The following is a 71775-nucleotide window of genomic DNA, read 5'->3' on the forward strand; positions in this document are numbered from 1 at the left end:
ACAGTGCCACCTAGTGTCGGCCAGGGAGAATGCGTTCCCATTACCCCACAGAGTTGGGTGTTGGACAGGAACCCAAAGCACCTCCTAAGGACCAGCTGAAAATCTACATCTACACAAATCAATGAAGAGCACCGGGAAAAGCATACATTTGAAAATATGTTAAAGATAATTTGGGGGGGGGGGATGCAGAATGGTACAGCCTCTTTGGAAGACAGTTTGGCAGTTTCTTACAAAACATACATACTCTATGTGATCCAGCAATTGTATTTCTAAGTACTTACTTAAATCAGTTGAAACGTATGTCTACACACAAATCTGGATTTGCATGTCTATAGCAGCTTTATTATAATCATCAACGATTGGAAGCAACCAGGATGTCTTTCAATAGCTGGATGGATGGACAAACAGGGGTACGTCCATGCGATGGAATATTTTTCAGTGATAAAAAGAAATGAGCTATCACGTCACAAAAAGACGTGGAAAAGAGAATATTACATGAAAGAAGCCAGTTTTAAAAGGCTGCATACTTTATGATTCCAACATACCTCTGATGTCTTTTTAATTAAAACTTTAGAAAATTCAAACTAACCTGTAGGGAAAGAAAGCAGTGGTTGCTGCTGGAGGGAGTTGTGCAGGAAGAATGGGACGAAGGGATCACCGGGGAACGAGGAAATGTTTGGGTGAGAGACATGTTCATTATCTTGATGGTGGTGATGGTTCTATGGTGTGTGCATAGGTTAAAATATGGAGTTATATGCTTTAAATATGTGCCGTGCCGTCTATTGTATTCCAATTATACCTGATTAAGATGGTTTGCTCTCTTGTTTATTTATAAAAAACAGAGGCCCAATGCACGAAATTCGTGCAAGGGGCTTGGTCCTTGCAGCCCCGGCTTCGTCCGGAAGGTCGTTTAGCTATCTGGTCTAATTACCATATTATGCTTTTTTTATTATAGACTAAAGCCATGGTTGGCAAACTGCGGCTCACGAGCCATATGCGGCTCTTTGGCCCCTTGAGTGTGGCTCTTCCACAAAATACCATGGCCTGGGTGAGTCTATTTTGAAGAAGTGGCAGTAGAAGAAGTTTAGTTTAAAAAATTTGGATCTCAAAAGAAATTTCAATTGTTGTACTGTTGATATTTGACTCTGTTGACTAGTGAGTTTGCCGACCACTGGACTAGAGGCCCGGTGCACAAAATTCGTGCATTGGGGTGGGACATCCCCTCAGCCCAGCCTGCACCCTCTCCAATCTGGGACCCCATGGGAATGTCTGACTGCCGGCAGTCGGACATCCCTATCATAATCCTGGATCACTGGCTCCTAATCGCTCACCTCTTTGCCTGGTCGCCCCTAACTGCCCCCCACCCCCCGCTGGCCTGATCACCCCTCACTGCCTCTGCGTGCCAGCCTGGTCGCCAACTGCCCCCCGCTGCCAGTCAGGTTGCCCCCAACTGCCCCCTTCCAGCCGGCCTGGTCGCTCCTAACTGCCCCCCCCCTGCTGCCAGCCTGGTCACCCCTTACTGCCCGCCCCCCGCTGACCTGGTCACTCTCAACTGCCCCCCTCTGCCGACCTGGTCACCCCTCACTGCCCTCCCTGCCAGCCTAATCACCCCCTAACTGCCCCCCCTGCCGGCCTGGTCGTCCCTCGTGGCCCCCTGCCAGCCTGATAGCCCCACACAGCCTGCTGTTCAATTGTTTGGTTGTCCCTCACTAACCCCCCTGCCAGCCTGGTCATAGGCAGCCATCTTATGAGGGTGTAATGGTCAATTTGCATATTACCTCTTTATTATATAGGATAAGTCAACTTCACTGGGAGATCCTGAGGTCGGGGATATGTGTATTCTCTTCTCCTATTTTCCACAAGCCTCTGCCAGGCCTGGGTATGCAGAAGGTGGCCAGCAACCATTTGATTGCCTTCGTCTGAGCAGGGTATACCAGTACAGAAAGAAAACTCACTGAGCAAGGATGCTTGCCGTGCCACTCGGCTGATGGGGAAATTGTGACTTCCTGCTGTAGCCAGGTTCACGGGGTGAGGGGAGTGGGCCTGGTGCCTTGTTTCCCTGGACTGCTCGTCTAACTCATTTCCCTCTGCACTGTCTCAGCTCTGGGTGGGTTTTACAGAGGACGGAATGAAGGCTGCCGCAGCTCCCGGGAATAAGATGAGACCAGGATGCTGACGACGAGGACGATGGGGTCAGCCGTTGGTGGGCACTGACTGTGGGCCAAAGCACCCCCTGCTTCAAGTCTGTTAACCCTCCCCGGTTCCGCGTGGAAGCTGTGTCATCCCATCTCAGAGAGGAGAACCCCAAGGTGGTGAGTAGCCAGGGCGTAAACTGGGGAGTAAACTGTGGAGTTAGAATTTGAACCCGTGTCGGTCTGATTCCAAAGGTCTTACTGTTAAACTGCCCCCATTCCCAGGCCAATATACATGTGTGAGCACATGCATGTCCACCTGTACACACAAGACCACACAAACACACACACACATGCTCACCATACCTTACATGTGTACACACATATTTGAACACACATGCACATGTGTATGCATGCAAATGGTCACCTAAACCTACGCACGTGTCCCCCAGACAAACAGAAACACATGGCCACACATTTGCATGACACATACAGTCCCCCCACCACACACACATTGCATGTGCACACACAGGCACACACACTTAGAACACTCTAAGAACATACATTCTGCCCTTTTGGTCTGGCTCCCCATTAGGAGTGGCCGGCGCATTCTGTTGCCGGCCTCCCCCAGCCAGGCCCAGGCACCCCCAGGACCCTGCAGCCCCGAGTCTAAAGCGAAACTGTGCTCGGGCCCCGACCTGGGAACTGCAGGGCGATCCGCTGCAACACATTTTCTCATGAGAGAATGTCCGGCAGGCTCGTTAACCTTTGCAAAGACCAGCTCTCGCTCCGAAGGACTTCCCGAGTCCAGATCGAACTGAAAAATAACCTCGTGACAGACCACCCGGTTCTGAGCCGATGGGAATTGCTTTCAACCCCGGCCAGCATGTCCCTCAGACAGAATGTTCACATACCATCCTGACAGCGCCGGCTCGTGGGAGCGGGGAGCCAAGCGTCGGCTGTTCCAGATCACATCCGCGCTGGCTGTGACCCGGGGGTGGCCCTGGGCCCGCGTCCCTGGGGGGGGGGGGGCATCTGGGATGGGCAGGAGCCGGCGGGGGCCTTTGCCTTGCATGTCCCTCTGCAGGACAGTCTGCCTGTCGTCACCCACAGACGCGGCCGTGGCCTCTGGCAGCGTTTTCTGTGCCGAGTGGCCAGCGTGGGCAGAACTGTGGCTGAGTGGGTGCTGTCAGAGGAAGAGGCAGAGTGCCACTGGGACCTGGGAGATGCACTGAGAACTCCCGGCGGGAGGGGCGGCTCCTCCGCTCCCGCCGCCTCGCCTCGTGGCGGGGACAGTCTCCCTGATGCTCTCTTTGGGGGCCACCTTCTGGGCATCATTTCTGGGCATCTCCGTGTTCTTCCTCGCCCCATGAACCATGCAAACAGAGCTTCTCCAGCATAGCAGCTGTCAGCCTCGTCTCTCACTGAATGAACTGGGCGGTTTGGGGCGAGACCCTTCACCTCGGAGCCTCCCTCTGTGCACACAGAGGATGGGATCTCAGCGCCTGCCCGTCTGTCTCACCCAGCGCCCTCGCCACTGCTCAGGCCGTTCTGCTCAGACACAGCCTTCACGGGCCTCCAGGCACACCTTCACATGTTTCCGTTTCCTTTCGGAACTGGCCGAAAGTTCCCTGGCTCCCACGCCTCCTCTCCTGCACTCTGCCGCTGTCCCCCTTCTCCCAGGGCTGGCGCTGCTTCAGGTTCTGGCATCGCAGCCACGTGCTCAGCCCCCAGCGCTGCCTCAGACTTCCTGCTCCTGCAGCTCCCAGCACAGCCCCACCTTTTCTCAGCCAGTCGCTTCGCTTTCCGTTGCTCAGAGACAAGAGGCAGGGGGGCGCTCTGATTCCCTCCTCAGACCTATCCACTCTCTACCCCTCTCTAACTCTGCATCCCTTCCCATCAATGGCCGTGCCCCCACTCAGGATGCCATCCTACAGCTCCCCTGGGACCCTCCCATCCTCTCTTGTCCCTTCTCACGTTACTCTTCCCCTTGCGGCCTGCCCCTTCTCAGCCACAGAGGGGCCTGGCCACGGACTTGGTGTCTGTGGGAACATGCGGGGCATTCGCATTCCAAACAGGAGCAGGGGGAATTTTACCTCCGGGTGCGGGTAAAAAGGGGGCAGATGTGGCTGTTGGTGAAGGCTTCAAAGACAGGTTTTTGAAGACGGGATAGAAGTTGCAAGGTGTTGCTCAAGGTTGCAAGGGTTCTTTGATAGTCCAGACCAGCGGCCGCCAGCCTTTCAGACCTCACGGACCACCAGTGGTCCGCGGGCCACCGGTTGGCGACCGCTGGTCCAGACTGTCACCCTTCTCCCGCAGGTCCTGTCTTTTCTCTCTCCATCCCTCTCCTGGACTTCTATCCCCGCACCCTCATCTTGAAGAATTCTAAAAGCCCAGGGCAAAAACCTAGTCCCTTTAGGGAAGCAATGAAATGTTCAGACCCTGCCAAATCACTGACAGTTGGGTAATGAAAAGGTCACCATACTCTTGTTCTACAAAGAGTAGGGCCCATTCTTGCTCCACAGACCCCTCTCCCAAATTTGGCCTGATGGATCCTAGCAGTAGAGGCAGCAAGGTGTCCACCAGAGGGCCAGCTCTCCCTCTTTCCCCTGGGTGAATAGGACCCCACCCAGGCCAATCAGCTTCTCTCACCGGGAACTTGAATTGGATGGAAAGCTCAGCTTTCCCTTTAACTCTGTGAGATACTCAACATCTCTCCAATAAGCTCCATCTCTGTTTTGGGCAGGAAAGATGTCTGTTGCTTACAAGAGCATGTTAACTGATCAACGTGTAACTCTCTACAGCTCCCCCTCTGCACATCTTCACAAGTTGCCAACTTGCTGCCGCACGGCCTTCTGGCACCCTCTTCTTGCTCCAGCCATCAGGTCCTGCAAGTCCTTTATCTTCCAAGTCTGCAAGGTAAGGACTACCATTATACCCATTTTGCAGGAGAGGGACTGAGGCTTTGAAAGAAGTGGGCATCTGCCCAAGGTCACAGCTGGAACCAGGAATCTTGGTTACTCCATGTCAGTGAAACTTTGTGTTGCCCGCATAAAGGAGGTTAATGAAAGGAAAGTGGGAGGGGCTCTGGCCAAGACAGCACTTCCTCCATCTCTCTCTTTTTGTCACACCTCATAGTTGGCCCTCCCTGCTTCTGCTCCATTTGCCTGTCTTTCTCTGCAGAGAGCATGTTGCTGAAAAAGGCTGCTACAAACGCTAAGTATTGGGTTATTCACGTCAAGCTTTTACCATCAACTATACGAGTAGCTTCTGTGTCTCTTAGTTTGAAATATTGAGAGAAAAATCTGCTTGGTGCCTGGAAAGCTGGGGTAGATTGAAAACTGTTCTTCTTCCTCAAAGGATATTTATCTCCTAATCCCTAGAACCTGTGAATGTTACCTTCTATGGAAAGCGGGTATTTGCAGAAGTGGTTAAGCTAAGGATTCTGAGGTGGGGAGGTTATCCTGGATTACCCAGATGGGCCCTAATAGCGATCATATGTATTCCTAAGAGAGTGAGGTAACAGACGAGAAGGTGATATGAAGATGGAGGCAGAGATTGGGGTGATGTCTTAAGCCAGGGAATGCTTGCAGCACCAGGAGCTGGAAGAGATAAGGAACAGATTCTCCCCTGGAGCCTCTGAAGCGAGCCTCTGCTGTGCTTTGAATCAGTGATGCTGATGTCAGATCACTGGCATCAAAAACTGTGAGAATAAATTCCTGTTGTTTTAAGCCACCACATTTGTTACCGTGGCTGTAGGGAACTAATACAGCGATAGACCCATTCCTCCTGCATTAGGTGCCCCTCATTATCTACTCAGTGCTGTCCTGGGGATGTTAGTAGGAAAACAGCCACTGAGGCCTGTCCTCTCATCAGTGGCTTTGGGAAAGGAGATGATTGATGCTCAGAGAAAGGGCCAGGCTGGAGACACCCGGCATGCATCCCGCTCCCCGGCACCTGTTCTCACTTAGGTGCGAGAGGAAGTGTTGGGAGCACAGCGCAGCAGCCATGCCTGAATGCAGCACCAAGCCTGGGCTCTCCCCTTCACCACCCACAGGGCATGAATTCACAAACAGAGAAAGGAGGTAAGGGTAGAAGATGAGTCTGTCTGTCCCGCTAATTCAAACAAGTGTTTACTTAACACCCTTCTCTAGCCAGGCTGTGGGATAAGTTCTCAGCACAGGCACCAACCTATGTCCAGGGGGGAGTAAGACCTGCACATCTTGGACAGCAGGAACGAAAATAACAGGATCATTTAATCATTCATCGAGTCATTTATTTGACAAATGTTCGCTGTGGACATAGGTGTACCAGGCTAGGTGATGTTATAATCAAATATAGAAAGTCACTAACTTCATGGGTGAGAAAAATAAGTATAGATAAACGAGGAAAGTAATCACAAATTGAGAAAGGGTTGTGAAGGAAAGGAGTAATGTTCTGAGAGATAAAATAAAGTGTGTGAGTTGCTGGGAGATGATGGATGGTGCTGGTGGCAATCAGGGCTTGGACTCAGGATTTATATTTGGGGGTATGGGGATTGAGAGAAGTTTGAATGGAGAAGCTACTATTCAGACACTTGGATTTAAACCTGGGTCTGGGGAAAAGTTTGGGTAGGAAATGGTTATTTAGAGCCGTGGAAACGAAGGGAGGCCCAGGAAAAAGAGCACAGAGGGCTCTATGCGTAGAGAAGGACACGAACACTTTCACGTGTGAACAAGCAGTTTACAGAAACAACCTGTAAAGGGCCCCGAAGCTGCATGGCTTTCGGCTTCCTCCTCCGGACTACATTTCCCAGAATGCCGTAGGAACCGCGCGAGACCGACGGTCGCTCCCAGCATCCTCCGGCGCTAGCGGCCCCGGATAATTATGGCGGCCCTGAGAGCATCCGTGTTGTCTCGGAGCCTCCCGAAAGGTCCTCAAGGCGCGGAAAGGATCTGTTTCCGGGTCCGGGCGCGGCCCCAGCCTGGCGCCCTGCTCCAGCCGCTGCCAGGGCCCTGCGGGGCGGGAATGCCATGCCGTTGGCTCGGCTCCGAGGCCGGTAAGTGACCTGCCCGAGGTCGGCTGGCGCGTCCTGGAGCCCCACGCGGAGCCCCACCTCCGCCCCGCCCCGCTCCTCCCGCAGGGCACGCTTTCACCTGTCGGCTCGCTCTCTCTAACGGCAGGGTTTGTCGTTTCCAGCTTTAGCTCATTCGTTTATCCACTTAACCAGCAGCTCTTTGCACGGGTTTTCCCCGCAGGAACTCATGGGCCTTTGGGAAAGTGGCAGGGCATTGTGACCGGGCCGTGATAGGGGAACGCACATAAGACTGGAACTCAAACTAGGGTGCAAGGGCTGGAAGGGGTGCCCGGAAAATTTTTAGTTCCTGGAATGGTTATGACCAAAGCTGAGACCTGGTTAACCATACGAGGGAGGGGGAAAAAAAAAAAAAAGCATCGCAAGTAGCGGAAACAGCATAAGCAAAAGTCCAGAAATAAGACAACACAGGTAGTTTGGGAACCAGTTTTGGAGGTAGGATTGATGAGAAGGGTTAGTTATGACTTTGGATCTAGGTTTAAAACAGTGGTTCCCAACCTTGTTTTGGCCATGCCCCACCTAAGCATCTCTAAAATTCTGATGCCTCCTCCCCTCCCCCGTGACATATAATTCTTATTATTCAAAAAGTGAACTGTTCACATAGAGGAAGCTTAAAAGGCCATTCACTTGGTCTAAACAAGCTTGGTGCCTGTGCTAAGAGCATGGCATCCATGACAGAGAAAACTAAAAGAACGGAAGGACAGTTGAAGTATTGAGGAAGAAATCACTAAGAAATTGTTTTAAAAAAGTAATATGAAGCGATATGAAAAAATAGCAAAAGAGTTTCAAAACGTATAATAGAGAACTGAAATGCATAAATATGTCACTACATATTTATAAACTGTATATGAGGCCCCTAGAACCATAAGAAGGCAAAAAATTCACTGTTAATAACTCAATTCTAGAATTGCCCCCCTTAAAAGTCAAATTGCCTCCCTGTGGGGTGTGTGCCCCACGTTGGGAACCACTGGTTTAACAAGAGGAATCAGCTTTGTCGCTCAAGTTTCTAGCAATTGAGCGGAAAGTGATCCTATTTACACCAAGACAAGGTTAATTGTGGGAGCAGCTTTTAAAGGGGGAGGCAAAGGAGGCGAGGGGGGGGAGAAAAGGCGGTAGATGAGGTGAAGAGATGGGGAAAGAGGCAGAATTCTTACTGCTGCATAGTCTTCCAGGGTGTGAATGTACCAGTTTTTTATCCACTTGTCTACTGATGGGCACTTGGGCTGTTTCCAGAGCTTAGCTATTGTAAATTGTGCTGCTATAGGGGCGCCTTCTTTCTTTCGGGATCACTTGGTCAAATGGCAGTTCCATATTTAATTTGTTGAGGACCCTCCACACTGTTTTCCACAGTGGCTGCACCAGTTTACAATCCCACTAACAGTGCACAAGGGTTCCCTTTTCTCCACATCCTTGCCAGCTTTTGTTAATCTCTTGTCTTTTTGATGCTAGCCATTCTAACAGGTGTGAGGTGATAGCTCATTGTGGTTTTGATTTGCACTTCCCTGATGATCAGTGATGTTGAGCATCTTTTCATATACTATTGGTCATTTATATATCCTTTTTGGAAAAATATCTGTTTAGGTCCTTTGCCCATTTTTTTTTATTGGATATTTTGTATTTTGCTATTGAGTTGTATGAGTTCTTCATATATTTTGGATATTAACCCCATAACAAATATATGGCTTGCTAATATTTTTTCTCATTTCGTAGGTTGTCTTTTTATCTTGTTAATTTATTCTTTTGCTGTGCAGAGCTATTTAGTTTGATTTTGTTCCATTTGTTTATTTTTTATTTTGCTGCTTGTGCTTTAGGTGTCATATTAAAAAATATCATTGCCCAGACCAATGTCAAGGAGATTTTCTCCAACATTTCCTTCTTCTTTTATGGTTTCTGGCCTTTTATTTAAGTCTTTAATCCATTTTGAGTTAATTTTTGTGAGTGGTACAAGATTGTCTAGTTTCACTCTTTTACATGTGATTATGCATTTTCTCAGCACCACTTATTGAAGAAACTATGTTTTTTCTCTATTGTGTATTCTTAGCTCCCTTGTCAAATATTAGCTGACCATATATGCTGGGCTTATTTCTGGGCTCTCGATTCTGTTCCATTGGTCTCTCTTCATGTGCTAGTTAACATACTGTCTTGATTACCATAATGGCCATATAGGACAGCTCTACAGCTAACATACTCAGTGGTGTATAGTATAGCTTGAAATTAGGAAGTGTGATGCCTCCCACTTTATTTTCTCAAGATTGCTCGGAGTCTTTTGTGGTTCTGTATAAATTTTAGGATTGTTTTTTCTGTTTCTGTAAAAAAAAATGCAATTGGAATCTTTTTTTAAAAAATAATTCTTTATTGTTGAAAGTCTTTTACCCCCATTGACACTCTTCCCAACTCGTGCCTCCCCCCCCCCCCTGCAATTGGAATCTTAATAGGGATTAGATGGCTTTGGGTAGTATGGACATTTTAACAATATCCTTTCAATCCATGAACACAGATAACCTTTTCGTTAATTTGTGTCTTCCTCGATTTCTTCCCTCAGTTTTATGTTTTCAGTATAGAAAACTACAGAATTTTTGCTGAGGATATTGCCCTGCAGTTTTCTGTTAGTTTTCACCTCCTTACTATGTTATTGCTTTTTGATGCTGTTATAAATGAGATAATTTTTAAGTTTCTTTTTCAGAAAATTTGTTAGTGTATAGAAATGCTATTGATTTTTAATATTAATTTTGTATTCTGCAACTTACTGAATTTGTTGATTAGATGTACCATTTTTTTGGTGTATTTTCTATGTATATAGGATTTTTTTATATATAAAATCATGCCACCTGCCCTGGCCGGTTTGACTCAGTGGATAGAGCGTTGGCCTGCGGACTCTAGGGTCCCAGGTTCGATTCCGGTCAAGGGCATGTACCTTGGTTGCCAGGCACATCCCCAGTAGGTGGTGTGCAAGAGGCAGCTGATTGATGTTTCTCTCTCATTGATGTTTCTAACTCTCTCTCTCTCTCCCTTCCTCTCTGAAAAAAATCAATAAATTTTTTTTTTTTAAATCATGCCATCTGCAAATAGAGACAATTTTACTTTTTCCTTTCCAGTTCTGTTTCTTTTTTTTCTTTTTCCCCTTGCCTAGTTGTTCTGGCTAGGACTTCCAGTACTAACAAGAAGCAGTGATGAGGGTGGGTACCCCTTTCTTGTTCCCGATCCTAGAGGAAAGGCCTTTCACCTCCACCACTGAGTATGTAGCTGTAGGTTTGTCATATATGGCCTTTATTACATTGATGTATGTTCCTTTTATACCTAATTTGTTAAGAGTTTTTATCATGAATAGATGTTGAGTTTTGTCACATGCATTTTCTGCATCTATTGAAGGGATCATGTGATTTTTTTTTTCATTCTATTGTGATGTATCACATTGATGGAGTTGCGTACACTGAACCATCCTTGCACCCCAAGGATAAAACCCACATGATCATGGTGAATGATCTTTTTAATGTGCAGCTGAAATCAGTTTACTGGTATTTTATTGAGAATTTTTGCAGAGAATATTGCCCTATAGTTTTCTGTTAGTGTCCCTTTTCTGGCTTAGTTATCAGGATAATGCTGGCTTCATAAAATGAGTTTGGAAATGTTCCCTCCTCTCCAATTTTGGGAAAAATTTGAAAAGGATTGGCGTTAATTCTTTAACCTTTTGCACTCGGATGTCGAGTGTGACTCAACACGGTTAGAATCGGTAGCAGCTCTTTTTATACTCTTTGAATGTATCAATAATTTGAAATATAAAAAAATCCAAATAAATAAGTTTGTATGAAAAGAAACTCCAGTTTCTTATTCTACTTGCCGTGCTTTGTAAAATCTGGGGTATTTAAAAAATTAAATCCCGAGTAGAATAAAGGAGTCGAGAAAAAAGCAAGCGAGTGCAAAGGGTTAAATATCTGGTAAGATTCACCTGTGAAGACATCTGGTCCTAGACTTTTCATCATTGGGAGAATTTTGATTACTGGTTCAATTTCCTTACTAGTAATTGATCTTTTCTGATTTTTTGTTTTTTTAATTTTTAAAATAAAAAAAATGTCAATTGTGGTTTACATTCGATATTATTTTATATTAGTTTCAGATGTACACCATAGTACAGATTGGTAGTACAGTTACAAAATAGTCATGGGGATGCAAAGTGCAGCATGGGAAATACAGTCAGTAATTATGTATGGTACTAGGTTGGTACTGGAAATATCGGGGGGCGGGGGGACAGTTTGTAAAGTGTATGATTATCTTCCTCATTTAATCTAGGATGTTTATTTCTAAGAATTTTTCTATTTATTTTAGGTTGTCTAGTTTGGTGGCATATAGTTGTTCATAGTAGCCTTATGATCCTTTCTTTGTATTTCTGTGGTATCAGTTGTAATGTCTTTTTAGTTTATAATTTTGTTGATTTGGGTTCTTTTTTTCCTTTGTTAGTCTAGCTAAAGGTTTGTCAGTTTTGTTTATCTTTCCAAAAAAATCAGTTGTTGTTTTGTTAATCTTTTTTATTGTTTAGATTACAGTTTAAAGGGTTTACTATGTATTCTTTGGAGACTGGTTTACAGTGGAGTCAGAATGGAGACAGGGTGACTGGTAAGGAGGCTAAGGCAAGGGATGAGGATAGCTTTGATTAAGGTAGTGGCAGTGGAAATGGAGGATTAAAGAAAATTTATGAGGTATGATAGGCAGTATGTTCTGTGTCGGTGTCCTTTTTTGTAAAATGGGGATAATCATAGTATTTACAAGGTTGCTGTGAGGATTAAATGTGCTAAGTACTGAGCTCAGTAAGCCCTGGCCATAGTAAATATCTAACACATGTTAGCTGTCATTACTATTACTGCGGCTGCTTTAGGCTAGGGTGAGTCAGGAATGACCATAAGGACCTATTTTATGGTGGTAAGACAGGGAATAGTAGGAAAGGCAGGTTTAAGACAGGAGTTTTAATAATATTAACGTGCATGTGCAATGTTCATTTAGTGTTTCGATGCAAGATGATCTTGGCTGGAGAGTCAGATTTGAGAGTCTCCTGCATATAGAAGTAATTTCAGTTACAGGAGGCTAGGAGATCATCACTGAGAATGTGAGAAGGGAGAAAAGAAGGATGTAGTTCAGAATTCTCAGGGATACCAGCATTTACAAGACGAACAGAGGAAGAGGTGGCCGGGAAGGAATGACTTTTTTTTTTTTTTTAATGAAAGTGGAAATGGAGGTTAGGCTAAGGCAGTGGTCGGCAAACTCATTAGTCAACAGAGCCAAATATCAACAGTACAATTGAAATTTCTTTTGAGAGCCAAATTTTTTAAACTTAAACTTATTCTATCGCCACTTCTTCAAAATAGACTCACCCAGGCTGTGGTATTTTGTGGAAGAGCCACACTCAAGGGGCCAAAGTGCTGCATGTGGCTCTCGAGCCGCAGTTTGCCTCCTACGGGGCTAAGGGATAGGAAAACTGCCTGGGGAAGAACTGAGATCTGGGTCTTCTCTCTTGTCCGGGGTCTGCCATGACACCAGATGGCCTCTTGAGTATCATGTCCAATCCAGGCCTCTCTTTCCTAGCTGCAACCCCTCAGCCTAGAGCAGTGATGGGCAACCTTTTGAGCTTGGTGTGAAACTTCGCCAAAAAACTGAGCATAACTCGGATAGTGTGTCACTTTGAGGAAAAAACATTATTTTGCAAATGTTTCATCCTCAGGAGCAGCAAATGTTTCATCCTCGGCATGCGGCCGCGTGTCATCAGAAATGGCTACGCGTGTCAGTGCTGACACGCGTGTCATAGGTTCGCCATCACTGGCCTAGAGTTTTCTTCCCTTTTTTCTTGGCCCTATTGAGGCCCTTGGGAAGCCATCTTTTGATCCCATCACACCCTACATGCTCCCAGGCTGTTTAATTCCTTCCTCAGTAGTCACACAACTTTCCGCGCCTCTCTGTCTGTACACTTACACTGAGGAGCACCACAGTCGATTGGCATTGATGGAGGCTGGGTTTAAGTTCTGGCTCTAGCACTTAATGGCAAGGTCTTGAGCAGGCTCCAGGAGCCTCATTTATAAAAGTGGGATAGCAGTGCCCATTTTGTGGGTTGCTACAAGCATTCCTGAAAATGTATGTAATTCTGGCCTATAGGAGACAACGCTATAAATGAAAGCAACTATTATTATTTTTATTATTATTAATAATATCATTACATTCATTACTTTTTTCCTGTTGCTTCCTCCACTAGACTTTGAGTACCTTTTTGGCAGAAACTGTATCTTCATCATCGTGAATATTCAGTAAATTTTAAATGAAGGAATGAATCAATAAATGGATATCATAAGTATTAGCATTATGTGTTGAGATAGACATTGTGTTAATCATTTCTTATTTTTAGCTTTTCTATTTAGAGGTTTTGTTGGCTTGTCATTTTTTTTCCCATTTATTTGCTGAAATCATTTTAACAGAAACTGGTAGCTCTGAGACCAAGAAACCTGCATTTATGGATGAAGAAGTGCAGAGCATCCTCACCAAGATGACAGGCTTGAATCTGCAGAAGACTTTTAAGCCAGCTATACAAGCGCTGAAGCCCCCAGCCTACAAGCTCATGACTCAGGAGCAGCTGGAAGAGGTACATGAGTGCAGGAACATTGGTAGAACACCTCTCTCCAAAGGGCTAAAGGATACTTCAGGACCCCTCCAGATGCTGATACTTGCTCTTCCACAGGCACTAACGAGGGGGGAATTCCCGGCACAGAACAGAACAGAAATCTGAGCCAGCAGGTGGGGGATCAGGAAACATGGCCAAAATTAGGCAGACTGGGCGTGTGGGTCAGGCATCTGGGTGTTCAAGCAGAGCTGCCTCTGCTCCAAAACCAGCCTGAGCATTCTTCCTCTGTGCTGCCTGCTCCAGCTTCCTTCCTGGGGAAATAATTGTGAACTGCTTTGAGGCTGAAACTTGGGTGTGATTATGAATAGCATCCTACTCAGGCAGCAGGGTCCTCCTGGAGTCCTGGGTATTGAGAACTTTGTGGAAAAAGGCTTTGATGTATGAATACGTGAAGCATAATCACTCTTCTTTCTAATTCAAAAGTAATTTATAATCATAGCATAAATTCAAATACCCAGTGGCATGTCACACGAAGAGGGACAGTTCCCCTTCACCTGAGAGGCAACATTGTTAACAGTTAACAGTGGAGCAGTGCGGTCAGCGGTTAAGACTGTGGACTCTGGGGTTGAGTTGCCTCGGTTCAAATCCCAGTGCTGCAACGTCCTAGCAATTTTCTTAACATTTGTGTGCCTCTGTTTTCTTGCTCATAAAATGAGGTAACGATAGCACCATAACGTAGTTGTGGGCCAGATACATTCAGAGTATTTGAACAATATCTGGCACATAGCAAGCACCCAATAAATGAGATGCTTTGTCCTATTTCAAGCAGCTTTTGTGGCCTGGCTCTGCCTCCGCATTCCTTTGCTGTTCACAGCAGCGGTTGCCAGCCAGTGGTCCGTGAGGTCCGAAAGGTTGGCGACCGCCGGTTTAGTGAATGGTTGACCTGTAGCTGGTTCTCTCAGCCATTCCACAGAAGCAGAGCCAGGGCCCCGGAGTCCACTCACTAATTCATGGCTCTGGCTTCTTCTCTTTGCAGTCCTTAGCGTTTTTGATTAGTGTCCGCATTTGTCAGGTGATCCTTTTGTCTGTAGGCAAGTGGCTTTCCTTAAGAAATATTTTATTTCATTAGGCTACAAGAAAGGCAGTTGAGGCAGCTAAAGTACGATTAAAAATGCCACCGGTTCTGGAAGAGCGTAAGCCAATAAATGACGTGTTAGCTGAAGATAAGATTTTGGAAGGAACAGAAACAGCCAAATATGTGTTTACCGATATAACATATAGCATACCACACCGGGTGAGTATATGTCTCATAAAGAAATTATTTTTGTTTGAAATACTATGTGGAGATGGGACTGAGGGACAAGGGTCAACACCATGTGACCCAGCTGTTTGAATCTTCCAAACCAGAATTTCTGTGACTGGGGAGAACCTTCCGGAAGATACAGCTTAAGGAAGAAGAGGAATGCAGACCAGCCCCACATCATGTTACCATTCCCCTACAAATTACAAACACAGTATATTCCAGGTTGATTTCCAGGAAGGAGACAGGTGTGCTGAGACAGAACCAGGGACAAAAGTCTTCAAGGCAATGGGAGAAGGGAGATTCTTTCTGTCCAGGTTAGACTGGCTTCCTTAGCTGACGCTGTTTGAAGAGAGAGAGTGTTTCTTTCTTAAGCACTTGATGCCAGAAACCCAGACTGCCCAAAGGGTTTTCATTTTTCAGAATTCGCAGTAAGAATGGCATATCTCCCCAGATAATTCCCAGACACTACTTCTTATTGTTTTTATTCTTCCTCCTCTTCCCTCAGCTGTCAAATCCAAAAGGAGACCCTGGTACTTACATCAGTTTTGCCTTTGAGCCTTTTCACATAAAGAGTAAAAGGAGTAATTTACAATTCAGCCCACAAAATGCAGCAGAGGATTACATAATGCGAGGGTTGGGAAAGGGCTACCCATATTAGCCTCTTCGTCAGACACGGTCGTGGTTAGAAGACATGATTTGACAATGTCGATGTTTGTCCGTGAACCACCATATACCTGATCTATACACATCACAGTTTCATTTTAATTACAATTTTTGCTTTGGGTGCTTTAAAATTTTTTGCAGTGCTACGAAGACTCGTTTGTGGGAGCATTCTTTTTTTTTTTAAATATATTTTATTGATTTTTTACAGAGAGGAAGGGAGAGGGATAGAGAGTTAGAAACATCATTGAGAGAGAAACATCGGTCAGCTGCCTCCTGCACACCCCTACTGGGGATGTGCCCGCAACCAAGGTACATGCCCTTATCTGGAATAGAATCTGGGACCTTTCAGTCCGCAGGCCGACGCTCTATCCACTGAGCCAAAACAGTTAGGGCTGTGGGAGCATTCTGTAACCTGAAAGGGAAAAAGGAACTTGGAATTCAAATTACCAAAATAATTTTGAGGAATAATTGTTATTTTGACATCTGCTATTTTTTTCTATTTCTAGTGCTTGATGAAAGTTTTAATTATCCTCAACACATGTTCAGATACTCTTTTTCTGACTCTGAAAAGATGAGTCAGTACCATCTGGTTAATTTGATTAGATATGTATCAATTTTCTGCTATATGCAGAGCTCTGTGTAAGTCACTCTGGGTGTTGCAAAGAATTATAATCACAATCCCTGCCCTTTTCTAGCTCTCTAGCAATATTAACAATGTCTGAGAGGTGTTAAGAATCTTGCACAGGATACACTGTCAGTTGAGTGGCGCAGAGCTTAGTGGAATTCAGAGAACAAAGTGATCCCATGGTCTGGGACTTGGCAGTTGGAAGAGTGGAAAGCCCAGAGGCAGGTGAACCAGTCAGTTGGACACATCTTTGGGTTTCTTTTTATTCCCAGGACTTTCAACGTAGATCCTAAATTAGGAAAGTCTGTTTAAGTGAGACTTTGGCATGGGGAAATGAAACAATTTGAAAGGGTTTCATAGCACTTTTTTAATCTGAAATGCATTTAGATGAATCTCAAATCAGAAATTTTTAGTTGAAGCATTTTATGTATTGGACTCACTTTAGGACCATGGTTGGCACTTAGTAATACTTTCATTTTAGGTTTCTGATTGTCAGAGGCCCAGCAGTAATTAGTGGAGGAAGTATCAAATCTTACCCAAGTCTTTGAGGTTTGAAATTATCATTGAAATATGCACGATTGCATTTCTTATTTCCCAGCTGTACCTTATATTGCTGTTTGCACATTATTCACATAATGGTATTTATAGTGGGACCCTAGAACTGAAAATAAATCCTCATAAACTCATCCTTGATTATCTTTTCTATTTCAGGAGCGTTTTATTGTCGTCAGAGAACCAAGTGGCACACTGCGCAAAGCCTCTTGGGAAGAACGGGACCGGATGATACAAGTTTATTTCCCCAAGGAAGGTCGGAAAACTTTAACACCAATAATTTTCAAGGAAGAAAATCTTAAGGTAAGACGACTTGGTTTCAGAGTCAGTGGTGACGGTTTCTTTGCTGAAATAGTTGACTCTGGTGCTGCTGGGCATTTTGCTTTGATAAACATTTCCAATGCTTATGGCTGGGATTCAAGTGCAGATGTGATGGTCACAAAGCCTGTGTTATTTCTGGATACCTCTTGATGGGCACAGATGTGCCTGTATGTGGATGGGCAAGCCTGTCATGGCGTCAGGCTAAGTGTTGAACTTCCATGTTCTTCTCATCTAATTCCAACTCTGCTGTGTGGGTTTAGACCATGTACAGTCAAGACCGGCATGCTGATGTCCTTAATCTCTGCGTTGCCCAGTTTGAGCCAGATTCTGCTGACTATATCAAAGTGAGTATATTTTCTAGTTTCTAAAGTATGAGCTTAAGCATGGTTATGAGTAAGGTTTTTAATATAGCAAATGAGTTAAGTTATAAGCTTTGATTCAGGGTGAAGAGAAGGGGAATACCTGAACACCTGTTAAGGAAGGACCTGATGTTTAACAGGTATTTCATCCTTACAATACCCTTGAGTTAAGGCTGAGAGAATTTAAGCTTGCGGAGTTTAGTAGCTTGCCCTAGTCGGTTTGGCTCAGTGGATAGAGCGTGGCCTGCGGACTGGAAGGTCCTGGGTTCGATTCCAGTAAGGGCACATGGTGGGTTGTGGGCTCGATCCCCAGTAGGGGGCATGCAGGAGGCAGACAATTAATGATTCTCTCTCATCGATTTTTTTTTTGATGTTTCTATCTCCCTCTCCCTGCTTCTCTAAAATCAATAAAAGTATATATTTTTTAAAAAGTAGCTTGCTAAAAGTTGTACAGCTAGTGAGTGATGACCAAAGTCTGTTCTTTTTTCAATTTATCATAAAGGAACAAAGTTACTTACAGAAATTTACCAAAATGCAGTGTGTTTAATCACCGAAGTACCTTTTATGTGTAAGGTAGTACTGTAGATAGTACAGATGATGACAGCAGCTAGGACAGTGTGTGCTGTGTCAAAGCTTGCAGTCCAGAAGTGATTGTGGGGAAGGGTGCTACAGAAGCATACAGATAATTATCACCTCAGTCTAAGATGTTAGGTGCTCAGAGGTTACAAAGTGCCCTCAGGAAAGGCTTCATAGGTTTCTTAAAAGGGGTTCTAAAAGGGCAGGGAACATGGCGGGTGGAGTTGGGTGAGGAGAGGTGTCTCAGGTAGAGGGGAGGGCAGTATGAGCAGGCAGGAAACAACAGTGAATGCCTGAGACATGACCAATCATCTGGTGTGGCTGTGTATGTAGGGGTGGTCAGGGTTAGACTAGAGGGGTAGGAGGGGCCCTACCACAGGTGACCTTAGATGCCAGGCTGAGGAACCTGGACTTCAATCAGCAGAAAGCCTGTGATCATAGGAATGCCCTCATCAAAGTCTTCATTTCAGAAGATCAAGGACTCAAGGAATGTTAGTTAATAAGATGGAAAGTAGTAGTTGATGGGATAGGGTAGTTGACGAGCTTTGGGGGAGGGAGGAGGAGAAGGAGGGGGGGGAGTGAAAGAATATTCTTGATTTCTTTTTCCCCGCTAGTGACCAAGAAATAATGGTCCATTATTTCCAGTGGTTTCTCTATATGTGTGCTTCATAAACAGTGCTTGGCTGCTGAAAAGTAATTGATCTGGTTATAAATGTTTGGCAAACTTGTTCCAGGCTGCCATTTGTGTCTGCAGTGGAGGGTTGGTCTAAATCGTCTTTTGGTTAATGATAGTGGAGACAGATAGAAGTAAACCTGATTTTACTGATACTTTCTTGGGCAGTACTCATGCTAGTAAATGTATATCCAGTAATGCCACTCACTTCTTTTTATGTTTCTAAAAATAATCGCATCTTATGTGGATAGGTTCATCATCAGACCTATGAAGATATAGATAAACATGGAAAATATGACCTTTTACGTTCAACAAGGCATTTTGGTGGAATGGCTTGGTATTTTGTAAATAAGAAAAAGATTGATGGTTTACTGATTGACCAGATTCAGAGAGATTTGTAAGTATGAACTTAATTCCTAAGTAAAGTAAATCTATATTTAAGCTGTGTTATTTTTCTAGTGATAAATGTACTGTCCAGTGACAAAGAGCTTTCACTTAACTCAGTTTATTTATGGGTTTGTTCTTTCAGCACAACCCAGTTTTCTGTGTTGTGTAAACAGAGCTAGATTCTTTGAAAGAGTAAGTGGCTTTGATCTGTCCTGTATGCCCGGATACTGACTGGTACCTGGCATGCCCGACGCTGGCGGGGGGAGGTTGGGGGGCGGTGTGCTTGTTTTCCGGTAGGACTACTCTTAGGGCTTTTCAGTAAAAGTCATTAATTTATGAAAATGTTATAGCTTTCAAAGTTGCATGAAATGAATGTTGTATTTTAGCATGTAGACTGGTATGCGCTCAGCCTTCTTAGCTGAAGTAATAGTGTAATTTACAACTTGTGGTAGAATTGAAGAGAAATTTTTTTGGTTATGTTTCTGTTGATTGGGTTAGAAAGGCCAAAATAACAAGGACAAGAAACCAGCATGGCTGTACTAAAAAAGTCAACTTTCCACAAAAAGCCCTTGCTGGACTCAGGCGGTTTATTGCTACCTTCAGACTAAGGCCTTTTGACTCAGAGATTATCCACCAAGTAACCTGAACCATTCCTACTAAGGTAAGGCATTTGTAATTAGAAAGTGCCATAGGCATGGTCTAAGAAATACAGTCCATATTTGAAAACAGCATCATTTCTCATAGAAACAGCATTCCTAACCGTAGGTGATGTCCAGCCAGCCCACTTCAGCATGTGTAGTGGAATCCAGTGCAGAGGGCAGGAATATACACACCTTCGTCCCACATAAGCAGAGAGCAGGCTGGGGGTCATGAGGATGCTTCAAGTGAATTGCCTTTAGGTGCATTAGCTTTGACATCACCCGTGAATGGGTTTTCTTAAAGTTTCTGAAATGTAAGCATTCCGAAAGTATGTTACTATAAAAACAGAGTAACTTTTTTATAAGACATTAGAGCAACACAGAAATGCCTTTGAAAATTAAATATTTTTTATCAAGGTGTACTAATATGTGATATAGTAATATCATGACATCTGGAGCAGTTTATCTGCATATGGGGAAGGAGTATTGTGTACTGAGTTAACCTTTCCTACTACTCTGCATAAGTAAAACTCTGGGATTCTGAACAACTTGCTGCAAACCCCAGGTTAGCCAGTAGAGGGTGCATGCCCTCGCTGAATGGAGCCCAGACCAGAATTTGGAATCAGCAAACATTTCAGACTTAAGTTCCACTGTTGGTTTTTATATCCTCACCTGAGGACATGTTGATTTTTAGAGAAAGAGAAACATTAATCACTTGCCTCCTGTACACGCCGGGACCAGGAATCAAACCTGTACCCTAGGTATATGTTCTGACTGGGAAATGAGCTCATAACCTTTTGGTGTGTCCAATGAGCTGAGCCACCTGGCCAGGGCCCATTGATAGTTTTGAATTGAGTCTTTTAAAATCTTTTTGAACATGTGCATTATTTTTTAAAATTTCAAATATGGGCTGTGTGTGAAGCTAAATTATTCTGTGGGACATAGGCATTATACTTTAGCATGAATGTAATGAAGCCCCAAACATGATTCTGCTATACAAAAAACAGTTAAACATGATTCTAACATATCCAAAGCTCTAAAGAGAATTATGTTTGTATTTTGAGGAAATATTTTGTTGTCACATTTATTGGACTTTGTTAGACTATAACAAGCAGAATAGATTTATAATGAACATTTTTTAATGTTTTTCCCCTGGAAAGTTTTACTATATGAGCAGGTCTGGTTTCTCAGGGGATGGCTTTTTAGGGTGGATGGACCTTGGGGTAAGCCCTGAGCATTTCTCTAAGGCTTAAGAAATTCTTTACCTACTCCTGTCACCCCACCCTCTATCCCCCAGCTCAGGTAATAGGAAAGCAGGATCACTGCATTAGGGTGTCCTCACTCCACCCCAACCAGAAGCCAGTACATAGCAGAGCCTCAAAGCACAAGCATATTAGAAGAGTTATTTTTAAATAACTGCTTGTCCTTGAGGTGGCAAACAGGAGGAAGTTGTTGACTATGTTAGAAGTTAGTGACTGGTGAAGGATAGGGAAGTTTTAATGTTGATAAAAATTTAAGTACAATCCTGAATTATATTCTTGTTCTGGCTTTCCTTCATCTGATGTGCATAATTTCAAATTTGCTTCACTAGGATGCTAATTTTTAACTAATGGGTTCCTGTGAGTCTTTCCTTGGACTCCTAGGAGGCTTCTAATGGAGGCTCAATGAAAATTTCGTTAGGAGATGTCACCGCTAATACTTACAGGTGGTGGCTTTGAGCATCCCTTACCACCAGCCTCTGGCTCATGTGGGGTCAAGGGATATTCCTGCCCTCTGAGTTGGATGGATTACATTATCTGCAGGTGAAGAGGGTTGGCCTAGAAATCATCTACCATTAGCAATGTTGTTTCTATGAAAAATGATGCTGCTTCCAAGAATGCAGCCACTTTTAGAACATACTTTATAAACAGGGAACTGCCTGTAGAGACTCCTGCCCTACTACCTACTGCAGAGTTGGTATGAAGCCTAAATTAGCTAATTTCCCTGAAAATGCCTTCAAAAATATAAAATTTTCTTCTGGCCCAAGGGAAACTTGAAATGTAATTTAGTTTTAAGTAGGCACGCCCTTTTATAGGACTGAGCAAACGGAGAAAAACAGTAAACCCTTTCTCTGTAGAGTCGATGATGCCACCAGCTTGGTCCAGCTGTACCACATCCTCCATCCAGATGGCCAGTCAGCTCAAGAGGCCAAGAAGCAGGCTGCTGAGGGATTACATTTAATTAAGGTAAAGGGACTTTTCCACGTTGGCTGTTGTGTGATAACTAAGTTGGGAAGAATTCTGAAATACGTCATATTTAATGGTAACTAACCAGGTCTGTGATCTTGAAATAGTGATTAGAGCCCCTGTATTTCTTCAGTCTGGACACTAGAAACAGGTAGGCTGGGGTAGTTACAGCAGTTCAGATGGTGGGACAGCTGCCCCCCGTTCTTCGGAGTCCTGTCATCTGATGACATCACCAGCAGGGCATGGTGGTCCATGTCCCCAGTCATGGGCTACCTTCTTATTCAGGTTTCCAGAAGGGGAGATGGTGGTGCTTGCATATACCAAGCCTTAGTTGCATTATTGTTTTGAACTGCAGATGTCTCAAACATGTTCCTCTGTAAAATCTTTAGAATTGATATTGATATGATTTTTTAGGAAGGGGCGTTCACTGTGTAATTTTCATCTCTTCTAATGCTCAGAATAGACATGGTTTGTGGATCTGGCTTCTATCCCAACATTATCTATGCATTTGCAAAGTAGTTATACAGCAATCAGTGATGTGAACAGTCTAAGAGGAACAGAGAGAAACTGCAGTACAAACACTGGTTTTCTGTGATAAGCCAGATAAAGCAAAATGCTTTAAAGTGAAAAATTAGTTTGCTGATACTAACCTTCCAGATTTCTCTTGAAAAAAATTTTTCTAGCCCAAGGGAAACTTGAACATAAGGGGGTTTTCATTTTATCCAGCAGAAGGTGCAATGTCAGGTTTTATTATTTTTTTTCTGAAAGAGGACATAGCCATACTAGGGCACTTCTGGTGGTTAGTATTAATTAGTATTGCTTGAACTGGGCTGTTTTTCTGTCTCTGTAGTGTGCTTATCCTATCTAATAAAAGAGTAATATGCAAATTGACCATCACTCCAACACACAAGATGGTCAGCAGTCCTGGATTGTGAGAGGGATGTCCGACTGCCCATTTAGGCCCGAACTGGTAGGATCGGGCCTAAATGGGCAGTCGGACATCCCTCGAGGGGTCCCAGATTGGAGAGGGTGCAGCTGGGCTGAGGGACACCCCCCCCGCACGAATTTTGTGGGGCCTCTAGTTGCTATATTTTAATTGTTTCACAAGGAAAACAATTGTGAAACTTGGAAGGCTTTTTAAACTGGTGCTCTGCTACTACAGAAATGTTAGTCTATAAAGTGATAAAAATAATATATGTTCTGCTTTAAAACTTTTTTTTTTTTTCCATTTAAACAGGTTTTTGCAAAAACAGAAGCACAGAATGGAGCATATATAGAATTAACACTACAGGCTTATCAAGAAGCTTCCATTAGCCAATCTGTAGCTTCCTGAAAATATTTTTCAAATAAATTTCATTTTGCTAAATACTAACTAGCTTTCTGTTAATATTGATTGATCTGAGTGTTTAAAATTGTCAAAATCAAAAGGTACTTACGATTTGGAGTTCCCTATTTGTTTTTTTCTTAAGTTCCAAATAGTGGCCCTACCACAAAAAGAAAACTTGTATTGAGTGCCTGGATATTAGTTTCCCTAATCACATAAGGTAAGGTAAGTGCAGTGTAAGAAGAAAAAGTACCATGCCTTCTGCTTTCAGACCTGGATTTCCAGAGACAGAGCAAGACTGAGGGGAGTGATGTAATGAGATTAAGAAAAATGTGGTTGGTGGTATGTGAAAATATGACTTAGTGATGCAGAGAGAATGCAGGCTGATCTGCACAGTGAGGTGTAGTTTTGGCCCAGCCTTCTAAAGTAGATGCTATTTTCTTAATTAGAAACTTGAAGAGATTTCACTAATTCAAAAGATTTTATGAGATACGGTCCAATGACAGTATGAAAAAGCCAAAGTCCTTGTCTATTTTAGTGAACAGGAGGGCACAGCACAGTGTTCACACACAATTTAAGGAGTTTCCTCTCGGCGTCCCAGAGCAACAATTAATACCTGTCCATAATCTGTTTAGTCCTTAAATGGGAAACATTACATTCAGTCATCCAAAATCTCTTCATCCAGGTTGATATCTGTTGTGTCAATATCTTCTAAATCCAAATTATCCAAATCTTCTAGTTCCAGTAAACTCTACAAAGAAAAGGAAAAGAGTTATATAGTTCTGTGTTAAAGAAAAGTTAGCTCTGATTTATGATCCAACGAGAACTAAATACAGGCATATCTCAGTGCTACTGCAGGTTCAGTTCCAGACCACCACAATAAAACAAGTCACATCAATAAAACAAGTCACATCAATTTTGTCTCCCAGTGCATACAAAAGTTATGTTTATGATATACTGTAGTCTATTAACACATGAGGACGGATCATGAGAATTCTTTAAAAAGTTATTAGCTTGTAAGAACATGTAATAACTTCAAAATGCAATGGGTATTTAATTTTAAAGCGTGCCTTGTTTTTTTGTACTTGTTCAATAGAAACTTAGCAATAAAACTACTGGTCCACAATGTGTTAAGTTTGCAATAGTATTATGTCTAAACATGTACATACCTTAATTTAAAGAATTTACTACTAAAAAATGCTAACCATCATCTGAGCCCTCAGTGAGTCAATATTTTTGCTAGGAGGCTTACCTTCAATTTTTTAAAAATGCAGTAACTGTGAAGTGCAATAAAATGAGGCATGCCTGTAGTCTGTCAAAAAGGGTCCCTTCCCATTTCCAAGTCCCTGCTCTGAAACTGATTCCATCACTTAAAATGGGAAGTTTGGGGGTGGTGATCATACCTTTTCTTCTTTGTTGGCTGTGTGGGATTCTATGATAACCGGAGTAGGAGAAGCAGGTTTCCCATCAAGTTCCTGAAAGCCCAAGTGGAAATACATATAAAAATAGTAATTTGTTCAGGAATTCAAAGATTCCCCCCAAGGGAAAGCTAACAGGATTAGGAAGTGGAAGACAGTACTTAATCAACAAATCTCAACCAGATTACTTCATGTAGCATTCTACTGACCTGTTGAGTTGCAGACCTTGAGGGCTGAAAGCCTTTTGCCTCTTCCATGACATTTCTTTCTTCATTTGGCTATCAGAGAATAAAGCAATAATAAAATGAAGTGTTTTGAAGTTGTAATTCATCTATGAAGTTGGCTTAAATCTCAGACATTGGCTCTTATTCCAACAACAATATGCAGTACAGTTCAAAACATTGAGTCGTGAGTGCGCACTCACCGTGACAAGTGGGTATTGCTTAGCTGGCAACAGGTCAGCATGTGTTTCCTTCACCCATTCTTCCACAACAAAGGCTTCTTTTAATCCAGGAAAAAGGTTCTCATACTCTGTTGGATCAGCAAGGGATTCCGCTGCTTTCTGATTGACTTTTGAGAGATTTTCTCTCCACAGTTTAACCACCCTAATATAGATATCATGGAACCAAAGGGAGACTAAATAAGTGTGCTGCTTTTATTTGAAACATTTCTTCCTAAAATTAAAAGTCTGTACCTTGAAACCTGACTGGGTAAGTAAGTCCGGGCCAGGAAAGCAGCTTCTGGCAGTCGTCCAGTCCTGATCAAGAGCTCTAGGCAAGCATCGAGCCTGAAGATGGAAAAGGAGAGGCACTGTCACCACGAATAAACACGGTAACCCTGGCATTTCACAATTAAAGAAGCATGGACCTAGTGTTTGACAGTCAGCATTCCCTCCCCAACGCCCACACATACTCATTTTGTCACTGAGCCATCTAACCTGTCATCACCTGTGTGTTCCACAACCAGTGGACTCCAGTTGTTGTGATGGGTGAGAAAGCTTTTGTGACCATTTTCCACCTCCTTAACTTTTAACAACTAAGGAGAATTGAAAGGGGCTTTTTCAAGACACGTTAAGGCAGTTGAGATGAGCACCTTTTAAAGGCTTCAGGAGGTAGGGTTGAGGGCAATGTCTCCATTATGGCCTGTGCTGGACAGTCCAGTGGGAAAATACCCAGTGTCTTATTTTAAATGTGTTTTAGAATTAAAATTCTTTGGATTTTAGAAAGGTAATACAGTACATATACATTACCTAATATCAGTATCAAAAATCAATATTCTGCAATAACAAATACTACATTCTATAAAAGTAAAAGTATTTCAGAGTTAAGGTCATGTTTTAAAATCAAATTAAGTTATAAAAACTATTTTCAGAATATTTTTTGATTTCTGAATTATGGGTAAGGAAGAGTGGACCTATTACAGGTATATAAAATTATAAAATTGTTTATAAACACAAATATTAAAAATATACAATAAATAATAACTGGGGCGTGGGATGCACACTGAAAGGTTTTATGATAGTGTGGGGTTTAAAAAGTTAGCATGTAGGCCACAGCTGGTTTGGCTCAGTGGATAGAGTGTTGCCCTGCAGACTGAAGGGTCCTGAGTTCAGTTCTGGTCAAGGACACATACCTCAGTTGCAGGCTCAATCACTGACCCTGGGCGGGGCACATGCGGGAGGCAACCAATTGATGTGTCTCTCTCATCGATGATACTTTGTCTCTCCCTCTCCCTTCCACTCTCTAAAAAAAAAAAAAAAAAACAATGGAAAAAATACCCTCGGGTGAGGATTAACAACAAAAAAAGTTAGCACATAAGACAAGGTTAATGAATACTTTTGTGTTTTATTTCATAACATGGTCAACTAATGTTGAAATGATTTGATGTGCACTAACTGCCAGACTTAATGTGACATTTTTACACTTTACAGTTGGACTCAAATCTGAAAGTAACTGGTATCTTCATCTCCTTTTATTCTTGCCATGAACAGATCAGAATTACCCAATTTGGGTAAAATCATCTGCCATTCAGGTACTAACTGGAACAACACAAGCAACCTCCTGCCGCCATAAAATGCTTCAGCCAGTAAGTGGTAGGGCTGTTGAGGAATTTCTCCTAATTGAGCCTCCCTGAATAGCTCATTTTCCTCAAACATTTAGACCAAGTGTGCTAAGAGCATCCTTCGCTAACGGTGAGTGCTACCGGGGTCCTGACTGCCACCACTAGCAACACCATTTGGCCAGGCACCAGCTCTATGCAGGGTTCATTCTTCACAAACTTCTCCAAAGTGCTTTATTTACTATGCCCACGACTTTTAGACCTTGGATTCATACTTACTTGCCCTGTAAGAAGTAACTCATGAATGCCACATTATTCTTGCCATCTCTCTCTGCACCCTCTGCTAGCTTGTTCACCATACTAGCATTTCCAGAGGCGGTGGCCAATAGCAACAGACCCCCATAATCCTGTGCGTGGTGCAGGCACTCCTGGGCGAGGCCAAACTGACATTTACTGATGGCAAGCTCAGCAAGTTGTTTCCACTTCTGTTCCGACTGTAAGAAAGTTTCTATGTTAAAATATCTCTGGAAATAAACATTTGAATTTCCAACATCAACATTATTCTATTAACCTGAACAATTCTGTGCTGACAATGGGAGATCACAGGGTGGGGCAAAAGTAGCTTTATAGGAATTCATATGGAAAATACAGTAAAAAATAATAATTTAAGAATAAACTTTCATGTACTCAACTGTAGACCTTTTGCCTCACTATATTGAGCTGTGTTTGTTAGACTGGTTCTATCAATCAAAATGAAATGACAAAATGTATAATGAGGAAATGGAAATTATTCACATACAAAATTAAAACAAATCAATTTTAATGATACATGAATAACCCATTATATTTTTACTTTGTAACTGCACAGTGAAAATAAACATCTAATAGACGTTTGTTTTAAGGTAATTAGATTACAATTTTAATGAGTGATTTAATACCACTTTTTTGGAAGATTACAAAATTGTTTATGTCCTTAAATATTTACTAATAAATATTATTTGTCATTTGTAGCTTCTCAAAAAACAATGAAAATACACACTTGGGTGATATTAATGTAGCTAAAATTTACTTTGTACATCTGAAAAGAATTTACCAGTAAATGCTAGACTTAAACCACAACTAGAAGCCCTCAATTTGCAAAGATTCATAAAATGTCACTAAACTATCAAAATATCAGAACCCTTCTTTAAAACCAACATCTTTCTCACTAGTTTGGGATACTGGCAAATTACTGCTACACCTGCACTCTTAAAGTTCTCAAACTAGTTTACCTACTATCTTACATCTTTCCTTTTCTTCCAAAACAGATCTCTAAGATATAAAAACACTTTAATTTTTTTAAACAAATTAGAATGCTAAGAATATCGCCAATATAATCCATGTAACTTATGCAAAGATAAACATAATACATTTTTAAGCAAGACCAAAGAGACAACCTCAGCAAAATGAGTCTAATTTGCAATTTATACTAAACACACAGAAATACTTACTGACCTATCAGTTATTAGTACATACCTCTGCTTCCACTGCTAACTGGTACGCAATTTTTAGTTCTCCAAGCTGAAGAGCAAGTTCAAAGCGATGCTCAGGATCTGTGGATACTGTTAGAGCTTGCTGCTTGAAGCCCTAAACAGATTTAAAAACGTGTGTGTAATCTGTATGTAAACACAAATGCATTCAGTAAATCATCCACTTCCTTTTCCGACTAAAATAGATATCCCTGCTGACACAGGAAGCCCATTTGAATCAAAAGTAACAGGTAACAAAATACTCCAATGAGAAGACAGGAAAAAAATTAAGGAATCATTAAATTAACTGATAAGAACCCCAGCAGAGAAAATTCAGTCACACAATGTCTGCTGTTCTCTCGGCAATGGAAGCTGACCAATGCTAGATAAACTCGAGTAAAACAACTAGTAAAATCAGAAATGCAAAAGTAAAAAGTGTCAAAAAGAAAAGGATTTCAGGAAGTTGAATGAACAAGAGTCATTTTTTAAAAAGGCAGGCAGTGGGGTAGACCTCGGTGTTTGTAATCTCACTAAACTGGGTCTTTAGAGATCATCTAGACCAGTCCCTCAAAAAAGTAAAAGGCAAAACCTTCTTAGTATTTTCTACCACCTGCAGGTCACTTAGCAAACATTTGCATTCAGCTCCTGACATGGATTGTCATTACTTATGCTTTTAGTGTCGGTCTCATGTCCAGTGTATTCATCAGCAAGTATCCCTTCCCCTGCTCCACTCCTCAGTCATCAGAAACGGGTGTTTAAACCAACTACTGTAATTTCTAAATTAGTTTCTCTCCCAAGACAAACAGTACTGGTGAGGTCTGTCCTATGAGCAAGTTCTTCAGCTCTAGAGAAGTGGTGTGTTAGACAAAAAGCTCCGACTTCATCGGACTGAGGGAGAATGCTCAGGTACAGGGTGGTCAGCAGGGAGAAAACGGGAGAGCTTTTTATAAAATCTAAAAGTGGGGGGTGGAAGAGCTATGGAACTAGTCAGGTAAAGGCAAGGACAAAGGTGAAATCAGGTGGATTAAATACCTGTTTTCCTCCAAATGCCCACTGAAATGACATTAAAGGGTTCTTTTTTAAAGGCAAAAGCTCCCAACAACACACAAAAAGGCAGAGGAGACATTAGTTGCAAAATGTTGGAAGCTGGAAAGGTGGTGGAGGGGTATAAAGATCCAGGTGAAACACTGGAGAAAATCCTAAATCAGGAGTGAACACCGCATAGAAAACCATCCAATTTACACCCCAAAATCCCAAAGGTGTCTCGTGAAGGGTAGTGCTAAAACAAAACTGCCTGAAAGGTCATATAAGAAGCAGTTAGATACCCCAGGTCCCCATTGCTCTCCCTCTCTCCCCTTGACATACACACAAAACACGAGGCTGGTTTTTTGAAAGGATCTCGTCTGAGAGAGACCCTGCACACGGAAGGAAAGAGTCTTGAGTATCAAAAGGGAACAGGTTATGGAAATGGATGTGGAGACTAAATGAAATACTAAATACCGAGACACTAAACTGTTTTCTACTTAACCCCCAGCACGGTGGTGATTGAGGAGCTTTTCTGTAAACTCTAACCAGCCCAAGGGGGTATGACTTACAAATACTAAAATCACTAAAATGTCAATGAGGGCTACATGTCAGAGTGCCTGGTACAATACTAAGTGCTCATTACATGAAGAGTCATTAAATTCATTAGATGAAGATACTGACATTGAGGTTCCCCAATCAAAGGGCCCAGCCACATCACATGGGAGGGAGTTCATACCCAGTAAGCCCACCCACAAACTCAGACCTTTTGATCTGCTTCTGAAACTTCTACTCTGAAATTAGTGCCCAAGGATCAGCAGACACCTGAGGAAAATCCCTAACGAGATCAAAATGAACCAACAGTGGTAACTTACCATGCAGGGAACCTACCAGGTAGGGACAAAAGAAAACTTCAAAACTACAGCAAAAGAGAAACTACCATATCCTCAGAGAGAGAAGAGAAACTTTACCCACAAACAAGATTTTAAAACTCCACGAATAACAAAATGAGAAAACCAGTTCAGGAAATCCAACATTTGAATAACAATTCCACAAAGAGAAAGGTATAAAACGAAGGAAATCATCGGAGGAATGGTTTTTAAAACTCAAAAATGAAGGATGACTCCTCATCTAGAGTGGGAAGTTGTAAGAAATGTCTTAAAACTCCAGTTAAAAAAGTTCATCTAATATCCAGCAAGATGAATAATAATTGACCCCTTTTAAGGCTCACCATCATGATATCCAGAACAATAGGGACAAGATCCAAAAAAACTTCCAGGGGGAAAGCAGATCAGGTATCAAGAATCAGGAATATAAGTGGCTTTAGACTTTAATAATAACTGGAAATTAGAAAGCAATAGAACAATGTCTTTGATTCTGAGAGAAAACTACCCCCAACCTTGAATTCTATATCCAGTTAAGTGGTCAATTATGGTATAAGGTAGAACAATGGCACTTTCAGGCAGTCAAGGTCACAAAAAATTTACTTCCCAACAGACCCTTTCTCAGGAAACTACTGAAGGACATGCTCCAGCAAAATGAGCACATAAACCAGGTAAGAAGTTAGGGGATACAGGAAACAATAGATCCAACTCAAGAGAGAGGCAAAGGGGAGCCCCAACATGATGGTGAAGGGGGATATCCATGATGAGAGCAGAAAAACCAGTTCAGACTGAAGCTGACTAAATAGACTGAAAGGAGATGTTAGGGAAATCTGGAGAATCAGCAGAGTAGGGAGAATCACCATAAGTACATTTAAAAAAAAGCCAAGTTTAAAAAAGAGAATTACTAACTTCAGGGAAAACAGACTGCAGGAAGGGAAAGCTACAATATACCACATGGCTCAGCTGTGAACAGTGTTTACATAGCCATAATAATGTAAACATCGATACTGATCTATTCAAACTCATGATATAATTATATTGGAAGGATAAGGAATAGGAAAGTGAGATGTATGTGGGAGAAGCAGAGGGGGTGAAAGAAAGATAAATCCTCATCTCGAGTCATAAGAAATGTCTAAAGCTGAGAAACAGCAATATAAGCATGTTATTTAGAACATGGAAATAAATACCGAGTCAGCTAAATGAATTAAGTGATTACTTCCAGAAAGTAGAAATGAGAGAGGGAAGGGAGGGCTGTTTTTTCATAAGTCTTGTAAAACTTTATGCCCATGTAACTTTGGTTTAAAAAAAAAAACACATTAAAAAAAAGACAAATCACTCCTTTTAAATTTCATGTTATGTGTATTTTACCATGAAAAAAAATAATGCCAGTTAGGAAAGAAAACTATAGTAATGAAAATAGTAACAGGATGGAAAAGAAGTCTACAGAAAGGAAAGACTGATAATCACCCCCAACATTTAAATGGGGTACCAAGGACGTAGGGGAAGGAGAAGGAAGAGTGTAACCAGTGACTTACATTTACAGGAAAACTCCACTGCCGTAAGGAAATCAGTGGCAATTAAGAAAATTTTTCCAATTTATACTGACATTCTTTCTAATTGCTGGTTTTAAAAAACATACAAAACTAAAATAAGCAAATAAAACCTCTTACCTGCTTTTCCAAAAAGTGGGCGACTCTGGTCCTTTGTTCCTTTGGAATGGTGGGAAGGACCTTGTCAGCCATGCTGAAGTCCCTCCGCATGACAGCCGTCTGGTACTCCAGCACGGAGACCAGGAGGGAGTAGCTGACGATGTTCAGTTCTTTGTCCCCCAGATAAAGCCTGTTGTCTTTAGGAATATAGCCCAGGAGATACATCGTTCTGTATTGGAAACAGAGACTAATTTAGCCCAAATCAGTACACACAGATACACACCCCACATTGTGCCTCTAGCTCAAAACCTTTCCATTTGATCGATGTAATTTTGGTTAGCAATTGCCAACCTACTATAACTATAATACTGAGAAATCAGGCCTATCATCCCTATAAGCCAGCAATAGGTTTTGTTTAAAAAGTGTATTTTTAAATTTAGGCGGCTACAGGCAAAAGCAAAACAATACTCAGCTACCTGTCCAAGTGGGCAATGGTGACTATTTCTCCTCCAACATAATAATTTAATCTGTTCACAGAACTTGTGTAAATGAAGCAGTCGCCTACCCACAGCCCTGTTTTCACAATTTCCTGAATCTCACCAAGAACCTACAAAAAAAGAAAGTCTATTATTACCTTATTCAGCATTAGAAATCCTGTAATAAGAAACTCAATATTAAGGCAGAGTAAGGAATGCAAAACAAAATCCTATTTCAAGAAAGAAAATCTAGCCTGGCTGGTGTGGCCCAGTGGTTGAGCATCAACCTATGAACCAGGAAGTCACAGTTCGATTCCGGTCAGGGCACATGCCCAGGTTGTGGGCTTGATCCCCAGTTCGGGACATGCAGGAGGCAGCTGATTAATGATTCTCTGTCATTATTGATGTTTCTATCCCTCTCTCCATCTCCCTCTCCCTCTCTAAGAAATCAATAAAAAACACACAACAAAACGTATTTTCATAAAAAAAAGAAAGAAAACCTATCTTTGGAATTTCTATCTTCTTTCTCCATTTAAGAACAGAATCTTGGATGAGTATTTGTAATGTAAAATCTCATTGTTGTGTCAAAGCCGTGATTAAAAAAGTGTTTATCTAAACTCCTTACACACACACGTGAAACCAGCAAAGTATTTCATAAAATCTTCCACAGCATCTCCACAATGGATGATTTATCTTTACCATTTGAGAGCTCATTTAAATCACTGTGACCAAATTGTCTTAAAACCAAAACACCTTCTACATTTCTTTACTGAAAGACAATCGAAGTTAGTCTAAGGATTTCCTAAAATCAAAGCACAAATTTCTTTTAAATATAAATACTTTTAGACTCTGATCTCTAAGCCAATACTTTAATTTTCACATTTTACTGTAACTCCTTAAATGCTTAGTTCCCCCAAACCTAATTTATACTAAAATGTTAAAATGAGTGAAGTTCTAAGAATATAAATCACTTAGAAGCAAAGCTAAGTTGTGCTGATGCCATTACCTCAAAGGCATCTTCAATGCCATCTTCAGTAACTCCCTCATGCGTTTCCTGTGCAGCCAAGACTTTTTCCGACAGGTACTTAAGGATAAAAAATGACTCCTCAGTGGCAATACAGACCAGCTCTCCAGAGTCAGACCAGAAAATCTGCAGCATGACAAAAACACAGACAAATGATTTTGGATTTCTGAGTAGATGTGATAAACTGCATACACTTTCTTTCTTACAAGATTTATCTTATAGTAAGTATATACTTAGCAATTTAATACAGTGTGTATATACATACATTGGAGGTGGGCAGGGCAGTGCTGTTCATTTAGCCTAGGAATGTACAACGTAGGGAGACAGGTAGGAGAGCTGTCAGCGTTCACTAGATGTGCTGTACTTTAGAGGAACAGAAGCCCATTCCCTATTGTTCTAGAATAGTGTTTCTCACTCCCCCACCCCATTATCAATTTTCAATTCCCCCCTGAACTTTTTTAGACACTGTTTTCATAATCACCTTCCCCTATGAAGTTTTAATACCACAGATACTACTACTGTCTGTATGTTTATTAATATATAATACATACACATATGGTATATAGATTACAATACATATATATATACATGTGCATACTTACACTTTATAGGTAAAAAGTTAAGCTTTTTCACCCCTCACAAACTGATTTTTGCCCCTTTGCCCACTGAGAGTGCTATGCTCTAGAAGACAGAAATATGACCTAGGTAGGTGGACTTGCTGCCAAGGATAATTTCCTGACAATGAAAGCTGTCAAAGAAGCAGGCAGTTCTAAAGTAGAAAACTTTGTCACTGGAGACGGTTACCCGAAGTTTAAGCAGCCACTATCAGGGAAAGAGTGAAAAGACATTCTGAAATGAGTGGGACGCCCCACTTTCCAAGTGAAGGACTCCCTGACCTTTTGTCTTCAAAGCATGCTTTTCTCACTCAGGCAGAAGAAAAGTGCTTGGCATTTATATAACTTTATATTTTTCAAAATATCCAACATCTATTGCCTTATTTTAATACCACAAATCCGAGTGGCTAAGCAATCCTGGGGTAAAGGGTGCTGTGTCCAGCACAATGGGACAGGGACTGCAGGGGACAGGGGCCCAGAGACACAAATTCCACAACAATGGGGGAACTCACATGTTTGGGCTGAATTTCAATTCTGCGTATGAGTTCTGTATTGTCCCAGTCATAGAAAGCCAAGCCATTTACAGATCTGACCCCCAATAAGAAGCCTCCATAGATACCTAAAAAGAACAAAAAGATTTTTACTTAGGTGGTAATTGAGCCATTACAAAGCTTCTAAAAATGTATCATATATAAATAACACTCACTTTCAGCTCCAAAATCTGGTTTAAATGATTTTTTTTCCTTAAAGTTCTTAAATATCTTTACAACACTGTTGCTCTCTCTTATTGCATATCTGGGGGGAAAAAACGGAAGGCAAACATAGCATATTATATACTAAATCGTAATTCCATCAAATGTTACAATTATCTTCAAATATACTTATGCATAAATATAAAATATTTAAAGATCCACTATTATAATTTTTCCTTAAGAGTTCAGTGAATAGTTGGACAAATTACGAATGGGTTTCACACTATTACACAAATTACTAGGGCTTACAAATTATTTTAGAAACTGAAAAAGGCCTAAATGTCCATCATTAGGTGAATTATTGAACCAACTGTGGTATATTTGTACAATGGGATACTACTCTGCAAAAAAAATAACCAATTATTGATTCATGCAACCATGGATGAATATCAAAAACACTGTGCTGAGTAGAAGAAGCCAGACAAAAAGAGTGTATACCATGTGACTCCATTTATACAAAACTCTAAAGAAGACAAATCTATATGGAAACAAAAAAGCAGATCAGTATTTGCCTGGGGCTTGGGAGTAGGGGTGAGTACTGACTGCTAAGGGAAACGTGGGGACTTTTTGAGGTGACAGAAATGTTCTGTATCTTGATTGTGCTGATGGTTAAAATCTGCATACATCAGTTTAATTTCACTGAAATGTACACTTAAAATATTTTGTATAAATTATACTTCAGTAAAAGTGACTTAAAAAATAAAAAAAAACTTTCATAAGTGATTCCACTTATAAGTGATTTTGCCATGTTTGGCAAAAACTTAAGAAAATTGCATATATTCAGGCCTCTTGAAAAGAGGGGCTGTGGCCGTTGCTGGATATTCAAGAATATTCATTAAGTGCTGTGCTCAAGACAGAAAAGATGCTCAGCAGTGTAGTATCTTGGCTGGACAAAGCTGAAAAAGGCGAACCACCAAACCAGAGGCAGCGGTATGCTGAGAGAGGTAAGGCAATTCAGGAACTATAATTTTGCTTAAGATGATAACAAAGTACCTTTTAGTATATGGAACTGTTCATGAATGAGTGTATTTAGAAAATTTATGAAAAGATCAAAAGAACTCGTTCTCTCTCAGTGAATCGTTTTTGTTAAAAAAAATTTAAATGCATCTTATTACACAATACTGAGGTAACACAAAATATGGGGGGAAAAACTAAGAAAACTGAAGATGTAATTCCATGTGTGGTCTAAAAATGACAAAGCCCTAATGTTTATCACATGCACCAAACTGGAATAAAAAAGGAACAGTCGGAGACTTTCTGGTATAATAATTCAGAGTTAAGTGTTTTTTTTCCTTGTTTTCAATAAGAACATTTTATGAACATTATGAATTAAGATAGAATTTGTTTTATTAAGAATGGGAAATAACAGAAAATGAATTTTTAAAAAGATTCAATGAAGTTCAAGATGACATCAGATTATAGCATCTCCCTCAGGCAGCTCATAAAGGGGCAACAGCACCTTGGGATGCCAGGGCACAGGGTCACCCCAGGTCACTTGCCAAAGACCTGATTTGAGGGCCTACTGTGCTTTGCACCCATAAGCACCAGGCCTTGCCATGGGCTCCCATCAAGGAAATGGGTGCTGGGTTCCCAGTTGAGGGGATGATTAGGTCAGTTTGAGGGAGCCAGCTCAGTACTGACCATAGAAAGGGCAAAGGCAGCTCATGCTGCACAGCTGCCTCTGACTCTACCCTTCCAACAGGCAGCTCTGCTGAGAGCTGGTCTTTAACACGGAGAAGCAAAGCACACACTGGCCCTCAAGAACCTCTCTGACCCAACCACACACAGAACACCATTTGCAATCAGGGCAAGCTGGGTATCACATAGCCTACTTACTCTGAAGAATCATGGGCCCATGCAAACTCCTGGGCAGACCCAAAGCTCTTGTTTCTCAAAGCCATTGCTGTGTAGATGATATACTCGCCATCACCACAAACCACAACAAACCTAGAAAGTATGGAAGCCAAGAAGGGAATTAGGGGGCCAATGACATGTATAAGGAATAATGATTCATATTTTTGGTAAAATATTTCTAATAACAAATGTTATTTCGGTTGACAGTTACAACTGAACCTAATATCTTATTATGAAGATGGGTTACTGCTGTAGTGGCTTTCTCTTATAAACAGGAGGATGAGAATAGCTGGAGATGCACAAGGAGGATTCCAATAATTTAACCAGTATTTGTTGAACACCAAGATGCCTAGCACTTTGCTCACTACATTTACACCATAAAAAGGCACTATCTTGCCCTGCCATTGTGGCTCAGTGGTTGAGCATCGATCCATGAACCAAGAGGTCACTGGTTCATTTCCCAGTCAGGGCACATGCCTGGGTTGCAGGCTTGATCCCCGATGGGGGTGTGCAGGAGGCAGCCAATCAATATTTCTCTCATTGATGTTTCTGTTCCTCTATCCCTCTTCCTTCCTCTCTATAAAAATCAGTAAGAAAACATTTTTAAAAAGGCACTATCTTGTGCAAGACTATCTTCATTTTAAAACTGATCATTCAGCCACAGCCGGTTTTGCTCAGTGGATAGAGCGTCGGCCTGCAGATTGAAGGGTCCCAGGTTCAATTCTAGGCCAGGGCACATGCTGGGTTGTGGTTCGATCCCCAGTAAGGGGCATGCTGGAGGCAGCCAATTAATAATTCTCTCTCATCATTGATGTTTTTCTCCCTTTCCCTCTCCCTTCCTCTCTGAAATCAATAAAAATATATTTAAAACAAACAAAAAAACCCTGATCTTTCAAATGAATAAAAATATCTCACTCCAGCCCTAGCTGGTCTGGCTCAGTGGATAGAGTGTCAGCCTATGGACTGAAGAGTCCCGGGTTCGATTCCAGTCAAGGGCACATGCCTGATTTGCGGGCTCGATCCCCAGTCGGGTGGGGGGGGGGGGGTGCAGGAGGCAGCTGATCAATGGTTCTCTCTCATCACTGATGTTTCTCTTTCTCCTTCTCCGACACACATGCCAGGCTACAATAAATTTTAAAGCTCCACAGGCTTAAACTCATTGTGCTAGCAACTCTTCTCTCATAAGATGTCTGGTGATTTATAAATCTTACGGGAGGAATAGAACTGATGGGTCAAATTTCAAAAAAAGAGAAAGTTATTGCCAATCCCCAAACTTTTCAAGACATATATATATCAGAGCCAGCTTTTCTTCTTAAGAGCACTGAGTCAGCAAATACTGAGAGGGCACCTACTGAGCCTCAGGGTAAGACATGATCCTTGCTCTCAAAGGACCACAAGGACAAAAACGCAACACATTTGAAATAGGAGTAACTGTTCAAAATTGTGTGGTGGGACCACGCCAGGAAGGCAAATATGTGTTCCCTTGCATGCCAACTCGATCCACTGGTATGGCTGCCTGCAGCTGTGCTGAGGATTGTGCAGCCAGGGCAAAAGCTCAGTGAGGGATGCCCACCACAGGGCAGGAGTGTACATTCTGTGGCTACTCAAATCCTGCTCAAAAGGAGATTTTGGTGATAGCTTACCGCCCATTAGGATTGTGTTGAATAGTCTGAGGGTATATTTCACAACTGCCCATATCCTTTACTGCCAGTGGCAATCTTTCTCCATCTTTAATTTCAGCATCTCCCATTGCTTTTAGGTTGGCCTGCTGGACTTCTGAATGCTTGGCCCAAATTATCTTTCCATTGGCATCCATGGACATGGCAGGTTCCTCCCGACCAAGCTGGAAGAATGACAAATGACTCTTAGCAATGAAAAGGAAAGCAAAACCACAACAAAATAAACACTTCCTTTCTTCTGCTTCACATCTCCAGTGCTTACTCTCTTGTGCTTAATAGAAGCAGCAGCAGTTTAACAAAACTGGTGACTTGGAAAATGACTGCACTTAAACAATGATTGCTTCCCCGACGTTCACCTCTTCAGAGACAGTATAATTAGTGATTACCTTAACAATGATACTCCCTTCGTCATAGCCCAAAGCGACATTATTGGACCCTCTCAGACTGGCCACACACCACACCCTCTCCATTCCATAATTCAATGTGCTCTCAAGGCGATACGTGCTTGAATGCCATATGCGCACAGTTCCTAAAAAGGAGAATGTGAATGCTCCCTTTTAATTTGAATATCCAACAATGAACTGTCAGGTGAACCAGATGCAAACAGAAAACACTTCCTGACATGGTAGCTTAACTTTTTATAAAGCGACATAAATAAATTAGTAATAGAAAATTAATAATCAACTAAGAAATGTCATTTCAATGTGAGTTAATATCCTGCTGGTTACAGTGCTTACTGTGTGCTTTATACATGTGATTTCTCCTCACCCTCTCACTGTAATCCTGTGAGGTGGGTATGTCTATTCCCAATTCATAATTCGCCCAAGCCATATCCATGAAGTGGCAGAACCTGAATCTGACCCCAGGTTTTATGCACCAAAGCACAGGTTTTTTTCAGTCTTTCTCTAGGACTTCTAGATGTCCTCTTATTTAAGTAATAGAGTCAAAACACGTTAGGATGATGATGATGTTCCTTTACTCTTATAGTTTAAGTATTCTACTCAAATAAAAATGTTAAAATTTCTTGGAAAACTCCAATTACAATGCAGTGGTCTACCTAACCTACATATCCACTTAGTAACTATAAGCATACATTTCTAACTTACCATCTTCTGAACCTGTGATGATGATTGGCAACTCAGGATGAAAACTGGCACAAGACACATTTTGGACATGTCCCTCTAGTGTCTGCACACATGTTTTATTCTGTAATCAAGACACAGAAAACATTTTTATTAGTGAAAAACAAGTAACTATCTCATCCTTAATTTTGTGAGCGCACAGACATTATAAATTATAGTGGTTATGACAATCTAAAATAGTTTTCGGTATAGACATTCTTGAAATAGAATTATCTTGTGTAAACATATTTCCTCTTATTTCATAGTACAGGCAAATGTAAATGTAAATATCACATTTAAAAATGCACACACACACACACACACACACACACACACACAATCTCTGGTTTGCATCTGAGTATTTTTCCCTAAATTCTTAAGTATCTTTAGTGCTTTTATCCTGTATTTAAATACAAAAAAATGGTTTTCTAGGTCTCATTTTATTAAACTGCTCGGGGAAATTGTTATGTGAGAAGCAAAAAAAATAAAAATAAACAAAATCTTGAAGATAAAAACTATAGTAACAAGAGTTCATAACGAGGTTTATAGAAGTCTATGTGGCAAAATGGTTGTTCCATGGCTATTCCATGACATCATTCATTCATCTGCTAGTGTTCAAATATAAATAGAAGCCTGTCAATGATGATACTAAAGAATTTAAGAATTCACATTAATTATAATGCTAACATTTCTCTTTTTTTAAATCTGTTAATAGTTTTATTTCTTTTAATGTGAAATACCATGGAACAGGATTCTAAGGATGGAAAACTTAGTCAATAACTGCCTCACAAGGGATAAGAAAAATTCTGCCAGCCAAGCCCGTGTGGGTCAATGGTTGAATGTTGACCTATGGACCAAGAGGTCACGGTTGGATTCCCAGTCTGGGCACATGCCCGGGTTGCAGGCTCCACCCCAGTAGGGGTGTGCAGGATTCTCATCACTGACATTTCTCTCTCTCTCTGAAATCAATAAAAATATCTATACGCCGAAACCGGTTTGGCTCAGTGGATAGAGCGTCGGCCTGCAGACTCAAGGGTCCCGGGTTCGATTCCGGTCAAGGGCATGTACCTTGGTTGCGGGCACATCCCCAGTGGGGGGTGTGCAGGAGGCAGCTGATCGATGTTTCTCTCTCATCGATGTTTCTAACTCTCTATCCCTCTCTCTTCCTCTCTGTAAAAAATCAATAAAATATATATATAAAAAAAATCTATACTTATAATAGGGTAATATGCAAATTGGTCGGGATGCTGTCACGTAATGACCAATCAGCAGGATGGTGGGGCAGTGAGCTACAAGCGGCAGAGAGCTACGAGCAGTGGTGGGCGGAGTGGCCAGCTGCGGCAAGTAGCAGCGAGCTACTCGTGCACAGGGCCACTAGTATTAAATAAAAGAAAAATTCTGCCATGATATTAGCAAAGATAAAGGAGAAAATTTACATTGTAAGAGGTACCATTTCCCCACAGCATACCTCTTGGCATTTCCTGAATAAGTGGAATTAGTAATCTAAATAAATCATATTTTGAGAAGAGCAACAGATAAAATTTAAAGGGATTATTAAAATAATATTTACAAGACTGAACAATTCTTGAACTCTTATTAAAACCACTAAGAACAAACAATTCTTTTATGAATTTCATAAATGACTAAATGTGCAACTGACATCTGCTAGTGGTGATCTGGTAATACACTATTTGTCCAGTAGCCAAACATTTGTTTTTATTGTGTTTTCTAACCGTAAGAGGTTAAATGCAAAACCTATATGATGCTATACACATAAAAAATGGTCACCGGGGGCCCCACTACCAATGAAATGGTAGGTAAACCAATCTTTATCTGGTCAAGATAAAATAAAAGAAATAGCACTCTGCATGCTTCACTCTACAAGATGCATTTCCCTAGAAAGAACACAATGAAAAGGGCTGCAATTACAAGAAGTGAAGGAAAAGGACGGTGGCATTATCTCTGAAGGATGCAGTGAGGTTGATCCAGGTTTATCTGAGTGTGCTACTTTTCTGAGCCTTAAGCCTTCATCTCTCAGGTGTCGATTTTCTTCTAACAGCTTTGTCATTTCTCCCTGAAGTCTTTTCCACTTCCATGAATTTCCTTGTTTCAGTATCACTGAATGAAACACTGTGTGGTTTTGGCATGGGTCCATCTTGTTTAGATGCATTCAGCAGAACAGCTTTGCTAGGTTCCATATCATTCAATTTATCATTTTCCTTGGCATTTCAAAAACACATCTCAATTTAGAATCCATTAAGTCATTAGGTTTTGCCTCTTTCACACAGAGCCTATATCTGAAATGTTTGGTGGAGCAAAAATTGTACCATAAACTTGTGTTTACTCTTCATTGGGATCATAGGCAAAAAGCTGTAGCATTACTAAAACTATCACAGTCAATCCGGATCAATAATTCCACTGGTGGGCCTCAGACAGTAGTATCCTGTCGGATGGATTTTGCAACTTAAGATTTGTAGTGCCTACATCTGTAAAGGCTGAGCCCTGTGGGAAGGCGGAGGACCAGGATCTATTCGTGCTGCGCCATGGCACCAGAGGCAGACGCCATCACAGTGCAGAGCAGTGCAGGGACAGGGTCAGGGGTGTGGCCGTGGTGGCAGTGTGCTGGCTGGGGACGGGAGACTATGGGGGCTATGGCTTGGCCGAGCTCTTATGATGTGGCCAGTTCACAACTCCCACATCCCAGTGCCCACCATTATGTCCTGGGTTGTTGGGCTACTGGCTGGTCAGCAGCTCTGGATCTCACAACTGACTCAATCCCACACCAGCTGCTGGGGCCACACGCGCTGCGATCCTCGGTGCCCCATGTGATGACTTCTCAGTGCCTATGTGCGCGCTCTGGCAGCCAGGAGCCTAAAATTTCTAATTTCTACTATTATATAAACATTACAGCATTTTACCTTTAAATTGTGTTAAGACATTTGTTTTCATTTTTATGGGAGATTCTGGGACCACAGTTTAGGTAAAATACTAAGGCCTTAAATTATTACACTACTAGAGGCCTGGTGCACGAATTCATGCACCAGTGGGGTCCCTCGGCGTGGCCTGTAAGATTGAGCCAAAACAGGCTCTCTGATATCCCCTGAAGGGTCCCAAATTGAGAGAGGGCGTAGACCAGGCCGAGGGACCCCACCGGGGCACAACTGGGGCAGGGGAGGGATACGGGAGGTTGGCCAGCCAGGGAGGGACCGCGGGAGGGCTCCAGGGTGTGTCAGGCCCCTCTCGCTCAGTCCTGATCAGCTGGACCCCAGTAGCAAGCTAACCTTCCGGTCAGAGCGTCTGCCCCTTAGGGGTCAGTGCACATCATAGCAAGCAGTTGAGTGGCCTTAGCATATCATTAGCATATTATGCTTAGATTGGTTGAACGGACGACCAGACACTTAGCATATTAGACTTTTATTATATAGGATGAACAGAGTTCAACAATCCAAGTTTTAACTATCCTATAAGAAACAGTAAGAAGCACATCTAATATATGGCAAGTAAAGTTATAAAAGAAATGTACCTGATAGTCCCATATTTTAACCAGACGGTCATCTGCACCTGAAATAAGGTATGGTTTGTCGCCACCACTGTAGTAATCAATGCAATTCACGCCTTTCTCATGTCCCTCCAAAGTGAAGTTTGGTGATGAAGAGCCCAGCTGCCACACCTTCAGAGAGCAACAGCATCTGCCAGTCAGTATGGGGTCTTGCTTCTCAGGGGACACCTCTACCATACCTCTGACAAAGTATGTAAAATGTGAAAGCCCAGGAGAGAGAAGCTAAAGAATGTTCATTTTGTTCTTTCTCACTTTCCCTGAATTTCCAGGAGGCAGAATCATTATGGTGTAATCTGAAAATGCCAATTTCCAGGCTTTAATCCCTAGCAATTATGATTTAGTGGCTCTACAATGAGCCTAGGAAACTATATTTTTAACAGACACACCAGGTGATCCACTTTGAGAAATTTTAAGGGTAGGAAATGACTTTATGAGAGATTTAATATAAAGCTAATGAAATGTAATAAGATCTATTAAAAGGAGAAAATTACTGCTTAAGTGCAAGTATGAAAAAGTAATCAAACATTACTACAGCATTGGTATTGACTATCTTTATAAATATTTAATAAGTGCCAAATATATTGGGAGACCCTGTGAGAAATATAAAGATGTGTAAACAAATGTTTACCAAGTACTGTATACAACAAATTACTTCAGCTAAAGATAAGACAATTCTCAAGATATACCAAATTTAGTGAAAAAAAATTAATCACTAAGTTTAATTCAAAGTTTCCAATCTATGTCAAAAGCAAGGACAATGCAATGAAAGGAAAAAAGAGTAAGATCAAAACCCTAAGATCACCCTGGCTGGTGTTGCTCAGTGGATAGAGCTTGGCCTGCGGACTCAAGGGTCCCGGATTCGATTCTGGTCAAGGGCACATGCCCCAGTTGCAGGCTTGATCCCCAGTAGAGGGCATGCAGGAGGCAGCTGATCAATGATTCTCTCTCATCATTGATGTTTCTCTCTCTCTCTCTCTTCCTCCCTCTCTGAAATCAATAAAAATATATTAAACAAAACAAAACCCTAAGATGTTCAGACATATAACATTTAATAATAATTAAATTGTCAAACAATTAACATACATTATGTATAAAAGAAAAAAATGTTATATAAGCATACACGTGTAAGCAAAAGTTAATGCAATATATCATTTTAAATCTATGCACATAGAGATATTTTAAATATTGTAATGGAAAAAGGAACATGAGTACACTGACTGTAACACATTTTCAGCATCTTTTTGGGGAAGGAGGGTGACACACAGTTCCTGCCCCAAATATCAACATTTCAGGGAATAAAAATTTCCAAGGCACATTATTTATTATTCAATGTGAAGGCCATTAAGAGAGGCAAAAGGCAATGGAATGAATGGGATGAGCATGGATGTCTGGAGAGCTTCTCAGAGTAAATCATTGTGCTAAGCCTTGAAGGATAGTAATTCAGCAGAGGAAAATAAATCAGAAAGGGAGAGTAAAGAGTATTGCAGGCACAGGGAATAGCTAAATAAGGTAAGGTTCTGTGAACATTCATGGTAACTATAGAGAATGGTGGCTAGACCAGGATTGTAAGAGACATCGCATAGTATTGGCTGAGAAGCCCTTGTATTCTACATTAGGCATTTGAATTTTATCCTTAGGTTGGCAACTGATTAGATAGAATCCATGTTTTAGAAAGTTAACTGGCAGCAGTATGGAGAAATAGAGTAAGAAAAAGAGAATGGAGGCAGATAAAATTCAAATAATAAACAGATTCATAATCAGCAGACGTCAACAACAAATACACTAAAAGGAGAGGAAATAGTAACCAAGAGAAGATGTGGGCATTTTTAAAATTCTGGGTTTGTAGAGGTTTAAAAGTCTTACAAAATAGTGCTTCCATATGGAAAAACACCTCCTTCATTAAGAACACTGAGCTGCCACAATATTTTTTCTAAACAGAATATACCTTTCTGGATCAAAATGAAGTCCTATTTTGACTTCAAAATGAGCTTTTGAGAGAAACTTCAAAGATGGGAACAACTTTCTGGGCAGCAGGGAGTAAAACACCTAAAACCACTGTATTTCACCAATAATCATAACTGACACAAATAGTAAACACCCTACCTTGATAGTTCTGTCCAAAGATGCGCTGGCAAACTGATTGTTATCTTTGGGGTTGATCACAATCTGCATAACATAATGCGTGTGTCCTTCAAACACTTGTGAGCAAGACCATTTTTTATCCCAGTCCCAGAGCTTAATAAGCATGTCATCTAGGCCAAAAGAAAGTCTCAAGTTAATTGCAATTTCTGTTTCTTTCATTCGGAAATAAGAAATCTCTGTGCCTTTTAAGGCAGAACACCAATCATTTTATAACTTACAAAACTAGTGTCAGATTTAAGTAGATATTTCAAAATCCTTATTTATTCTAAGAATAAACTTAATTCTCTACAGAAAAGTAGAGATAAAATAGAGAAATTACTAATAACAAACATAAAAATTTCATGGAAAAATTTAAGGCTCTGAGCTTTACAGGATGACAAAAGAGTAATGCAAGTTCGATGAGAATATAAGTATGGTCCGGGTGGTGTAGTATAGCGGTTGAGTGTTGATCTAGGAACCAAGAGATCACTGGTTCGATTCCTGGTCAGGGCACATGACTGGGTTGAGGCTAGATCGCCTGTGAGGGGCGTACAGGAGGCAGCCCATCGATGATGTTTCTCTCTCATCAGTGTTTCCATCTCTCTATGGAGGCAGCCCATCAGGAGGGAGGCAGCCCATCGATGATGTTTCTCTCTCATCAGTGTTTCTATCTCTCTATCCTTCTCCCTTCCTCTCTCTCTAAAAAGTCAATAAAAACATTAAAAAAAAAAAGAATATAACTATGACTGAACAATGATGGCAATGACTACTAGGGAATAAGCAGTTCTCTTATACTACAAGATTGGTTTTAAAAGTTCTGAATTACTTCTCAATTTTTAACTTAAAAATGTTTCAAAGAGATATTACCAATTCAGTGCAACTTGTTTTAATTGCCCTCCAAAAGGTCCACTGTTTTATACATAATACCAAGGAGCAAACTAGTCTGAACATAAAGGTAAAACTGACTAGGGTATGTGGCGATCTGCCAAAAGTTCCCTCATCAGCATGTAAATGAGCTTTCTGTTCAGCAGATGTTTAAGCATCTAGACCTTCAGATCTTCCCTGACAGGAATTGAAGCAATTCTGCTATACAAATCCTAAACAGAGTTGATATTTCATTAAAATATAAAAAGTACGCAGCATCGATATCAAGTTAATGGATTTAAATAGTTTAAAGGCTGCTTGGAATTAGAACTTTACTTGTAGCAGCAGTAAAGAATTGCATGTCTCAGTGAATGAAAATAAATTACTCAAAGAGATGCACATGACCCAAAGGGGTCACCTCTTACCACTGCTGGTGAGAATGAAAGGCTGGGTTGGATGAACAGCGATACAGCGAATGTAGTCCGAGTGCGCTTCAAACATATGAACTCTCTCCAGAGTATTGTAATTGAACACTCTAATCTGCATGTCATCCTAGAAATGGAAATTTAACAACTATCATTAAGGTTATGAAGTAAATTGCATGAAAAAAATATACTACGGGCTCGGGGTATAAAGCCCATGCTTCAACACATTGCACTAATTTACAAAACAAACCAAGAATCAGAATTCTGCAACTCATTTACGTTATCTTTGACCACTTCAGAAAATGGGATTAGAAATTCACATAATTACTTACCGCTCCTGTCACAACCCAATTCTTTCTTGCAACAAACTTTGCAGCTCGAACAGGAAGGTCACATACTTCAAATGTTTTCACCAGCGTCTTTAAAATTTAACAAGAATATACACTTTGAGTTATGGGAAAATAACTGAAATATCTATTTTAAACATCTAATTTAAAAATATTATTAGGCTAAAATATGAAAGCTCAGCAGTCAAGTTAAAAAAAGAAATAGATCATTTTTTTCCAACAGGTTCAAAATTAAAATACTTATAAAAAATAAAAGAAAGTGAATGTTCACAAGATGAAATTCCAGATCCTCTGTGCTCCAGCATTTCCCTACTTCTCTAGCTTCATCTTTGGCTACTCCCAAACTTACCGTTACTCCTGTTCCCTCTGCCTGAAAACCCGCGCAAAGGATCTTATACTTCCCTAACATAACTTAGCACCTTCATAATTATGTGTTTATTATCAATCCTTCCTGCTAAGCTGAGAGCAGGAATCTTGTTCACCACTATATTCCCAGAGTCTAAAACACTGACCGGAAAACAACCAGTGTGTTATAAGTATTTGTTGAATGAACTAGCTCCTAATTTCTTCTTTTTAAAATGAAACCCATAAACTAAGATAAACTCACAAAAACAAGAAACAATTCATTTTACACTTTAGCGTATGCTTGCATACAAATGTTATCTCTTTTTAGTGAAATAACTAAAGAGAAACAGTGATGCAGATGTTCCTTGAAGCTGCTCCGAAAGGAGTAATATACACAGGATAAAGGTAAAAAACTAGGAGACGCTCCTAGAAAGAGCAGGGGTGAATGCATTTCTTTGTTCTCCCACTGAGATTCCTTGTTCTTTAAAATTCTGAAAAATCAAACTATGTTTTTTCAATCTTTTTCGTACCACAGAGTCATAAAAACACATCTTACTGACTGATTAACCATGTGAACTAAACAAAAAGAATAAGGACTAGCTCATCAGAACTGTTAAGCCTACTACTCTGGCTAGGGAAGCTTCTTCAGACAAATGTTGAATAACTAGAGGCCTGATGCACGAAATTCGTGCAAGGGGCTCGGCCCTCACAGCTCTGGCTTCATCCGAAAGATCGTCAGGAAGGACATCCAGAAGGTCGTTCAGCTGTTCGGTCTAATTAGCATATTAGCTCTTTATTATATAGGAATAGGATTGGGGACATTAGCTCCAACCTGTACAGCTGCTACCAGTTAACTGTGACAGAGACACTGAGAACAGATAGAAATGCAATCTATAAGATCACAGACAAATCCACTAAAGCTCCGGAGGAGCCAACAAATCCAGGGACCTGTTGAGCAGTAAAAATAAAATAGCTGTAGAACAAATAGTCAAGGTTCGGGTCCACGTTAAGTGCTGTGGTTGGTAAAGTTGACATGAGAGCTGGTCTCCATACTCTAAAAGCTAAACAATCTAAAGAGAGGGAAAAACTACACATTCAACATATAAACACCCAATGTAAGTTAGGGAAAAAATGACTAACAGGTCTCATACACAATTTTACCTAATTTGATTTAACCCTTTTGACAAGCTTGTGATGCAGGGAAGGAAACAATCTCATCTTCACTACAGATAAGTAAACTGAGCCTCAACATGGTTGAAAGGCTTGCCCATATCATTTAATTAGTAGAATGGCTTCAAATTCTAACATACTGATTTTTTAACCATTGTAGTAACCACCTTAAAAAGTATATAATATCTTCTTATTTGAAATTCAAGTACATTTGAATTTATTTCCAAAACCCTTTTTATTTTTATTTTTTTAAAGAATTTTGCTTCTAATTATACATGAGTGGTAAGTGACTCCTGTTGGTGATCAACAGGAAAGAAAAAAATCAGGGAAAACCAGAAATAGATCAACCTTTCAAAAAGACAGAGTACGCACAATGAGCCTGACTGCCAGGTATGCACTTGAAGCAACAGGGGGAACTAAGACTAGGATAATTCCTGCCCTCATAGTACCTCCATTCTTGAAAAAAATAAAATTAAACAGCTTACTACTGATGAGATAAATTATGAAAGCACAAGCAGATGGCCTTGCAGGAGGGCACAGAAGGGTACAAAAGAGAAAATCAAGGCAAAGTAGATGGCCTAGATAGAGTTATGTTACAGTAAAGACTAGAGAAAGGTAAGGGAAATACACCAAGGTATTAGCCTATACCACAGTGAAACAACAGAGCTGAGAGAGCTAAATGGAGCTGACAGAGGGGATCCCTAGAAAGAAGTAGGAAGTGTGGTGGGGGTGAAGGGAAGCATCAGCATATCTATTAAGCATGAAATCAGAAAGGTTTCAAACATCTGGATGAAAAAGTAGACCAAAAAGAAAAGAAAACCACATGCAACAGAATGCAGATGTTATCTGCATCAAGGCAAAAGGAATTCACAAGGTAAAGATCTGAAATTGCAGAAGACAGAAATCATGAAATAGTAATATAGTAATAAATGTAATATTTATTATTCATTAGTTCAACAAATAATTATTGAGCACTCACTATGGGTCAGGTAATATTTTAGGCACATGGATGCAGCAGAGAACTAAGTGCATAAAATGTCACCAATGGGGTCTTTATTTAGTGTGCAGTCATTATTGTTTCATTATAGTGAGATAAAGCTGTAACAGTATTTTTTGGTTTACTACTGACCTTGGTCCCCTAAGCCTATTTTGCTATCTTAAATTCCTCAAATGTGAATATGTGAATTTTTATCTGTATTTAATAACTTAACCTTGGACATTGCAGATAATCCTAATATATAAAAAGCTAGGGGCCGTAACGACCAAAACAAGACGACCAAACAGCAGGCTGTTGGGGCGACCAGGCCGGCAGTGGGAGGGCAGTTAGGGGCGACCTGGCCGCAGGGAGCAGTTAGGGGCAACCAGGCTGGCACGGGGGGGGGGGGGGGGGGGGGGGGGGGAGGAGGGGGAGGCAGTTAGGGGCAACCAGGCAGGCAGGTGAGCGGTTAGGAGCCAGCGGTCCAGGATTGTGAAAGGGATCCTGGACTGGAGACGGTGCAGGCTGGGCTGAGGGGGACCCTCCCGCCCACCCCCCCCCCCTGCACAAATTTTGTGCACTGGGCCTCTAGTTACTGTATAAGCAGACATAACTGTATGGTAAAGTGCTGACTATATGTTCTGTACTTTGAAATAAAAAGATTAAGGATGGTCAAGAAAGATTAGAAAATATGAGATAATCTAATTTGAAGGATACATTATTTACTGATATGAAAGAACAAAACAAGCATTTAAGGCAAATATTCTGTAAAATGCATATTCTAATATATGTAATCAAAAGCTGACTACAAATATTTCTCTGATGTAATTTAAAGTTTGTGTGGCTGTTTGAAAGTTAACTACATACCATATTAAGCACTGGGAGAGAAAGAAAATTTAAAATCCCATTCTTAAGACTGTTATATTTCTTCTTTTCACTATAAATATAGTCTAACACAGCATTTCTAATAAAGCCCTTAAAAATTCCTACCTGTGTTTCATGATTCCAAACACACACACTGCCATTGTAAAGACTTGCCAACATCCATGGCTCTGTAGGATGCAAATCCACACTCTTAACTCGATCAGACCGAGCAGTTAGCTTTCTCTTGATATCAAGTCGTAGAGGCTAAGAAGAAACATTAAAAAAAAATTATAATGCTATGCCAAATAAAATGTTTGAGATTGTAACTAAAAACAGTGTACTAACAACAGGTTTACAAAACAATTCAGTTTTTGCTTTGCTAAATTGTAGAGTTTCAAGTCTAAACATTTGGATGGAGAAGTAGACCAAAAACAACAAAAACCCAGAATGCATGTTACCTGCATTAAAGCAAAGAAATTCACAAGGTAACTTGTTCTACTTCTTCACTTATATACACAAAAAATATATAAATATTTAAATTTATAGCTGAAGTTGTCAAGCATTTTGGTCTCAGGACACATCTATACTCTTAAAAAAGTTCAGGACCTTAATAAAGCTTTTTTATATGGGTTATATCTATTGATATATACTATGTTAAAAATTAAAACTAAGACAACTTAAAATATTTATGCATTAAGTCATGTTCAAGTAACAATAAACCCATTTCATGTTAACTTAAACAACATACTTTTATGAAAAATAATTATATTTTCAAAAAAATGTAGTGAGAAGAGTGGCAATGTTTCACATTTTTACAAAACTTTAAATTCTGATTTAATAGAGAACAGTTGTTTTTTCATATCTGCTTAGGCTTTCAATATGTTGTATTATGTTGTTTTGGTTGATGCATATGAAAAAACACATTTGGCCTCACAAAGATATGTAGTTAAAAAGAAATATTTTAACTTTTTTTTTCAAATAACTGTGGATATTCTTCTTTGATATCAACACCAACACTTAACAAGTGGTAGTTTTTTAAAGGTCACTTGCAATGTAAAATCTGAAACCATACAAATGAACTTTTTATACTTTGTTACTTAAAATCCATTAGTCTATTTTGTATTTTTAATAGAGCCATGCGTCATTTTGTAACATCATGCACACTGATCATTTGGAAACAGTTGGTTCACTGAATTATGCAGATCTTCCACATGTTGACATATTTCACTACACGGTATCAAAATCACAATTCATTAACATCACCACCAACTTCAACTGATTTTTTTAAGAATTACAAATCTGTTAAGATCAGTGATAAAAGTTTTCTAAAATTCTAACTCACTGAAAAGCTCTAATTTTATTATTAGCAACAAATTACTGTCAGGGACCAAATAACTTGTTTCAGTTTTTAGAAAATGTATGTCAAATAATCAAGTCTGAGCAACCACAGTCTGTCAGCCATTGTTACAAGTAAAGCTAGCAACTTAAACAGTATGCAACGGAAGTGCCTCACGCATACTTCCCATTTCATCACACAGAATAATTAAAAGTTGTATACACAGTGTTGAGATGCGATAAAATTAATAATTTTTATTGCTTCATCAATGACATTCTTAAAGAAACTGACTCTTCAGTAGAGTGTGACAGTGAAGAAATACACTATCAGTACAATTTGGTGACACTGGCAGTTTCACCTTTCATTACTTTTACAGCATCAGATACATGTTTCAAATAGCAACACAGTAAAAAAAGGCCCATAGTGTCTTCCTATTAGGAAACAGTTTTAATTTGTGGACCTTCTGAAAAAATATGGGGACTCCTACAAGATCATAGACCACATTTTCAGACTCTTGGTTTATAGACTATTTAGTAAATAAATATAAAATATCTACTAAATCACAAATTCTTGCCCATGTCATTAGTATCACATAAGAAAATATTCTTAAGAAGTGTTATTCATGAAGTCTTTGTTTAGTAACCCTAAATTATAGTATTAATCAAAACAGTATAGTATTGCCATAAAAACAGACAGATCAATGGAATAAAATAGAGAGCCCAGAAATAAACCTACACATACATATAGTCAAGAAACCTATATATACAAAAGGCTAAGCGATCAGCCAATGGGCCAGTAGCTATGATGCGCACTGACCACCAGGGGGAAGATGCTCAATGCAGGAGCTGCCGAGAGACAGCAACTTTGCAGAGTGCCCTCTCCCACTCCCAGACCCCTCAGGGGATGTCAAAGAGCCGGTTTCAGCCTGTTCCCCACATGCCAGACCAAGGGAACCCCACCTGCTGGAGGGACCCCGCTCACTCGGCTCACTCCGAAGACGCCCTTCGAGCTGCCCCAGGTGCAGCCAGCCAGAGAGGGACCATGGGATGTTGGCTCCAGGGTGTGAACGGCCCATCTCGCCCAGTCCTGCCTCGTCGGCCACCTTCTAATCAATTTCCTATCAATGTGCACAAATCCGTACACTGGGCCACTAATTTATGATAAAGGAGCCAAGAATACACAACAGGGAAAGGCAGTCTCTGTTGGGAAAACTGGATAACCACATACAAAACAATGAAGCTGAACTCCTATCTTACACCATCTACAAAAATTGACTCAAGACTTCAATGTAAGACCAGAAACCATGAAGCTCCTAGAAGAAAACATAGGAACAAAGCTCCTCAACATCTATCGCAGATATTATTTTTTAATCTGATACCAAAAACAAAGGCAATGAAAATAAAAATAAATAAGTGGGACTACCTCAAACTAAAAAGCTTCTCCACAGCAAAGGCAACCATCAATAAAATGAAAAAGCAACCTACTGAATGGGAGAAAATAATTGCAAATCATATATCTGATTAGGGGCTAATAGCCAAAACATAATAAAAATTCATACTACTCAATAGCAAAACAAAACAAAAAACAATCCAATTTAAAATGGGGAAGATGATCTGAATAGACATATTTCTAAAGAACCCATATGGCCAACAGTTATATGAAAAGATGCTCAACATCACTGGTCACCAGGGAAATGCAAGTCAAAAACCAAAAGAGCCCTGGCTGGGTGGCTTAGTTGGTTGGGAGTGTCATCCCGTACACCAAAAGGTTGGCTGTGAGTTCAATCCCCAAGTGGGGCATGTACTGGAGGTAACTGATAGATATGTTTCTCTTTCTCAAATCAATAAAACATATCCTTGTGAGAGGATTTAAAAATAAAAATATCCTACTTAATAATAGACAAATATGCAAATTGACCATACCTCCGACACACCCACAAGCCATGCCCACCATCCAATCAGAGCGAGTATGCAAATTAACCCAACCAAGATGGCTACAGCCACAGAGAGCAAGGTTTCCTAGGTAACAGGAAGCCAAGCTTTCCTGCCTGCCCTTGCCAGGCCTAAGCCTCCACTCAAGCTACAAAGTTTCAATTATAGAAGGTAAACAAATTCAAACAGAAATGGCGGCAGAATGGAGCGTAAGAGAGCAGGTCAGGGATGCCGGCGACAACAGGGGAAGCAAAGCACACACCCTGGCGGGGCTCACCCGCTTAAGGCTACAAAGTTTCAATTATAACCCCAACAGAAATGGCTGCCGGCCGCGGAGGGAGCCCCAGGCTTGGCTCCGCTCCAGGCTACAAAGTTTCAATTGTAGAAGGAAAATAAATTCCAGATACCTGGGCCTCCGCTTGGGTTGCCAGGGGGCGTGGCTGGCCTGCAAACCACCATAGGCCCCTTGCTCAGGCCGCCCCACACCCCAAGGGAACCCCACCCTGATCAGGGACACGCTTCAGGGCAAACCACCTTGCCCCCACCCCTGTACCAGGCCTCTATCCTATCTAATAAAAGAGTAATATGCAGATTGATCATCACTGCAACACACAATATAGCTGCCCCCATGTGGTCAAAGATCCTGCCCCCATGTGGACACAAGATGGCCACCACAAGATGGCCAGCAGAAGAGGGCAGTTGGGAGGCACCCTGCCTGCAAGGGAGGACAGTTGAGAGGGACCAGGCCTGTAAGGGAGGGCAGTTGGAGGTGATCAACCCTGCAGGAGAGGGCAGTTAGGGGTGATCAGGCCGGCAGAGGAGGGAAGTTGGGGGCAAACAGGCTGGCAGCAGAGTGGTTAGGGGGTGATCAGGCTGGCAGGCAGAAGCAGTTAGGGGCAATCAGGAAGGCAGGCAGGCAAGCAGTTGGGAGCCAGCAGTCCTGGATTGTGGGATCGGGCCTAAACGGGCAGTTGGACATCCCTCTAGGGGTCCCAGATTGGATAGGGTACAGGCTGGGCTGAGGGACAACCCCTCTCCGTGCACGAATTTCGTGCACTGGGCCTCTAGTACATACATAAAACATATTCTTGGGTGCGAATTGAAAAAAAAACCACCATACAGTCAACCACCACCACACAATAAGATATAACCTCACACTTGTTAGAAAGGCTGTATCAAAAATACAAGAAATAACAAGTGTGGGTGAGGATACAGAGTAAAGGGAACCCTTGTGCACGCTTGGTGGGAATATTAATTGGTGCAGCCACTATGGAAAACAGGTCTTAAACATTATGCTAAGTGAAATAACTCAGAAAGAAAAAGACAAATACTGTATGATCTCACTTATATGTGGAGTTAAATAAAAACAAACTCATAGATCTGTTCATAGAGAAACCATTGGTGGTTGCAAGGGGCAAGGGATCGGTGAAGAAGTCAAAGAGTACAAACTGCCACTTATAAAATAAGTCATGGGGACAGTATGGTGACTATAATTAATAATACTGCATTGCATATTTGAAAGTTGCTATGTATTGTGATGGATATTAACTAGACTTATTGTGGTAGTGATCATTTCACAATATGTACATACAAATATCTAATCACTATATTGTGATTACTGCTATATTTCAATTATATATTGAAACTAATATGTTACATGTCAATTATACCTCAACAAAAATAAATCGAGTTCTTGAGAGAAAAGTAGATTTATTTTGGCAATAATGCTAGGCAATGTAATGTGTGATCAATATGGGCTATATCTATGTCCATGAAGGCCTTTGGAGTCAAATGGGAGTGGTTATATTATTTTAATGAATTTAAGTTACGGGAACCTAATGGGAAGTAGAACAATTTTAAACAAGAACTAAAATACTCCCTCAAGCCAGAAAATACTAATAGTTTAAAATTGCTTTTTTCAACCTAGATTCCTCATCTAAACCACAAAATAGAAAATTATTTAAATAACTAATTTCTTAATTCTCCCAAAGAAACCATTTCAGGAGAAGAGTTAATTCATTATATACATGATGCCTTATGACAGTAGCCTTAATTCTCTCTTTTAAAAGCAAATTGAGCAAGACTAATTTAAAATCTATTTCCCCTTCAACAGGTCTTAAACACAAACTAAAAGTTTATCTGGCAAGTTGAGTTACCATCAAATTTTTATTTTTATGAAGATCCATGATGCTCATGAATGGAACAGAAATTTAAGGTTACTTTTTAACACAAAATGAAGATCACTAGGTAATTTCAGCAGAGAGCATTTCCCAAGACAAAGCAAACACCTCACAAGGCTTTTATTCATATTTTGGCATCTGTATCAAATTTGGGTCACTGATTACTTCGAACCTTTCCACTTTTACCACCAACCTATACCTCTTAATTTACTTTAAAAGATCCGAGTTCCCTGGCTCTTCTCTATGATCACCACAAAAATGCTTCCACTGTCATACCTTCCTCTCCATCTCAAACTTCCTACTTTCAAACATCACCGCCACAATCTTTGCTCATTCAGGGAAGCAGGGCCTTTTACTTCATTTCTGAATTTTGCCCCATTAATTATCATCACAGATTTCTAATTTTTTCTGATCTCTTCAGAGTCAACAAACATGAAGTGTCTGTTATGTACCAGGAATCATGCTGAGGGCTTTCACTAAGCCAGTATATCTCATATTTTTCCTCTACTAAATGAGGAAATTGGACACTTACAAGTGTGTATTTTATCATTAAAATGTTTTAAATAACTGATTATTTGAAAAACAATGCTCCAGGAAGGTGAGACAAGAGACTGAGGAACCTCAATACCACCTTTGAAAAAATAAAATGAAAAATACAATTTTTATTTCAGAGAAGAAGGAAGAGGGAAAGATAGAAACATCCATGATGAGAATCATTGATCAGTTGCCGCCTGAATGCCCACTGCTGGGGACAGAGCACACAACCTAGGCATGTGCCCTGACAGGGAATGGAACTGTGACCTCCTGGTTCATAGGTCAAAGGTTAACCATGGAGCCACACTGGCCGGGCAACCCCAGTATACCTTTATCTATACTCAATGCACAAATTCTAGTTTCAAAAGCACAGCCAAGATCTCTTGCTATATTTCTTCCAACATTTACATGACTACTTGGAATGAGACATTGTACTAGGCACTCTGGAAAACAAAGATGATTAAAACACTCATCCTGAACCCTCAATTCTAAATTACTCCCTCCATCTTCCAAAAGCTGGATTCATTTAGTACTCAGCTGAAATGCTTCTGTCACCAATATGATCTTATTACCTTAGCTAGAAGTATCCTTTCCTATGGGATCCTGTAGACTAAATTTTAACCTTTAAAAATATATGCAGTCTCTATTTCTAGAGTAAATGTTCTTTAAGGGTAGGGTCATTGCTTATTCGTGACTTTATCTCCACAGCACCCCATATAAGTATACCTTGGGAATATTTCGGTCTGGTTTTAGACCATTGCAATAAGACAAGTCACACAAATTTTTTGGTTTCCCAGTGCACGTAAAATTATGTTTACACTATACTGTAGTCTATTAAGTGTGCAATAGCATTGTGTCTAAAAAACAATACCATAATTTAAATACTTCGTTGCTAAAAAAAATGCTAACCATCACCTGAGCCTTCAGCAAGTTGTAATCTTTTTGCTGGTGGAAGGTCTTAGCTTCAATTTTTAAAATACCCAGTTTTTATGAAGTACAATAAAGAACAGTAAAATGAGGTATGCCTGTATTTAGGTATGGGGGTTTAGGGACAGACAGTATAATCCAGGTCTAGAGAATCATGTTGAAATCAAATTTCAGTTCCACCCTTCATTTAAAATGTGCAATAGTGGGCAAGTTTACTTAGCTTCTCTCAGGCTGGACACAAGTAAAAGAGTGACAATACAATTATCTGTTTCTTAGAGTTATGAGAATTAGGAGGCAAAAGTTTAGCAAAGTGCATGGAACACAGTAAACACTTTATGGTAAAAGAGTGAATGAATAAATTCATTTTGGATATTACACAAAAGATTTAAAATGTATTAAAGAATGAAGGAGCCCTGGCCGAGTTGGCTCAGTGGATAGGGCATCGACCTGCGGACTAAAGGGTCTCGGGTTCGATTCCGGTCAAGGGCACATTCCCGGATTGTGGGTTCAATCCCCAGTAGGGTGCAGCCAATCAATGATTCTCTCATCATTGATGTTTCCATCTCTTTCCTTCTCCCTTCCTCTCTGAAATCAACAAAAATATATTTTAAAAAAAAAAGAATGAAGTAAATATTTCACTATAAAAATATAGTCTTAAATGCAAAAGAAAACTAAATTATGAGCCAAGGGTCTTTTCCAAAAATGCCCATTACTAAAAGCACAGCAGACCCCAGACCCAAGCAGGTCGTTGGCAATATGAGGTGGTATAACTAGAGAGACTTGAAGTCTTGCTCAGGGCTCTTAACCTGGGGACCCAAGCAAGCTCGTGGATGAGACTGGGGGTGGGGTGTCTGTGAGCAAACCCACTGAAATTTTATGCAACACTGTGCTTCTCTATGCATTTTTCTGGGAGTATCTATACTTTCACCAGGTTACCCAAGGAATCAATCTCTGTTGTAGTTTTGTCTCAATTTACCTCATACAAACTTAAAGCTTTATTTTCTAATTGCCAGATGAGGAACTTGGACTTAATACCTAAGCTTCAAAATCTTTGAACCTGTGCTTCACAACGAGAAAAAAAAAAAAAAGACAGGAAAATGTTTAAATATAAAATACTGACTTTCTTACTTTTTTCCAGAATGGATATTTTCACACTATTGTTTTTCTTATAATTAAACACTCTTGTGAAAAAGTATTTCAGGGCATTTTTGAGAGTGAGAATGATAACAAACAAAAAGTGCTGTCGACTGCCATTCTTACCAGCCACCATATTTGCAAATGCAGAAAAGCAGGCCGGTTTTATGAACTCTCTCACCCTTCTTTTCCCTTAGAAACCTAAGTCATAACCTCAAAGCATTTGAAATTCCACTTCTGACTCCATTATACACTTTATTTTCTTTTTCTCTCTGCTTAAGTTCGTAGTCTGTGGTCAGCACACACTATACCAGGATTAAGTTCAACCTGAAAGCAAGGCCAGCTGAGACCGTTTTAAGGGCGGAATGCGGTAATTATGCCAGAGCCTTCCACCAAGTCCGTTTTCGGCCTTTTGCATTTCCCTGCACCGCGGACCTCCCACCCCCACCCCCCACCCCCCGCAGACTTCAGGAGCTCTGTCACAGGCCTTGGGCACCCGAGGAGTCAGAGACCCCTCAATTCCAGCTACTGCTTCCCTAAACCACGGCGGACTCCTGGGTCCCACCGCCTCCTCACGAGCTCGCACTGGACCAGGACCCCACAGGCCTGAGGCGGCGGCCACAGCGGGACCCCAGGCCGCTTCTTACCGCGGCCCCCCGTCCAGGAGTCCCAGGAATGCCTCCCGGCCCCAGGGACCTGGCTCCCTCCAGCAGGGTCTGCACCTACCATGGCTCCGTCGGTTCGAGCCCAGACGCCCTCGCTTGCAACCGGCGACACAGTCCCTGAAGAGACCCACGGACCCGCTGACCGACTGACTGACGTGGAACTTCCGGGAAGCAGTTCTCGCGATAGGGAGACCAGGACGCGAGCGCCTGCGCCAACCCGGAGTAAGACTGGCGTTCCCCAAGCCCCGCCCCAGTTTCCTAGGCAACAGGGTCCGCCCCAAGGAGCCTAGCCCTCCCGGCGCGGCCGGAGCACGCGGGGTGTGGCCTGGCGCGGCTGAGCGTGGCTGAGAACCTGAAAACCAGGAGCTAAAAAGGATGGGAAAAACGAAAAGATTAGTTCCCGCTGGACGCCGAGAATTCGTGTGCAGCGGCTGAGAAGCGCCGTGGGGCCTGCGCCGGTTCTGGCTAAGGAGAGGGAGGCGGGGAGGGAGGCGAGGCAAGGCTCTAAGCGCACGGTACTCTGTTGGGCTAGAGAACGTGGCTGAGTTCCCTGCGGGCCCTGGACCCGACCCTGATTGAGGCTCGGAAGGTATGGGCTGGACTCGGGGCCGAGTTTCAGGCCTCTGAGGTCAGAGGGGAGCGAAGAGCCTTCAGTTGTGGGGCTCCCAGAAGATGGGACTCCCCAGCTGTACTTGATTACTTCTTATTAAGCATCGACTGGGCGCCAGATATACGTCCCTTCCAATTCCTCACATCAAATCTGAATTATCTCTTTACTAATGAGGAAACTAAGGCTCACAGAAGTTAAGTGTCCTGGCCAAGGCTGCATATTAAGTGGTAATAGAGTCAGAATTTAATCCCTGATTGGTAAGTCTTGTGTTCTTTCTACAAGAGCAAAGTATCTCTTCATTAAGGTAGTTGAGCTCTAGAATCAAGGACCAGAGCCATAAGGGGTTACAAAATAAAGTACGAGAACATTTACCTACCACCCTTCACCCTCCTATATTTCTGCTTTTTTTAGAAAAAGAAAAAAAACACAGTGGGCCAAATAAAAGTTGCCCTCTGGCTACATGTGAATGAGTAACTCTGGCCTGAGGAGAGCCTTAGAATTTATTTATTTTTTTGACCTCTAGATTTTCAGAAAGGCAAAAATAAATAAAAATAAAATGTGTGCTGAAAATGATATTCAGAGGAAGTCTGGACTCTGAACCAGATTATTTGGCTTTTAGTAGGAGCTTTGCTAGACCTCAGTTTTCCTTATTTAAAAAAAAAAGATTCGCCCTAGCCGGCTTGGCTGGGGGGGGGGGGGGGGGGATAGAGCGTCAGCCTTCCGGCAGGTTGGATTCCGGCCAAGGGCACCTGTCTGGGTTTCTGGCTCCATCCCCAGTGGGGGGCGTGCAGGATGCAGCCGATCAATGAATGATTCTCTCTCATCATTGATGTTTCTATCTCTCCTTCTCCCTTCCTCTCTGAAATCAATAAAGAAATATATTTTTAAAAATAAATATAAAAATAAATTGGGTAATTTCTGAAGACCCTTTCCTTTCCGACAATCTGTGTTTCTGTGATATTCAATAGTAGAAAGAAGAGTGGGTCTGGAACTGGATTTTAGGGCCAGTAGTGTGATGTTATGAAATGTAAATTGAGACTAATAATTGAATGGTTTGCTTATGTTTCAGCTTAATTGTGGATCACAAGAACTGAAAATTTTACAGTATGAACTATAATTTGCTTGAATAGTGAAGCTTCCAGTATTTCCGATTCCTGGATACTCTTTCACTTGAACAAGTATCTTTGGACTTGGCACTGTACCAAGTAATCCTATATAATAAAAGGCTACTATGCAAATTGTCCCCTCCACAGGGAGTTCCACCAGGAGTTTATCCAGGAATTTGATCAGGAGGCGGGGCCGGCTGGCCTGCCAACTGGCCTTGGCCTCTTCCCTTTCCCCTTCCTCCCAGGCCAGCCTGGCCCAATGGGCCCCTGTGCACGAATTCATGTACTAGGCCTCTAGTATAAAATAAAATGATACCTCACCTCTATTCTCAAGGAACTGGTATTGAGGGGCTGAGCCCCCAAGTATCACATTCATTTTGTATCTTTTTTCCCCACTGCAGTTAACCAACATTAAGTTCTGCAGTTGTGCACTGTAAACCCATTCTTCTTTAAACCATTACATACTGAATTTGTACTATATCCAAAGCTCTACGCTAGGTGCTGCCTGAAAATTATACCTATAAAAATCTAGTCTTGAATGTTGGTTGAAAGAAATTCCATTTTAAAGAAATAAAATTCTCAAATATGAACTAATACAAAAAAATAGCACTACATATATGTGTGTATATTCCTGTGTGTTCAATTGTGGGTTTAAAATAAGCTCTTTTGATTATTCTTTGGTTTAGAGGAAATTGGAAGTTTAGGAAAATAGCTCTGGGGAAAAAAGAAATATGGACAAGCTTCACCAATTGGTAAAGGGTTTCCCCCAAGAGGTTGATTGCAATTGATCAACAGATCTTAAAGTCTTACCTAATCAATTTCTAGGATGACTGTTTCAACCCTGCCTTTTCGCTGCTCCTGGGAGAATTCCAAGTGGAAGTTCAGCCAGCAGTGTTAATATCAGTACCTAATATACACCCTTCCCTTCTCATTCTATTTCCACCTCTTCATAAGAAGTTAAGGAGGTGAAAAGAATTTCTAAGGAAAAGTCTACTTTGTTTTTAAAAAACATATATACAGTCCTAGCTGGGTAGCTCAGTTGGTTGGAGTATTGTCCCGATATGCCAAGGTTTTGGGTTCGATCACTGGTCAGGGCACATACAAGAATCAACCAGTGAATGCATAAATCAATAAATAAAATAAAGAAAAATACATATATACATGCCACATCATTTAGCAAAATGTAAAGAGCATAAGAGCATCAGAACCTCGTTTCTCTTTTTGAAGAGGTTACACTCTATAAGCAGGAATGGTCAGTTTTGCACAAATAACTGAATACCAGAAAGAATATACAGAGAGAGAGAGAGAGAGAGAGAGAGAGAGAGAGACTGACCAATAATATAGGACAAAATACCTGGTTGGAAGGTAACAATTTTCATAAAGAAGACAGAACTTGAGCTGGACCTTGGGGTGAAGAATATGTGATATATGTGATATGTTTGAAGACCAGAAAAAGTCCAGTTTGTTTGGAGAATGGTATTCATTAAGAAGGGCAGTGAGGGAGAGGGCTGGAGAGGAAAGATGGGGCTAGGTCCTGAAGATTTTTAACCCAGGGAGGAGTTAGGCTTTGCTTCAAGAAGTAATTGGGAACTGCTAGTATTAGGCCAGAAAAGAAACCTGTTCATATCTGTGCCCTATAAGATATATTTATTGTTGATGTGTATGAATAAATGGATTGGGACAGTGAAATACTTTATATACATTTTGGGGAAGTAGGTGTGGAAATAACAGTAATAATGAATAACTTATTGAATGCCCACTATGTACCCAGCTTTGGTACTCAACAGCACTTTTCATGTTGCACTTCATATAGTAATACCAAAAAATAAGCATTTTCTCCAACTTACAGATACAAAAACTAAGGTCCAAGTGTATTAAGTAATACATCCCATGCCACACTGCTCAAGAATGAGTGACAGACTTGAGATCTGAACCCAATTCTATCTCTAAAACGAATGCTCTTTTACTAGAATGTTATTTCTTCTGTTTTCACTGAGAAGCTAGAATCAACAGGATACACAAATATTTGTTGTGAGTTAAGGGATTGGAAGGCGTCCTAATGCTAATGTTTTGACTCTAATGAACCCAGAAGAATATCTTTAACTAGAAGCCCAGTGCACGAATTCATGCACCAGTGGGGTCCCTCGGCCTGGCCTGCGTGGATTAGGCTGAAACCACCTCTCTGACATCCCCTGAGGGATCCCGGATTGCAAGAGGACACAGGCCAGGCTGAGGGACCCCACCAGTGCACAATCAGGGTAGGGGAGGGACGTGGGAGGTTGGCCAGCTGTGAAGGGACCACGGGAGGGCTCCGGGGCATGTCCGGCTGTCTTGCTCAGTCCCTGATCGGCCGGACCCTTGCAGCAAGCTCACCTACCAGTTGGAGCCTCTGCCCCCTGATGGTCAGTGCATGTCATAGCTAGCGGTTGAGCCACCTTAGCATATCATTAGCATATTACACTTTGATAGGTTGAACGGCCAACCGTGACCGGACACTTAGCATATTAGGCTTTTATTATATAGGATTAGAGGAAGTGAAGCCAGTAAATGACACGGAGAAGGAACAATTAGAGTAGGACAGCTCGGAGAACTGTATGCCACAGAAGGAAAAAGGAGGGAGAATATTGTGGGGTGAGTAGAAGTCTAGATGGCTTTAGAGAAGTTCAGGGGGCTTGGTATATGGGGGAAAAAACACCTGTTGCCCATAAATTAAACCGTTATGAAGGCACCAGTAGCCTTTAAAACATTAATTGACTAACATGAACTTAGGGAAAAGCAGGTTTGCAAGGGATTAAGAAATGATTGAAATAATAAAGAAGTGAAGGCGGTGAGGGTAAGCTATTTTACCAAAAGATGTGTAATAAAAAGGCAAATGGTGCCTCACTGAAAGTGGATTGATTGTTCCCATATTTAGGTACAGTTTGCATTAACGATTTTATGAAACATTCCAAAGGGGTGGATACAACTAAATGGACTTTTACAGTGGGAATAGGAACTAAACAGACAAATGTCATGAGGGTATATACAGGGCATTCTGAGTAGAGGGAAGAGCGAGAGTTCAATATTTCCAGAGAACTAAAAGTAATCTAGTGTTCCTGGGCCGGAGCGTAGGAAGGGGAGGATTGAGAAATGGAACTGGAAAGGTAGATGAAGCTCAGATCCTGGAGGTCCAGGGTTGTCAGTTTAAGGAGTCTGGACTCTATCCTGAGGCTCTAGGGAGCCTCTGAAGAATGAATTCGGGTAATCTTTATGCTCCATTACAGATTCATCATTGCACATCAGTTACTTTCCCATTAAAGGAAATGTTAACGCTATCAGCCAGGTTTCTGCATACAGTGAATGAAAGTGAGAATTTTGACCGAATAATGACATACCAACCATCAGCAGACTAAATTGAGCTGGAGAACTACTAAGCTGTCATCCAAGAAGAATGAAGCTCGTGGCTGCCCGACACTTAGAGGCAAAAGCTTTGACTTTTTGCAAAAGCACCGATCAACTACCATGTGCTGTGCACTACATGTGATTACCTTCAAAGAATTTAAAATTTGTCAACTCAGATTTACTTCGGTTGAGTTTGATGTAGGATTTGGGATGGAGGGAATGCTCACTTTTGTTTACCTGAAAGCATAAAGATCCAGATGTTTAGTCATGTTTTTGGTGTGGGCATAATTTTACCTTTTAAAAAATTGTACTAAGTTCATGTTGCTTTAACAAACATTTTCAGAGGAGGCATCTTGTAAAGTGAGTTTTGAATGAAATGGAGGTGGTTTCACAGATGGGCATCATGAGGCATGTAAATAAGGCAGGACAGTTTGGGGAGTTTGTCGTTTAGTGACCTCCATCGCGTGCCATGCACCCAGACATTCCATACCTGGCTCTTCACACCGGAGGTGCTAAGACCACCCCTGGTGCATCATGACCAGCAGGCTCTGGAGACTTGTCTGTCCCAGGGTTGTCTAGTGGAATGACCTCCCTGGGTCTCGGTCTCATGATCTACAAAATAGTGTCGGAAAAAATAACTTTAAAATCCCTTTCTACTCCAAGCTTTAGAATTTTGAGTGATTCTGTGTTCTGGTTACATGAAGTGGGCAAGGGGAGTGGCTGCAGGGTATATTAATAGACATTTGCTTTTACTTCGTTCATGTGTTTGACAGTTGTTCTTCCCACGTATTCCACGGCCTGCATTGCTCTCTTTCTCTGGAAGCCACCTTAAATCAACACATTTTTGTTGAGGCTTCATGATGCTTGGAACAAGACTGTGTAAACCTGACTGTCCTGGGCCTCGGGACAAAGAGCCTGGTGAGTGTGAAGAGACCAGAGCAGAGGCCCGAGCGTGCATTTTATGCAGGAGTCGTTAGTGAACATTCTCTGATAACCAAAGCGTAACTTTCTCTTTAGAGAAAGTGTTTTTACAAAGTTTTACATAAGCTAGTTGATAGGTTTAGAGCAATTATGTTCCCTCGAGAATTATGTCCTTGCAAATGACAGTGCTGCATATAAATAAATGAATAATAATGACAAATAGCCTGTGTATCTGGCTATTTTTTTCAAATTAATTGAAAAAAATTTGATGTAAAAGTGAAATATCTGGAGTGACAAGGCACTGCACAGTATAATTTCCATCCAATTGCCTTATTCCACTTCCTTCTGAAGAATTTGTCAGCTCAAGTTGATCTAAGGGCATTACTGAATTTGAATTCAAATGTAGCTCAAGCCCCAAGGTTTAAAAATGAAGTCCTTGGGCTGTGAAGTTCTGATACGTTTTTGTAACTGAAGATGATAATCCAAATCATATTGAGTTGCACTACTACAGGATTGGTTTTTGTTTGATGTCAAAGAAACTTTGCATTGATAGTGTTTGATCCATTCACTAGAATCCAATAAAGGTATTGTCTCCAGGAAGAATACTTGTTTCTTTTGCTAAATATGGCTGTATCTTAGAACATGTAACTTTATCCTGAAAAGGTTTCACTATCAAGTGAATGTTAGTTAATTGGAACACACACACACACACACACACACACACACACACACACACACGTAAAGTCAATTATCTCAGAGGGAAGTGGAAGGAGATTACAGGTGCTTTTGTTTATTTATATTTTCTAGCTTTTTATTATCAACTTATAATGTGTAATAAAGAAAATAAATTATTTTATAACTATAAAATGTAGCGAAGGAGCTTGTCATTTGAAGGAAGCCATATTTTGAATCTGACTATAAAGCAAAGAAATGCCTCTTTTTTTTTCTGCATAAATCTGGATTTTCATTTTATAAAGCCCATTTAAGGTGCAACAACATGATATAGTCATCTCTAGGAACGAATATGCAAAAGAGAATATGCAAAAGAGAATATGCACTCTGCCTGAGTGTTCCCAGGGAACTCAGAGCCAGGGTTTGAAATGGGACGCTGTCCTGTGGCATTTCGTTAAGGCATTCTCCTGGCAGAACTAGACAAAGAAATAGCTTTGTTGGAAGGTTTAAGTTTTCAAGGGTCTCAGAGAGGTGACCAGGGACCAGGGAGCAGAGGAAGAAAGAAAACTGCGAAGGAGCCTGGGGGAAGGCTGTGAGCAGGGCTCATCTCCGCTGGTATGTATTAGTTCTGCTAACGTGTATTAAAATACCAATTGTTAGATAGCTGCTGCCTGGAATGGCTCTACCACCCACGCCAATCAGGTCCTTCGTCTGGGCTTGTCCATATTCTAGCCACTAAAGGGGTAACAACTTATATCACAGAGAACCCTCCCTGCCCCCCCCCCCAGCCCCGCCCAGGGTCCTGTTCTTGTACAATAGCCAGCAACTAGTCTGATGGTGGGAATGTTTTTTGATTGACGACTGCAGGTGCCTTAGCATGGTTAAATATTCTATCAACCCGTAAGGTAAGGATGAGGAACAGGTCCTCGATGCATCATCCCTAGATGAGGAACCAATGGAATGGAAGTTTTCCACCAACAAGCTATACTCACGGCAGGGCAGCTTATCAGGTAGGCCTGGTTGGTCTTTGGCAGCCAACTCCAACCTCTCAGGCACTCCCTCCCTCTTTCCCATCACTCTGGAGCTTTTACAGGCGCCTTGTTCTGTAATTTTCTCAGACATCAGTCTGGTGAACTCATCACATAGCCCATCACTTTAAAGTGCAATCAATCAACATGGGTGTTTCAAGCCTCTCACAGAGTGCCTAGAATTTTATAGGGGACCACAGTCTAAGAAAAGGAACCAAATTCATTTTTGAATGTGTGTGTGTGTGTGTGTGTGTGTGTGTGTGTGTGTGGTGATGTATAGAATTCTAGGTTAGCACTGATTTTCTTTGAGCACATTAAAGCCATCTCAGTCTACCCTTTCCTGACTTGCTGTTAAAAGTCCATTGTCGGTTGCTCTTTTGAAAATAATCTTTTTTTCTCTGGCTGCTTTAAGTGTTCCTCTATGTATTGGTTTTCTGCAATTTCATTATGAGTTGTCTACGCATGGGTTTCATTCTATTCTGCTTGGAATCCTCTGAGTCTCTTAAATCTGTGAATAGGTGTCCACCAGTTCTAAAAAATCCTCTATCCTATTCTCTCTTTCAGCCCTTCCTGGCATGCCAATGTTAGAACTTTGTACCATATTCTCCACATCTCCTGCATGCTTTTGTGTATTCCCCATTTTCTTCTCTTAGTACTGCAATTCTGTAGAAGGTCTTCTGCCCTACCCTCCACCTTCCAATCATTATTTCTCCCTTATAGTGTCAGTAGTTACAAATGTGATTGTTTTTTGTTTGTTTGTTTTTATTCTTCACCTGAGGATATTTTTCCATGGATTTTTTTTTTTTTTTTTTGAGAGAGAGAGAGGGAGAGGAAGGGAGCATGGGGGAGAGACAGAAAGAGAAAAACATCGATTGGTTGCCTCCCATACACATCCTTACCAGGGCTGGGGGATCAAGCCTGCAACCAAGGTACATGCCCTTAACTAGAATCGAACCCAGGACCCTTCATTCCAAGGGCTGACGCTCTATCCACTGAGCCAAACTGGCTAAGGCTGATTGTTGTTTTTAATCTCAATTATCTTTTCTTTATTTTTAGTTTAGCTCTTTTTCAGATATGGCGTGTAACTTCTTATAGCCTCCCTATAGTTATTTTCAAGGTTGTCATTTATTTTCATAAACATATAAGCATAACTACTTCTAAACTTGGGACTAATAGCTGAAGACCATATGGGTCTATTTCTGCTGTTTTGCTGGTTCTTGTTCCCGCGATACTTGGTTATCTTCGATGGGAGAACTGGTCACTGTTCTTAATTTATGGGGGTACTCCTAAGCCTAGTTTGGATGTGCCCCACTCCAGAGAGGCTTTATTTGGGTTTTTCCAGGAACTGAGGAGCAATAACAATTGAGATCTTGTTGCACCAAATTCATAGCTTGATTCTGGCTGAGTGTACCCACAACACAAACCCACCAGGGGGTGGTCTGTGGCCACACTTCTCAACGACTTTTGTTCCTTTACTTTTTAATTCTCCTGCCTTGCTCACTGCCAAGGCAGGCCTTCCTGCAGTCCCCTGAGGTTGAAGGGTAAGGGAGGCAGATCTAGATACGGGTAATCATTAATCTACCTGTGCATTAACTTGGGGAAGACATCCTATAAGATGTCATTTTCAGTGGGCCCCTTGACTGGTGCCCATCTAGCCCCCAGTGGCCACAACAGTATTGACAGATGCCCCTGGGGTTTTGATCATCCAACAGTCTTCTTACCATTTTGGTAGCAGGCTCTCTCATCCAGAGATTGACCAGGAAATTCTTTATTGTGCTTTCGGATCTTTGGTCATCTTAAGGTAGTGGGATTTTAAAAAATCTATTTTACCAGTATTTTTTGTTGTTTTTAACAAGTGTGTTGATTTGAATAGCCTAGCTTACTATTACCAGAAACCAGAAGCTGTAGGGAGTTTATGATTGGGTCTTAATAAAGGCACTCTGAGCGTGAAAAGACAATCATGGTGATGAGTTACTTTGATTTAGAATGGAAAAAAAGAGGTCTAGGCTAAATCGGCAAGGAGCTGCACAACAGAGCAGTGCACACGCCAAAGCCACATTTTTTATAGGAGGTGAGACCGACTTCTCAGTGCCCCTGAAACTTGAACCTATCCATGGGTGATATAGTAGGATAACATTTTGACATATTTGGCAAGAATTTTCCCAACCTTTTTTTCTCCTGTTTTTCTCCTATGCCTATTTTCTTCCAGCATCTCTCAGCCTTGACTCCCCAACAGTCTCTGTCCAATCATCTGTCTCAAGTTCTCCTTCCATTTTCTCCACCACTGCTGCCTCCCTCACCTGGGTCAGAATATGACGGAAGGTTCACAGCAGCCACCAGTATTCCAAGATCAGAGCAGGATCTTTTCCCCAGGGTAAAAAAGGTATATACGCTTATACTTTTCCATACAATTCTCAGACTTCATGGAACCCATGTTAAAAACCCAAGCACCAAGCCTATGATGTAGACAATGCAATTAAGTTCATTAACATTTCCTGATGATCTATTATATGCTATGAATCACGTAGACTTCTAGAGCTAGATAAAGACACTATTTCTATCCTGAAAGTGCTGATCTTGTTATCTTACATAATAAAAGCCTAATATGCTAAGTGTCCGGTCATCTGGTCAACCAATCAAAGCATAATATGCTAATGATATACTAAGGCCACTCAACCGCTCACTATGACGTGCACTGACCACCAGGTAGCACATGCTCCAACCAGTAGGTTAGCTTGCTGCTGGGGTCCAGCCAATCGGGACTGAGTGAGACAGGTCAGCTGGCCAACCTCCCTCATCCCTCCCGGCTGGCCAGCCTCCCTCATCCCTCCCTCATCCCAGCCAATCGGGACTGAGTGAGACAGGTCAGCTGGCCAACCTCCCTCATCCCTCCCCAGCCCCGATTATGCACAGGTGGGGTCCCTCGGCCTGGCTTGCACCCTCTTGCAATCCAGGACCCCTCAGGGGATGTTGGAGAGCCGGTTTCAGCTAGATCCTGCAGGATGAGTGACCCCACTGGTGCACAAATTTGTGCACCAGGCCTCTAGGGATAATATAATAATAATAAAAAAAATATTGTCCTCACAAACATATCCACAATGATTACTCTTTGAAGAGACTTTATGAAAGTATTTTGTTTCTTTTAAATTCTTGCCTGAGGATATTTTTCTATTGATTTTTAGGGAGAGTAGAAGAGAGAGGGAATGACAGAGAGAAACATTGATGTGAGAGAGACACATTGATTGGTTGCCTTCTGCATGAGCTCCGACCAGGGCCCAGGCTGGGGAGAAGCCTGTATCCAAGGTACATGCCCTTGACAGGAATCAAACCCGGGTCCCTTTGGTCCACAGGCCGACACTCTATCCACTGAGCCAAACTGGCTAGGGCATGAAATTACTTTGCATGTTTAAAAATAAAAAGCCACCACCACCAAACCCCCCAAGAAGTTGGGATGAACTATAAATTCCAATTGCAGCAAAAAGAGCCAGAGACTCGCTACAGATTTTAGTGGCCTATAGCCACATGGCCGAACAAGCGAGGAATGAGGGACACAGTGCAGTGGTCACCCTACAGGTGTCAGCAGTGCTTATACAAAGAGCCCCCCCCACCCCCGCCCCGGGACCCTGGACATGGAAGGCCATGTTCCCATAGGGAGCTGGGCCAATGGCAGTAAGAAAGCATTTGCAGGATATCATAGAGCTATGCGAGCTGCAAGCCGCCATTTAAGAGCCCTGAGTAAGGAGGAATATCCGTCTTGCATTCGGCATTAGGGGAAAAGGCAGAAAGACCAGCAAGTTAGCCAAATCTTCCAATAGTCAAGATTACAGGGAAGAGGGCTCTTAGTGCCTCTTTAGAACATTTCCCACAGATCAAATATGTTCCCCTTGTCTCATCCCTTAGCACTCCCATTTACAATTTGCCGAAAAGCTAGTGTGTATGACACAACCCTGGGTGGATTCACCGGTGAGCCTGTGACTGCATAGTGGAATCGCATCATGTACTTAAATTTACACAAATTCAGTGATTTGAGCTCAGAAATAAAGAAATTGTTTAAATAATATCAAAAGGACCTTTTTCCTTCTCATGGAATGAACACAAAGTAGAAGAAGTGAATCTGCTGTTCCTTCAAAACACCTCATTTCCTTTGTGCCATCAATAATGAGAACCTGCTCCCTCACTGAATGAGATTCTGGGGTTTAAAAACAGGTGATTTTCCTATCACATGCCTCTAAGTGCAATCCATCTGTGTCATCTAGTATCAACCCAGGAATCAATAATTAAAGGGGAAGGGGCTGTGTTGGATTTACTGAAAGGTAATAAATGTCTCCAGCATGGCTCCTTCCTTAAGAATGTTTTAAGGCTTATTTTGTCATGATTTCTGTCTAATATGTTAAATGTATAACCCAAACCTTGCTTGTGTGAACTCTATTTTAAATGTAAAATAGTGTGTTCTTTGTTGAGGAAGGGCAATTTAGACAACTAACTGGCAATTGTAAGGTGCTAAATGGGTCGTTAGCCCATTTAGCTATTTCAATTCAGTGACTTTATAGAAGAACTACCGTATGCAAGGAATTGTTAGGTGCTTCTGGGGATACAATGCAGACTCCTGCTTTGCAATACTGCCAGTGTTGAGCTCTAGGAAGAAGGTGAAAACCAAAGACAAAAGGAGAAGGATGGGACACCATCCTTTAGGAGATTGAGGAAGGCTTCTTGGAGGAGGAAACACTTAGAGGGGGCTGGAATTCAGCTGACGCCAACAGTAAAAACAGTTGGCCATGGTCACAGAGTTTGGTGCGTCATCCAACAATCCTGAAGTATCTCCATCTTACAGAAGAGAAATCTGATAGTCACCAATGTTAAGTCACTTGGTCAAGGTCACAATATGTGGTAGAGCTGGGCCTCGGACCCAGATGGCCGTTGTAAAGTAACAGCACTGCCTGTTATAAGGATAACGTTAACTAGGCTCCCAGAACACCCAATAATCAATGAGAACCCAGTAAATGTTAGTTCCCTTCCCTTATTTTTATATTGTATCTCACTAGAGCACCTCGCTCAGCAGTAAATGTTTAATAAAAGGGCCAGAAAGAAGTGGGCTTGGAGGGGTGTAGGGCAGGGAGCTGAAGAAATCACTGTGGCCTGGCTGTCTGGAAGAGGAGCCAGTGCAGATCC

The 71775-nt window shown here is 41.4% G+C and overlaps 2 protein-coding genes and 1 pseudogene across 6 annotated transcripts; 1 reads left to right on the top strand and 2 right to left on the bottom strand.

The window, feature by feature from the left end:
- The first annotated feature begins 6876 nt into the window (after positions 1 to 6876).
- MRPS22 (mitochondrial ribosomal protein S22) lies at positions 6877 to 23498 on the top strand. 2 transcript variants are annotated; one of them, XM_008152662.3, is made up of 8 exons: positions 6889 to 7170; positions 13662 to 13825; positions 14934 to 15098; positions 17107 to 17250; positions 17529 to 17612; positions 19128 to 19273; positions 22018 to 22126; positions 23364 to 23498. In XM_008152662.3, the coding sequence occupies exons 1-8, from the start codon at positions 6999 to 7001 to the stop codon at positions 23457 to 23459; spliced, it is 1080 nt and encodes a 359-aa protein (XP_008150884.2). In that variant the 5' UTR covers positions 6889 to 6998; the 3' UTR covers positions 23460 to 23498. The 2 variants fall into 2 exon arrangements, with proteins under 2 accessions (XP_054585433.1, XP_008150884.2); XM_054729458.1 differs by lacking the exons at positions 22018 to 22126; positions 23364 to 23498 and adding an exon at positions 19762 to 19909 and having other exon boundaries at positions 6877 to 7170.
- COPB2 (COPI coat complex subunit beta 2) lies at positions 19866 to 59025 on the bottom strand. Of its 4 annotated transcripts, XR_008558840.1 has the most exons (24): positions 58950 to 59025; positions 50308 to 50445; positions 46812 to 46898; positions 46480 to 46606; positions 45173 to 45321; positions 43034 to 43180; positions 39496 to 39595; positions 38776 to 38918; positions 38354 to 38553; positions 36693 to 36803; positions 34811 to 34899; positions 34617 to 34723; positions 33473 to 33616; positions 32467 to 32597; positions 32012 to 32219; positions 28442 to 28552; positions 27206 to 27420; positions 25563 to 25655; positions 25293 to 25473; positions 25078 to 25146; positions 24854 to 24925; positions 24067 to 24201; positions 23563 to 23610; positions 19866 to 20208 (listed from the first exon to the last, which is right to left on the bottom strand). XR_008558840.1 is itself a non-coding variant. In XM_054729456.1 (23 exons), exons 1-22 carry the CDS (start codon positions 58950 to 58952, stop codon positions 24109 to 24111), a joined length of 2718 nt encoding a protein of 905 aa, XP_054585431.1. In that variant the 5' UTR covers positions 58953 to 59025; the 3' UTR covers positions 19866 to 20208; positions 24067 to 24108. The 4 variants fall into 4 exon arrangements, 3 of the variants coding, with proteins under 3 accessions (XP_054585431.1, XP_054585432.1, XP_027984102.1); XM_054729456.1 differs by lacking the exon at positions 23563 to 23610; XM_054729457.1 differs by lacking the exon at positions 19866 to 20208 and having other exon boundaries at positions 23499 to 23610.
- On the bottom strand, positions 41389 to 42076 carry LOC103296106 (vesicle-associated membrane protein-associated protein A-like; annotated as a pseudogene).
- Positions 59026 to 71775: the final 12750 nt, after the last annotated feature.

This window comes from Eptesicus fuscus, chromosome 18 (genome assembly GCF_027574615.1).
Source record: "Eptesicus fuscus isolate TK198812 chromosome 18, DD_ASM_mEF_20220401, whole genome shotgun sequence".
Lineage (NCBI taxonomy): Eukaryota > Metazoa > Chordata > Mammalia > Chiroptera > Vespertilionidae > Eptesicus > Eptesicus fuscus.

Bases quoted from the DNA above. Each gene is read 5' to 3' on its own strand.
- MRPS22 (XM_008152662.3), top strand. From the start codon at position 6,999: ATGGCGGCCCTGAGAGCATCCGTGTTGTCTCGGAGCCTCCCGAAAGGT. The intron at 13,826-14,933 runs GTACATGAGTGC...TTATTTCATTAG, and splicing joins CTCAGGAGCAGCTGGAAGAG to GCTACAAGAAAGGCAGTTGA. The intron at 17,613-19,127 runs GTGAGTATATTT...TTATGTGGATAG, and splicing joins ATTCTGCTGACTATATCAAA to GTTCATCATCAGACCTATGA.
- COPB2 (XM_054729456.1), bottom strand. The intron at 38,554-38,775 runs GTAATCACTAAT...TCATTCTTCCAG, and splicing joins AAGGGAGTATCATTGTTAAG to CTTGGTCGGGAGGAACCTGC. The intron at 34,900-36,692 runs GTAAGTAGGCTA...TTTTCCCCCCAG, and splicing joins TGGGCCCATGATTCTTCAGA to ATATGCAATAAGAGAGAGCA.